Source organism: Helianthus annuus, chromosome 10 (genome assembly GCF_002127325.2).
Source record: "Helianthus annuus cultivar XRQ/B chromosome 10, HanXRQr2.0-SUNRISE, whole genome shotgun sequence".
Taxonomy (NCBI): domain Eukaryota; kingdom Viridiplantae; phylum Streptophyta; class Magnoliopsida; order Asterales; family Asteraceae; genus Helianthus; species Helianthus annuus.
Window position 1 is genome coordinate 82,443,620 of NC_035442.2, and position 72,089 is coordinate 82,515,708.

At 41.6% G+C, this 72,089-nt stretch overlaps 3 protein-coding genes across 3 annotated transcripts; 1 reads left to right on the forward strand and 2 right to left on the reverse strand.

The window, feature by feature from the left end:
• Positions 1-24,538: 24,538 nt before the first annotated feature.
• LOC110881983 lies at positions 24,539-36,420 on the reverse strand. The gene is made up of 3 exons (XM_022130097.1): positions 35,567-36,420; positions 25,576-25,654; positions 24,539-25,492 (listed from the first exon to the last, which is right to left on the reverse strand). The coding sequence occupies exons 1-3, from the start codon at positions 36,418-36,420 to the stop codon at positions 24,539-24,541; spliced, it is 1,887 nt and encodes a 628-aa protein (XP_021985789.1).
• Positions 36,421-36,424: 4 nt separating this feature from the next.
• On the reverse strand, positions 36,425-37,498 carry LOC110881981. Its single transcript, XM_022130096.1, has one exon. The coding sequence runs from the start codon at positions 37,496-37,498 to the stop codon at positions 36,425-36,427; it is 1,074 nt and encodes a 357-aa protein (XP_021985788.1).
• A 26,099-nt stretch (positions 37,499-63,597) lies between these two features.
• LOC110881979 lies at positions 63,598-64,788 on the forward strand. The gene has a single exon (XM_022130094.1). The coding sequence runs from the start codon at positions 63,598-63,600 to the stop codon at positions 64,786-64,788; it is 1,191 nt and encodes a 396-aa protein (XP_021985786.1).
• Positions 64,789-72,089: the final 7,301 nt, after the last annotated feature.

The following is a 72,089-nucleotide window of genomic DNA, read 5'->3' on the forward strand; positions in this document are numbered from 1 at the left end:
ATATCCCGAGAACAGTAACACGTACAAGTTTACGTAGGTTTTACGTAAGTAATCCTTCACAACCGAGGATAGGGGTACGCGGGGGTTTACGTAGATGGAATTTGATTATTGAATTATCACACGCAAACTGAATTTGATTTTAATGCAACCAGATGGAATTTATTACTTGACCAACAACATTACAATTTGAAATCCTCAATATCAATCACATGCAATTAATGACTTCACATTCAGATTATCAATGACCGACAATATCAGATTCAAAACTCAATCCTATTTGACCCAAACAATTATTGGACTGTTACAATGAATTCTTATTAGACCGATTATTTGCAATTCACATGCAACCTGACATCATGAATTAATTTGCTGAAAAAAATCGCATGCAATTCAGAATTCTCGAGACAATTTATGTGACAACTCGAAGTTTCAAGGTTAGTACCTTCAGTTTTGTGATTTTCCCCGCTCTTGTTTAATTTACATATCCGACCCGTAACCTTCCTAAGCGTGCTAGCATAGTTGGTTGTTGTGCATTGTGTATGTGTGTGTGAGAAACCTGTTGTTATCAAAATGGATTGAATCCGGCCCGAGTATCACTTGTGATGTCAATTATTAAACCTTCAGTCTTGGCCCAAATATTAATCCGTATGATTGTGTTGTCCCGGCCCAGATCACCGTTTTGTTTAGTAAACAAAACCGGCCCAGATTGTCCAGTTACCCGGGATTAGTGATGGTTATGACCGGCCCAAATAACTGCCTAGATTAGTGAATATGATCGGCCCAAATCACCATTTAATTAGAAAACATAACTAGCCCAGTTTCTGGTCCGTTTGGTTGCTTGTATACGTGAATAAATGTGACTGTCAATTAGAGCAAACCCTACCCCTCCCTATTGGTTGTGTGACGGCAGGTCCCCTTTTCCTTTATCGAAACCCTTTCCTCTTGATCATCATTCCTCGTGTTTTGTGCTAGACATCGACAGGTTAGTAACCAATGAATAAGTATTTGTTGTTATGATACTTGTTAGGATCATAAGTTCTATGGCTGCACAATAATATGTGAACATATTCATGCATGATGAATTGTAATGGGGATGGTGTAATGTAAAATATTGATTGTCATGATTAGAGTGAGAGACTTGCTAATCTTGTATAAAAAAATGGCGGCACATATCATTGACTGTAGCCTTGTACTGATCGAAGCCTTGTACTGATCGAACCATGTGCTTGTCTTATTAATAATATCACAATAGTCAAAGAGTATTGATAGTAGGTGGATAAAGTGATGGGATGATGTGTTGTTTTGTTGAAATGGGAATATGTGCATGTAGGTTATAGGGTTGTTGATTTTTATGTTTTCTTAAATAGTGGGTATGACAACTTGGATAAAGAATTATGATCATGACTTTAAAGGTGGTATGATAATAATAAGGGTTTGGGATCGATAACAGGGCCTAGTCTTGAACTAGGAGATCAATTGATAATCAATTATTATTAATGGTTGTCATATTTTGAAACAAAAGATAATGAGACTTGTAAACATGATTGACATGCAACTGCGGAAAATATATACTCACATAGAATCCGAAATATTAGTTTTGGGGCCCGAATCAAGCCCAGTAGATGATCGGCTGGATTGGTTTAGTGGGCCGGGTACCTTGGTTTGGGATTTATGAAATGGACCGAATGCTAAATGGTACATTATGTAGTGTTGTTAGGGGAAGTTGTAAAATATGAAATCTACATGGATGCAATTCGAGTGGGTGTCATGTAAATTTGTATTGTACTGTACCATGAATATAAAGCTGGTATGTCATATGTGATACTACATGTTGATCCTTGTTTGTGCAATACGTGTAATGGATGTGTATTGTGTGAATTCGTGAAACTGACTGATTTTGGTAACCAACGGTAGGATTTGAGTGACCAATTATTAAAGAAGCACCTAGCCTAACCGAGCAATCTAAGGTGAGTTCACTACTTTGAGCATGCGTGTCACACCCCCAAAATCCACCTGCGGAGTATCACCGCTTGGGAGCGTGACTGACCAAGATCAAGCCACCAATCATATTGAACATGTAATTAATATATAAAGTAAATGCCATTCAACCACAAATATGAAAGGTGTTCAAAACATAAGTATGTTATCAATGTTTAGCGGAAGCGTATAAATAAAACCCAACATAGATAAGTATGTAATGTCATAAAGTGTTTAACAAACAATCACGATCCAAGCCCACAACGACCAGCTCCTCCCTGTGCAAGCTCCATGTATCTAACGACCTGCAAGGCATGTAACAGAGGATCAACAACTAGTTGAGCGAGTTCACAGAAAGTAAATGCGTAATAGTAAGTTCGTTTGTAACATGTGGCTCTACTGGGCCGATAGTACGTTCTATTGGTGGGGGCTTCCCATGTTTTTTTTTTGGGTAAAGGGTTACCCCGGTAAATTTTATAAATAACCAAAAAGAACAAAGCATGTGCCTGACATAGCACATGGGGGCTTCCCATGTTGTATAACCACTAGACTATTCGTAACCATAAGTGTTCTACATATCCCGAGAACAGTAATACGTACAAGTTTACGTAGGTTTTACGTAAGTATCCTTCACAAACGAGGATAGGGGTACGTGGGGGTTTACGTAGGCTTTACGTAAGTGCCTGACACAACCGAGGCAGTAGTGAGTATAAGTTCACGTAGGTTTTATGTGAGTGCCCTTCGCAACCTGAGGACAGAGAGTAGCTTAAGTATAAGTAGGTTTTACGTATGTGTCCTGCACAACCGAGGACGATGGTATGGTAGTCTAGTAACAGTGTATGTACGAATCTATTCAATCACATTCCTTCAATCCCATTCCCAAGCCCTGGGAATCCCATGCCTTAGTAAGAATGTGAACTCACCTTGGTTTGCTCGGCTGATACACAAAAAGGTTCTTGAACTAAGGGTGGTCAACCACGTCCTAACAGGGTTACCATACAAGTCAGGTTTTGACTTAAGTAATGCACGTATGATTACACATAGTCTAACAGGTTATTAACACGCATCGATCATGGCAAACACGTATAACACATTAGCAGCCAACCCCATAACATACTAATCACTGGTATGATTTAATAGATTGGGCTCGCACAAGTCAATAAGCCTTGTGCGATTCACCCGGTGAAGCCCTACAATACCCGACCCAAAAACCAAAGAAAAACCCAAATACATCGGCGTACATATACACGGTCCAACATATAATTAAATAGTCCCTTATTGTGCGATCCATACCTCTTGTGCGACCAGTCCCGTTTGTCACACCCCCAAAATCCACCCGCGGAATACCACCGCTTGGGAGCGTGACTGACCAGGATCAAGCCATCAATCATATCAAACATAGCATTTAATAATAAAAGTAATCAATGTAAATCATCATGACATGATTGATGTTCCAAAACCAAACATCGTTTAAATAGCGGAAGCATAGTATGTAATCTCAAAATAGTTATAAGTTCAGATATAGTTCATGATCCATATCCCACAACGACCTGCTCCTCCCTGTGCAAGCTCCATAAAGTACCTAAGGTCCTACAAGGCATGCAGCAAATAATCAACAAACTAGTTGAGCGAGTTCACGGAAAGTAAGTTCATAACGTAGTGTATAAGTATAGCTAGTGGGGGCTTCCCATACTAGTGTGTACTAAGGGTGGGGGCTTCCCAAACCTTGTGTTCATAATACTGGTGGGGGCTTCCCATGTTTATCCTGGCTAATGAGGGCTTCTCATTAACGGTACTTACTAGACTAACTTCCGACCACGTGTTCTTCTTTACCGAGAACAGGAAAACATACAGGGTCACGTAGGCTTTACGTGACGTGCCCTTCCCCGAGGACAGTGGTACGCGTGGGGGCTACGTAGGCTTTACGCAGCGTGGCCTTCCGACCTGGAAGCCAGTGGATGGTATTGGGTTACGTAGGCTTTACGTAACGTGTCCTCCCGACCCGGGAGACAGATGGCAACATAATGGGTTACGTAGGCTTTACGTAACGTGTCCTGACTAACCTGAGGACGATGGTCTATAGTCTAGAGAATGCGTAAGTACGAATAACTCTTTTATCAATAACATATCCAACCCAATTCCCAACCCGGGAATCCCATGCCTTGGCTGTGTGAACTCACCTTGGTTTGCTCGGCAGATACACAAAGAGGAAAGGGTTCTTGAACTAACAGTGGTCAACCACGTCCTAACAGGGTTACCATACAAGTCAGGTTCGGTTCAAGTTATGCACGTATGTTATCACATAAGTAATCACGTATAGTCATGGCAACACGTACACGTATCAGCAATTCGGTCCAATCATTACCCGGCCCAATGACAATAAGCAGCCCAATATCATAACAGTCATAAGATTGGGCCTGTGACAGTGTAGGCCCAAAACAGTGTTTGTGAATGGCCGGTCTCGAGTCGCAACCGGTGATCTCGAGTCGCAACCGGAGATTTCGAGTCGCAACAGCTGGTTACGAGTCGCAATGGTGATCTCGGTTCGTCATGGTCCGGTTACGAGTCGCAACGGGACTCGCAACCGTGGTTACAGTTCATGCTGTTGTGGTCTCGAGTCGAGACGGTGAGGTTTCGACTCGCAATCTGAGTCGCAACCGTGTGTGTAACTGGTTTCCCTGAATTCATGCATAATAATAACATCTAACCGTGATTACAGCAAACACTTTAGGCAGTTTCACAATTCGGATCAATCAACAGTTTTTATCAATTTCATAACATCTTCAAGCATGTTCATATCATCAGTTCATATATTCAACCTCAGTTCACAATAATTACATAAACATAACCCGTAATCTAATTATATAACCGAATTCTAGATCAACCATACCTTGGCCTAAACATGTTTGCACATTAGAATCATCACAGCCGATTACAAGCACAAGTATACAAACCGATCCAGGGTTTCAACAAGAACAATTAGAAACATACCATTCGGTTATCATGCATTCATACAACATATAACCAAATACAAAATATCATCAATCGATCCAACTAGCATGTGATCCGGTTACTAACAAAATCATATAAACACGTCATCATGAACATCATACTAACCGAGATGGGAAGAGAGGGATTCAGATTCAAGAGCTTCGAAGGGTGTTCGGCAGTCTTCGGTTCCGAGCCGAGAGAGAGAGAGAGCTTGGTGTTTGTGTGTGTTCTTGGTTGCCAAGATTGTGAAAACAAAAACCCTAATGAGATACATGTACGTATGGAAAGGAAGTGGGCCGAAACCCCACTTGGGCTATCTCATGGTCTCGAGTCCAATTGTATGGACCGAGTGGGTTGATGTGATTGAAATACTATTCGGTTCGATAACTTCAACACTTAATCACATAATTCACGTAACACGTATCATTCAATCAATCAATATAATCACATAATCACACTAGTTCAATGGTTACACGTAATGTACGAGACGGTAAAGTACGAGTTGTCACATTATCCCCAACTAATTGGAAATTTCGTCCCGAAATTTGGTATGCACTCACTGAGGAAGCTAGGTAAACTGTACTGTTCACTGATTTTCCCGGGGTGCCACATCCTCCCCCCGTTGATCTGGAATTTCGTCCCGAAATTCCGAAGTAGTAGCTTCAGCCTCAGTAGCGGTAGCATTGGTTTCGAATAACTGGGGGTACTTTTCTGTCATCCTGTCTTCGCGTTCCCAGGTGTACTCTGGACCACGTTTGGAGTTCCAACGAACTCGGACAAGAGGGATTCTCTTGTGTTTGAGGACCTTCACATCCCGGTCCGTGATTTCCACTGGTTCCTCGACGAACTGCAACCGCTCGTCGATAGTGAGTTCCTTAAAAGGAATGATGAGGTTTTCATCTGATAGGCACTTCTTTAAGTTCGATACATGAAAAACATTGTGAACTGCCCCGAGTTCAGCTGGTAAATTCAACTTGTAGGCTACCTTGCCAATCTTTTCTATAATTTCGAATGGTCCGACGTATCGCGGATTCAGTTTGCCCCGTTTGCCAAAACGAACCACACCCTTCCAGGGTGAAACTTTCAATAAAACCCGGTCCCCGACCTCAAATTCCAATGGCTTTCTACGCTTGTCCGCGTAGGCTTTCTGACGGTCGCGTGCTGCCGCCATGCGTTGTCGTATCTGTGCAATCTTTTCTGTGGCGTCCACTACAATTTCTGGACCCGTAATCTGACTATCCCCCACCTCTGCCCAGCAGAGGGGTGACCGGCATTTACGCCCGTACAATGCCTCGAATGGAGCGGCTTGAATGCTGGTGTCATAACTATTATTATACGAGAACTCCACCAAAGGGAGATGCTTTTCCCAGCCGTTGCCGAAATCTATAACGCATGCCCTAAGCATGTCTTCAAGAGTTTGAATCGTTCGCTCAGACTGCCCATCCGTCTGAGGGTGATATGCTGTGCTCATGTCTAGTCGTGAGCCGAAAGACTTGTGCATCGCTTGCCATAGCTCTGACGTGAATCGTGCATCGCGATCCGAAATGATGGACGTGGGCACCCCGTGCCTCGAGACAACTTCTTTGAGGTATACGTCTGCGAGAGTGGAGAACTTATCCGTTTCCTTTATCGGCAGGAAGTGTGCAGACTTGGTGAGTCGATCAACTATGACCCATATTGTATCGTTCCCACGCTGTGATCTAGGTAGGCCTGTAACGAAATCCATGGAAATTTCTTCCCATTTCCATTGCGGTATCTTAGGCTGTTGAAGTAGCCCTGCTGGCTTCTGATATTCGACCTTGACTCTCGCACAGGTCAAGCATTTTCCAACGTACGTAGCAATGTGGGCCTTCATACTAGGCCACCAATATGTAGTGCTGATGTCGTGGTACACTTTATCCGACCCTGGATGTACCGAGTAGCGAGACTTGTGAGCTTCATCCATTACAAGTTCGCGTAAACCGCCATAAAGTGGGACCCAAATACGCCCCGTTACATAGTAGGCGCCGTCTGCCTTCTGTTCCATCTGTTGTCGTGAGCCGCGTAAGGCTTCGGCCTTGACGTTTTCGGGCTTCAGTGCTTCTGTCTGAGCAGCTCGTATCTGTGCAGGAAGGCTAGACTGAATCGTAAGCTGTAGCGCTCGCACGCGCTTCGGTAAGGTGTCCTTTCGACTTAGGGCGTCAGCCACAACATTGGCCTTGCCTGGGTGGTACTTGATAGCGCATTCATAATCGTTTAGTAACTCGACCCATCGTCGTTGACGCATATTCAAATCCTTTTGCTTAAGAATATGCTCGAGACTCCTGTGATCGGTGTAAATCGTGCACCTGGTACCGTACAGGTAGTGTCGCCATATCTTAAGCGCGAAAACAACAGCTCCCAGCTCTAAATCGTGCGTCGTGTAGTTGCGTTCATGAACCTTAAGCTGACGAGAGGCGTAAGCAATAACCTTGTCGCGCTGCATTAACACACATCCAAGTCCCCGAATGGATGCATCACAATAAACTACGAAATCATCTGTGCCCTCTGGCAATGAGAGGATAGGTGCACTGCAAAGTCTATCCTTTAGGTGCTGAAAAGCAGTCTCCTGGGGCTCTCCCCAGCGATAGGTAACACCCTTCTGTGTCAATAGCGTAAGCGGCTGAGCAATCTTCGAGAAATCCTTGATAAACCGTCTATAATAACCTGCCAAACCCAAGAATTGGCGTATTTTTGTCGGCGTACGCGGTGCAGGCCAGTTCCTGATCGAATCTACCTTGGATGGATCGACATGGATCCCATCCCTGTTCACCACATGGCCTAAGAAGTGGACTTCACGAAGCCAGAAGTCGCATTTAGAAAGCTTGGCGTACAACTGTTCCTTCCGAAGGAGTTCCAAGATAAGACGAAGATGCTGCTCGTGTTCCTCCTGACTCTTGGAGTAAATTAGAATGTCGTCGATGAAAACAATGACGAACTTGTCAAGATAGGGTTTGCACACCCTGTTCATAAGATCCATAAATACAGCAGGCGCGTTCGTTAACCCGAACGACATGACAAGAAACTCGTAGTGACCATAACGTGTTCTGAAGGCTGTCTTGGAGACGTCCTCATCCCGGACTCTCAGCTGATGGTACCCTGACCTTAAGTCTATCTTCGAATAGTAACACGACCCTTGCAACTGGTCGAATAGGTCGTCGATGCGCGGAAGAGGATAACGGTTCTTCACCGTCACCTTGTTGAGTTCACGGTAGTCGATGCACATCCTGAACGTACCGTCTTTCTTTTTCACGAATAGTACTGGAGCTCCCCAAGGCGAAGAGCTTGGACGAATGAAACCCTTCTCCAAGAGCTCTTGTAGCTGTTTTGACAGTTCCTCCAATTCTGATGGAGCTAGACGATATGGTGCGCGAGCTATGGGTGCTGCTCCTGGAGCGAGCTCGATTTGGAATTCGACCTGACGATGAGGCGGTAAGCCAGGTAAGTCTTCAGGAAACACCTGAGGGTAATCACGTACAATTGGAATATCCTCCAATCTCTTTTCCTTCGTCGATGCATCTGTAACGAGTGCCAGAATGGCTGTGTGACCCTTACGTAAGCATTTCTGAGCCTTCAAGAAAGAGATGATGCAACCACTGCACCACTCTTGTCGCCTTGAACTTCTAGAGGTTCCTGACCAGAACGAGGAATGCGAATAACCTTCTCGCTGCATAAGATTTATGCCTGGTGCTGGGACAACCAATCCATCCCAATCACGATGTCGAAACTACCCAAAACTATGGGAATGAGATCAATAGAGAAGGCTTGGCCAGCTAGGATAAGATTACAACCCTGAACTACGTGCGTGGCTTCTAGACTTTTACCGTTAGCTAACTCTACTACATGTTTGGTGGGTAAAAGTGTTGGTGCACGTTTTAGCAGTTGACACATTTTCACAGACATATAGCTTGTATCCGCACCCGAATCAAATAAAACAGTAACGTAAATATTGTCGAGGAGAAACTTACCCATAACAACGTTGGGATCGTTCACTGCGTCGCCTCGACCTAGTACGAATGCACGACCACGAGCTTCATTGCCGTTGTTGTTGTTTCCCCCGTTATTGTTCCCGTTGCCCTGGTTGTTGTTGTTGTTGCGGTTCTGATTCAACTGAGGGCAATCGCGTTTGAAATGACCTTCAGCCCCACACTGGAAACATCCCCGGTTTCCACGCTGTGGCTGCTGTTGCTGCTGCTGGTTCTGTGGAGCTGGTTGCTGAGGCTGCTGATTCTGATTCGCAGGCCGTGGACTCCTACAGTCTTTGGCCTCGTGACCCATCTTAAGACACCTTTGACAACGACCCTTGTTACATGGACCGTGGTGATGCCTGTTGCAGTTGTGGCACCTAGGTTGACTACCCTGATATCTCCTCTGTCTGTGACTACCAGAGGATTGCTGACTAGGACTCTGGTAATGGTCAGTCTTCTGTTGCTGAGCTTGAGACTGAACGGACGCTGAGCCTTTACTAGAATCTCCTTCCCACTTTCTTTTACTGTCACCAGATGTAGCAGGAGTAACTGAGGTGGTGACGTTAGCAGTAGCATTAACACGCTTGGGCAGTTTATTCTGATCCACTGCCTGGTCGGTGATGCGATGAGCAAGACGCTGGATTTCCTGTATGTTTTCGAGGTTAGCCGACGTCACGTGGCTCTGAATTTCTGGCGCCAATCCCTTGAGATACAACTCAATGCGCTTGTATGGAGGGTCCACCATAGTAGGACACAGGACGGCCAGCTCGTTCGACCGTTTAGTATACGCTTCGATTTCTGATCCAACCATTTTCAAGTTATACAGCTCGTCTTCCAGTTTGTGAATGTCTTCACGCGTACAGTACTCACGCTTGATGAGTTCCTTGAAATCGTTCCATGGGGTGGCGTTAGCAGCTGCCAACCCTAAGATCTGGACTTGTGCGTTCCACCAAGTCAGTGCTATCCCTTCCAAAGTACCGGTGGCAAACTTGACCTTGCGAGCCTCAGGGCACTCGCACATTTCGAACACTGATTCTAGCTTTTCAAACCAATGGAGGAGTCCCACTGCCCCCTCTGTGCCACTGAAAGAGTTTGGACGACAGTCCATGAAGTTCTTAAAAGTGCAAACTTGCTGCGCTGGTTGACCTATTGTGTACGAATAGGACGAAGTTAAATACGAGAGTTAATGTAGGATCTAAAGATCCTAGTGTGTGCCTATACTGCAGGATATACTACCTGCTTGAGCTGCTGCAACTGCCGCAGCAACTTGAGCTTGAACGAGAGCCTCTAGCTGGGCTTGTGTCATGTTGATTCGTCCAGACATGATCTTCATTGTAACAAGTAGCATACGTAAGAATGGTTCGCGAGTAGGGCGATGACAGAAAAGTGTAAGCACGTAGGAATTCTCATGCTATAGTATCATGTGTATCTAAGCGTAATGCGAGCAAAGTTCTAAGCAGTTCTAGCAAACAGGCAATAAACATAACCTTATTACCTAGGATGTCGAGTCTTGCACGTGGAGCGAAGCGTCGTTGTGGATCGTTGAGAGCACTGTTCTGGTTATAGTCCGGTTTTAATAAAAACGTTTTCCCATATTAAAACCAAGTTCTCTATAACCAATGGCTCTGATACCAATCTGTCACACCCCCAAAATCCACCCGCGGAATACCACCGCTTGGGAGCGTGACTGACCAGGATCAAGCCATCAATCATATCAAACATAGCATTTAATAATAAAAGTAATCAATGTAAATCATCATGACATGATTGATGTTCCAAAACCAAACATCGTTTAAATAGCGGAAGCATAGTATGTAATCTCAAAATAGTTATAAGTTCAGATATAGTTCATGATCCATATCCCACAACGACCTGCTCCTCCCTGTGCAAGCTCCATAAAGTACCTAAGGTCCTGCAAGGCATGCAGCAAATAATCAACAAACTAGTTGAGCGAGTTCACGGAAAGTAAGTTCATAACGTAGTGTATAAGTATAGCTAGTGGGGGCTTCCCATACTAGTGTGTACTAAGGGTGGGGGCTTCCCAAACCTTGTGTTCATAATACTGGTGGGGGCTTCCCATGTTTATCCTGGCTAATGAGGGCTTCTCATTAACGGTACTTACTAGACTATCTTCCGACCACGTGTTCTTCTTTACCGAGAACAGGAAAACGTACAGGGTCACGTAGGCTTTACGTGACGTGCCCTTCCCCGAGGACAGTGGTACGCGTGGGGGCTACGTAGGCTTTACGCAGCGTGGCCTTCCGACCTGGAAGCCAGTGGATGATATTGGGTTACGTAGGCTTTACGTAACGTGTCCTCCCGACCCGGGAGACAGATGGCAACATAATGGGTTACGTAGGCTTTACGTAACGTGTCCTGACTAACCTGAGGACGATGGTCTATAGTCTAGAGAATGCGTAAGTACGAATAACTCTTTTATCAATAACATATCCAACCCAATTCCCAACCCGGGAATCCCATGCCTTGGCTGTGTGAACTCACCTTGGTTTGCTCGGCAGATACACAAAGAGGAAAGGGTTCTTGAACTAACAGTGGTCAACCACGTCCTAACAGGGTTACCATACAAGTCAGGTTCGGTTCAAGTTATGCACGTATGTTATCACATAAGTAATCACGTATAGTCATGGCAACACGTACACGTATCAGCAATTCGGTCCAATCATTACCCGGCCCAATGACAATAAGCAGCCCAATATCATAACAGTCATAAGATTGGGCCTGTGACAGTGTAGGCCCAAAACAGTGTTTGTGAATGGCCGGTCTCGAGTCGCAACCGGTGATCTCGAGTCGCAACCGGAGATTTCGAGTCGCAACAGCTGGTTACGAGTCGCAATGGTGATCTCGGTTCGTCATGGTCCGGTTACGAGTCGCAACGGGACTCGCAACCGTGGTTACAGTTCATGCTGTTGTGGTCTCGAGTCGAGACGGTGAGGTTTCGACTCGCAATCTGAGTCGCAACCGTGTGTGTAACTGGTTTCCCTGAATTCATGCATAATAATAACATCTAATCCGTGATTACAGCAAACACTTTAGGCAGTTTCACAATTCGGATCAATCAACAGTTTTTATCAATTTCATAACATCTTCAAGCATGTTCATATCATCAGTTCATATATTCAACCTCAGTTCACAATAATTACATAAACATAACCCGTAATCTAATTATATAACCGAATTCTAGATCAACCATGCCTTGGCCTAAACATGTTTGCACATTAGAATCATCACAGCCGATTACAAGCACAAGTATACAAACCGATCCAGGGTTTCAACAAGAACAATTAGAAACATACCATTCGGTTATCATGCATTCATACAACATATAACCAAATACAAAATATCATCAATCGATCCAACTAGCATGTGATCCGGTTACTAACAAAATCATATAAACACGTCATCATGAACATCATACTAACCGAGATGGGAAGAGAGGGATTCAGATTCAAGAGCTTCGAAGGGTGTTCGGCAGTCTTCGGTTCCGAGCCGAGAGAGAGAGAGAGCTTGGTGTTTGTGTGTGTTCTTGGTTGCCAAGATTGTGAAAACAAAAACCCTAATGAGATACATGTACGTATGGAAAGGAAGTGGGCCGAAACCCCACTTGGGCTATCTCATGGTCTCGAGTCCAATTGTATGGACCGAGTGGGTTGATGTGATTGAAATACTATTCGGTTCGATAACTTCAACACTTAATCACATAATTCACGTAACACGTATCATTCAATCAATCAATGTAATCACATAATCACACTAGTTCAATGGTTACACGTAATGTACGAGACGGTAAAGTACGAGTTGTCACACCGTTACCCAGCCCATTATATAAACATACGGCCCAACTAATAACACAAAAATATCACATAAAGGCTAAATGCCCTAGCGGCCGACATCTAGCTACCGCCGCCAAACATCATTGGACCAACAATATCAAACTCATTCACTAAAAGTAAATCGGCATATGCCCAGTTGTCGGATCCATCATCATCAACACATTAAACAAGGATCAAGTTTGAAAACAATCACCCATCACATGCTTGACCGTCCATCACTACCAATCAAATAATTCATGGAACTTTCTTTTGACAAAAAAAATGAATTTCTTATTCTCACTACATGACCTCATATAAGCTAATAATTCTGTTCTTGTAACTTGTGCACCTCTAGCCATATATACTAGCCGCCACTTTTGATGGTTATAATTCCACCCACCATAAGTTTATAATAAACTGACACAAGTGCACAAGTCTTTAACCACTATTGGACCAAATAGTTTAGTGGGTTTGACAATTATACAACACATACATATGATGAAACTTGGCTATGCACATAAAGTGAAGACAAAGCTAGCCGCCCAAGATATAACTGGACCGATTAAATCATTCAACCGACTTTGACCCTTCCTTATTATTAATTCCTACGACCTCCACTTTTTGATGTGATGATTATGTAAGGTGCCATGACATATGTATTTTTTTTTATTGGACCACAATTGATCCGGCCACTAATTCAACTAATGAGCACACATTACATCAATAAAAAATTCGCTACTGACAATGCACATGAAATTACAACTACAATCATGATAGCAGTCAATACAGGATGCCAAGCAAACAATCAGTAATAATTTCGGTCAACCAATCATCTATCAACTAACAATACAATCATTCCACCAGATCGATTCATGCAACCTTATAAATTATCAAAACATTGTGAGATCAAGATCATTAATAAATCTGCAGGTTATTCAATGACAGGCACACATGATCAATCATAACATCGGATTATAAAGATTCCCAACCAGCAAATCAATTTCAATCATAAACAACATCACATGGTAGTCGATCTACTCACAAGATGGAAATACTATCCAGATGACACGAGGCTAGTCACGGTTTCGAGGAATCTGGATATTGCCGTCACACACAGAGAAAGAGATTAGGGTTTCCTGGTTTCTAAAGTTGTGAAACCTAAGCTGTTTCACGTAATGATATACGAGACAGCATACTGGGCCCGAATTGGGCTTCGGCGAGATACTGGGCCGGCGAAACGCCCGTTTCGTCGTGGTATGTTTGACGAAACAAGCTCTTGTTTCATCGAGACAACTTATGGCGAATCACACATGTTTCGACAGGTTGTTAAATTCTTATATAATTTACAAGTATTCATGCAACCAAACACCTAACCATGCGAACATAACACGTTTCATCATATAGCACATAACATATCCGACAATTATAATATGTTCCATTAAAACACAACGCGTACAGTTACAAGTCAACCAAGTCAAACAACTAATAGTCAAAGTCAACGTGCAATAATTGCGAAAGTGAAAGTCGGAAACTCGAGTTGTCACAATGCATCCCGGTGGTTGGGACAGTCAGTGGGTATCCCGAGGAGGGATAAGTCTTTTGGGTAAAAACGGGTATATATTGGATAATATTCTCATTCTATCATTTTTAAGTCCCATTCATTGTTACCGAGCAGGTAACGGGTATTAGTTGGTAGCGCTACATAGATTTGGCACCCTCACCCCATTCCTGAGAGAGGGCGGGTGTGAACTAATGACCCAGTCGGGCCCAGTGCTTTGATAGTAGCACTGGGGAAAGGGCAAAACATACATCAGGAGCCGTCTTGTTCAGTATCGAGATTATCAATATTACTTGCTTATGTCAATGAACTGTTTTAAACACTTGGTAACAAACGTTTTCATAAACTGTGAACTCGCCAGCTTTGTCTGATACACTTGTTGCATGCTCGCAGGTCGTTAGATTTCTTGGATGTGGAACTTGCTGTTTGGAGCGGTTTGAGTGGTCATGGGTCGTGCTGATTGGATACACTTATTGGAATATTGGTTTTTCATGCAATTGTTTTGAGAATATTTAACTCATGTTTTTGATAACGCTTCCTCTGAACATACTAGTTTACATTTAAATTTGTGATGGGATTTTATTATTAATTCGAGAGTTTTATTTTGAAGCTTGTGGGTTCAATGTAATTAGTGGCTCAGTGTCTATACGTCACACGCCTATGAGGGACATTCCCTAGGTGGTATTTTTGGGGTGTGACAGTTTGGTATCAGAGCCACTGGTTATAGTGAACGTGGTTTTAAAACGTTTTTATAAAACCAGACTATAACCGAACTTATCCGAAATCGACCATGACACTCAGCTCTAGACTGCAAGGTTTGTCTCCTGTTTACTATTGCACATTATCTCTAATATTTACTATTAGATAACACTACATGTGAATGCACACTTGACACTACAGAGTGAACATCTATGTTACCAACCCACGTTACGTGTTTTAAGAGTGTAACTTTTCTTGAACTTTCATGATCTATGTTGTGGCATCACCTGCTTTATTGTTTGAATTCGGGGAATCTTTCTAACACGAATTGAGTGGAGCTGAGATGAACATGCAAATTGGATTATTATTGTGGGTGCACACATAATAATAATGTGGGGTGCATGTGAGTACCAGTGAAACTTGACAAGTGTGAAAAAGGATTCCGCTATGTCAGTTGATGTTATGCTAGAACGTAGAAATCTGTGGAGATCATAGTAATGCTTGCCTCCTACTTGTACTTGCATGTTGAATCTTTCCTTTTCTTATATATAGAATCATGAGCGGACGTGGCGGACGTAATGGTGGACGTGGTGGAGGCCGCGGTGGTGGACGTGGCCATATTGCTATGACTCAGGCTGAGTTAACCGATCTCATTAACACTCGCGTGGCTGAAGCCTTAGCGGCTTATCAGGCTGGTACGATGTGTACCAAACACTCCTTATCCTTGTGATGCATGCTTGAGTCTTACGTGTTTGTTTTATGTTCTTTCGTTAATAGGTCAACAGGTGCAACATAATCCGCACCATCCGCCTATTTGCACGTTCAAAACCTTTATGGATTGTAAGCCGCAAACCTTCAGTGGGACTGAAGGGGCTGTGGGGCTCTTGCGTTGGTTCGAAAAGGCAGAGTCCGTATTCGCGATGTGTAACTGTCCGGTTGGGGACAGAGTGAAGTATGCTGCGGGCACGCTCGAGGATGGTGCCCTGACATGGTGGAATGCCCAGGTTCAGCTGTTGGGCATCGAGGCTGCGAACGCCACCACGTGGGACGACTTTAAGGAGCTGATGAGGGAGGAATACTGTCCACGTGATGAGATACAAAAATTAGAAAACAAGTATTATGACCTGAAAATGGTGGGATCTGAGATTGAAGCATACGTGAAGCGGTCGTATGAGTTGGCTGACTTGTGTCCGAATTTATCCCGACCTATGCCTCGAAGAATTGAGTTGTTCATTAAGGGACTACCTCCACGGGTGAAGGGTTTGGTTACTGCAGCAAACCTCAATAACTTAACTCAGATTGTCCGTTTGGCTCATAATATCGTTGATCAAGAGGTGGAGAGCAATTCGCTGCCACCACGTGTTTCTGCTACTACTACTACCGCTACTACAGTTACTACCCCCGCCACTGACAGCAAGCGTAAGTAAAGCGATGCGGACAAGGCGTTCAATTCAGTGCAGTCACAGAAAAGGGCAGATACTGGCAGCAATCGTAGTTTCAGCCAGTCTTCTTCAGTGAATCAGAATAAGGGTAACAGTTCAGGTCAGGGTTCTTTTGCGGGAAAACTACCGAAGTGCAGTAAGTGCAACTACCATCACCGGGGGCAGTGTGCTCGGGCATGTCACAGGTGCAACAAAGTGGGGCACATGGCCAGAGATTGTAGGGCTCTACTCCCGAACTCGCCGCAGCCGTCACAGCAGCAGGGTAGACAGCAGCCTCAGCAGAACCAGGGTATACGTAAGGGTTGTTTTCAATGTGGTGCTGAGGGTCACATCAAGCGAGACTGTCCTCAGCTGAATCAAAATGCAGGTGGTAATAACAACGGGAATAACAACAATGCTGGGAACAACAATGGGAACAACGGGGGAAACGGTGCGCGTGGGCGCATGTTTACTATTGGAGCTGGGGAGGCACGAAATGACGGTGACGGGTACGTTTTCAGTAAATGGTATATTTGCTTCTATTTTATTCGACTCTGGTGCCGATTGGAGTTATGTATCTTTGGGATTCAGTCGTCAGTTAGGGTTGAGTCTTACACCGCTTGTAACTAAACACATAGTTGAGATAGCCGATGGTAAAACTATTGAAGCTTCACACGTTCTTGTTGGGTGCAAACTCGACCTCATGGGTCAAGTGTTCGACATTGACCTACTCCCTATTATTCTTGGAAGTTTCGATGTGGTTATTGGTATGGATTGGTTGTCCAAGCATCAGGCGGAAATCCTCTGCAAAGAGAAAATCGTGCGTGTTCCTCTCCCTAGTGGGGAATCCTTATCGGTCCAGGGTCATCGTAGTGGTGCCATAGTTAGCATTATTTCGGCAATGAAGGCCCAGAAGTGTCTGCGTAAGGGTTATCCTGCTATGTTAGCCCTTGTTACTGATTCGCAGTCTGATGAGAGGAAGATCGGGGATTTTCCAGTAGTTCGTGAGTTTCCTGATGTGTTCCCTGAAGAACTCTCTGGTCTACCTCCACATCGTCAGGTGGAATTTCAGATCGACCTCATGCCAGGAGCAGCCCCGATTGCTCGTGCTCCTTATCGTCTTGCGCCAGGAGAATTACAGTAATTGTCAAATCAGCTCCAAGAGCTATTGGATAGGGGCTTTATCCGACCTAGCTCTTCGCCTTGGGGAGCCCCTGTGTTATTTGTGAAGAAGAAGGATGGGTCATTTCGGATGTGCATAGATTATCGCAGGCTCAACAAGGTGACAGTCAAGAACCGTTATCCTTTGCCACGCATCGACGATCTGTTTGACCAGCTGCAAGGGTCAAGTTTCTATTCTAAAATCGACTTAAGGTCGGGTTATCATCAGGTACGAGTTAGAGAGGAGGATGTTCCCAGAATAGCTTTTCGGACGCGGTATGGCCACTATGAGTTTTTAGTTATGCCGTTTGGGTTGACCAATGCACCAGCGGTCTTCATGGATCTCATGAATCGCGTGTGCTAACCGTGTCTTGACGACTTCATTATTGTCTTCATCGACGACATCTTGGTTTACTCCAAGTGCCAGGAGGACCATGAGCGGCATTTACGCCTTATCTTGGAGCTCCTGAGGAAGGAGCAGCTTTACGTGAAGTTTTCTAAGTGTGATTTCTGGATTCGGGAAGTACACTTTCTTGGGCATATTATCAACGAGATGGGTATACATGTGGATCCTGCGAAGATCGATGCTATTAGGAATTGGGGAACGAAACAGGAGGATGCTTTCCAACTTTTGAAACAGAAATTATGCAGCGCGCCAATTCTATCTTTACCAGAGGGTACCGAGGATTTTGTGGTTTATTGTGATGCTTCGATTCAGGGTCTTGGTTGCGTGTTGATGCAACGCGAGAAGGTGGTAGCTTATGCTTCTCGTCAGCTGAAGGTACACGAGAGGAACTATACGACTCATGACCTGGAGTTAGGGGCTGTGGTCTTCGCGTTGAAGATCTGGAGGCATTATCTGTACGGTACCAAATGCACTATTTACACCGATCACAGGAGTCTCCAGCATATCTTCGACCAGAAGGAGTTGAATATGCGGCAACGTCGTTGGGTAGAGCTTTTGAACGATTACGAGTGTGCCATTAAGTATCACCCCGGGAAAGCTAATGTTGTGGCTGATGCACTTAGCCGAAAGGAGACGAAGCCTAAACGTGTTCGCGCATTACAGCTCACTATTCATTCTAACCTTCCTGATAAGATTCGTATGGCTCAGACTGAGGCATTAAAGGAAGAAAACATCGAAGCTGAGGGTTTACGAGGTATGAAAAAGCAACTTGAGAAGAGATCTGATGGCATCTATTATATTATGGAAAGAGTATGGATTCCTCTGTATGGTGATCTTAGAGAACTTGTGATGGATGAAGCGCACAAGTCACGATACTCTATTCATCCGGGATCGGATAAGATGTATCACGATCTTAAAGTTTTGTATTGGTGGCCGAATATGAAAGCTCTCATCGCCACATACGTGAGTAAATGCTTGACCTATGCTAGAGTCAAAGCAGAGCATCAGAAGCCTTCGGGTCTACTTCAACAGCCCGAGATACCCACGTGGAAGTGGGAGCAGATCGCCATGGATTTCGTTACAGGGTTACCGAGAACTCAAGCTGGAAACGATACTATTTGGGTGATTGTTGACCGTCTCACGAAGTCAACACATTTTCTGGCAATCAAAGAAACAGACAAGTTCTCCCAGTTGGCAGCAGTATATCTTAAAGAGGTGGTTTCTAGACACGGGGTGCCAACTTCTATCATCTCAGATCGAGATCCGCGTTTCACTTCTGAGTTATGGCAGTCAATGCATAAATTGTTCGGTTCACAACTCGATATGAGTACTGCTTATCGCCCACAGACAGATGGTCAAAGTGAGCGCACTATTCAGACACTTGAAGACATGCTACGGGCGTGTGTGATTGATTTTGGGAAGGGATGGGAGAAACACTTGCCGTTGATCGAGTTCTCCTACAATAACAGCTATCACCTTAGTATTCAGGCAGCTCCGTTCGAAGCACTGTACGGGCGGAAATGTCGTTCTCCTCTTTGTTGGGCTGAAGTGGGTGACAGTCAACTCACAGGTCCTGAGCTCATCCTTGAAACTTCACAAAATATTGATCGAATCAGGAATCGTATTGCAGCAGCGCGTGATCGCCAGAAAAGTTACGCCGATAAGCGTAGAAAACCCTTGGAATTCGAAGTTAATGACCGTGTCATGTTGAAGGTCTCACCCTGGAAGGGTGTGGTGCGTTTTGGGAAACGTGGTAAGCTTAATCCGCGTTATGTTGGGCCGTTTAAAATCTTGGAGCGTGTCGGTAAAGTCGCTTAAAACTTGACTTACCTGCTGAGTTGGGTAATGTTCACGATGTCTTTCACGTTTCTCAGTTAAAGAAGTGTCTGGTTGATGAGACACTGGTTGTGCCATTTCAAGAGCTTACAGTTTGTTGAAGAACCTATTGAGATCATGGATCGAGAGGTCAAGGTGCGTAAACACAGTCGAATTCCGATTGTTAGGGTCCGTTGGAATTCTAGGCGTGGACCGGAGTTCACGTGGGAGCGGGAAGATCAAATGGAGCTCAAGTATCCACCCCTTTTTCCTAAAGCCAAGTCTAAATCTGGTAAAGGTGGCAAATTTCGGGACGAAATTCCTCTTCAAGTTGGGGATGATGTAACACCTGAGCAAAATCCGCAACAATCTTGATTTGCCACTTCACTCTTTCGTACCTACTTGTCAAATTTCGGGACGAAATTTCTTTCAAGTTGGGGATGATGTGACAACTCGAAGTTTCAAGGTTAGTACCTTCAGTTTTGTGATTTTCTCCGCTCTTGTTTAATTTACATATCCGACCCGTAACCTTCCTAAGCGTGCTAGCATAGTTTTTTTTTTTTTTTTTTTTTTGGGTAAAGGGCGTGCTAGCATACACAATGCACAACAACCAACTATGCTATACTATGCGTGCTAGCATAGTTGGTTGTTGTGCATTGTGTATGTGTGTGTGGGAAACCTGTTGTTATCAAAATGGATTGAATCCGGCCCGAGTATCACTTGTGATGTCAATTATTAAACCTTCAGTCTTGGCCCAAATATTAATCCGTATGATTGTGTTGTCCCGGCCCAGATCACCGTTTTGTTTAGTAAACAAAACCGACCCAGATTGTCCAGTTACCCAGGATTAGTGATGGTTATGACCGGCCCAAATAACTGCCTAGATTAGTGAATATGATCGGCCCAAATCACCATTTAATTAGAAAACATAACTAGCCCAGTTTCTGGTCCGTTTGGTTGCTTGTATACGTGAATAAATGTGACTGTCAATTAGAGCAAACCCTACCCCTCCCTATTGGTTGTGTGACGGTAGGTCCCCTTTTCCTTTATCGAAACCCTTTCCTCTTGATCATCATTCCTTGTGTTTTGTGCTAGACATCGACAGGTTAGTAACCAATGAATAAGTATTTGTTGTTATGATACTTGTTAGGATCATAAGTTCTATGACTGCACATTAATGTGAACATGTTCATGCATGATGAATTGTAATGGGGATGGTGTAATGTAAAATATTGATTGTCATGATTAGAGTGAGAGACTTGCTAATCTTGTATAAAAAAATGGCGGCACATATCATTGACTGTAGCCTTGTACTGATCGAAGCCTTGTACTGATCGAACCATGTGCTTGTCTTATTAATAATATCACAATAGTCAAAGAGTATTGATAGTAGGTGGATAAAGTGATGGGATGATGTGTTGTTTTGTTGAAATGGGAATCTGTGCATGTAGGTTATAGGGTTGTGAAGATATGGAGTATAGCACTTTTGGGATGTGGAGTGATATTCGTGAAGTTCAAGATCAGGTTGATTGGGATAGTATAGTGTGGTTTCCTCAGGCTATCCCTCGGCATTCGTTTCTTATGTGGCTCATAGTTTGCAAGAAACTCAAAACCCAGGACATCATGTGCAAATGGCGTGCGTCGGGTAATGCAAACTATAACTTATTGTGCTGCTCCTTATGTACATTGGGGCCGGACTCTCACGACCACCTCTTTTTTGAGTGCGATTTTGCATCTCAAGTCTGGTATGGGGTTCGTGAGAAGGCGGGTATGCAAATAATAGGGAAGAGATGGGACGAGATTATGGATTATCTAAGGCATCATGCGGATTCAAAACGTGCTTCTCACATCATTGGTAAATTAGTGGTGGCGGCGTCGGCGTACTTTATTTGGCAAGAACGTAATAACAGACTGTTCTCGTCTAATAAAAGGAACGTGGCTCAAGTTATCGACGTGGTTCTTATGACTGTTAGGATGAAATTACATACAATGAAGTTTCGAAGAACAAATAGCGTGAATCAAGTGTTAATCGAGTGGAGTCTTCCTCGAGATTTGCTGCTGGACCAAGATGAATGTGGCTGATTAATGAGCTCGTGTAATCGTAGCCGTGTGTGGCTACTTATTTGTCGGTTTTGACTTGTTTTTCTTGTTTGCTGTAGTTGCTTGTTTTTGTGTGAAACTCTAGCAATGGCATGTCATGCTAGAGAACTGAGGTGGTACACTATCCCTCACTTGTTTTATTTGGTTGTTGAATGAAAGTTTTAACCGGGGTAACCCTTTACCCAAAAAAAAAGTATGACCCTTTCATGCTTTGCCCGTTCAAGGAGCTTCGTGAGCGGATCCGCAATATTTTGATCAGTGTGAACTTTGTGAACACATATCTTTCCCTTTTTCAACTTCATCCCTTATGTAGTTGAAATTCCGCTCAATGTGCCTAGTCTTTCGACGTACACGAGGTTCCTTGATTTAAGCAATCACACCATCGTTATCACAAAGATCTTTAGGGGTCCTGAATGGTAGGGACTACCCCTAGATCGGCAATAAGATCCATATGAATTATCTTAATCAATGAAGCGGCGATGTATTCTGATTCTGTAGTTGACAATGCTACCCTGATTGCGTTCGAAGAACATCTCGATCAGTTTGGAAACTCATATCCATGTAACCCTTCACAATGAATTCCGAAACTCGCATCTCTGTAACCCTTTACAACGAGTTCTTCTTCACCAGATCCATATATTAAATATATCCTTAGTCCTTCTAAGGTATTTCAATATATATTTTTAACAGTCACCCAATGACCGTTACTTGCTGGTATCTTCTCGTCATGCTTAAAAGCGCATAACTTGTCCGGTCTAGTGCATATCATTACATACATAATGAATCCTATAGCAGACGCATATGGGATTCCTTTCATTCTTTCCTGCTCGTCCTTTGAGCTTGGACATTGAGATGCACTCAATATTGTCCTTTCTTGAATAGGTACCAAACCTTTCATAAATTTCTCCATCTTGAACCTTTTCAAGACTTTGTCAATGTATGCACTTTAGTTTAAACCTATCGTGCGCCTTGATCTATCCTTTTTTTTTGGGTAAAGGGTTACCCCGGTGAATTTATATATCAACAGAAAAAACAGGGTGTGACAAGAAACTGGCACACACTACTAGACTTGGTATACCAAGCCTAGGCAATCCAAAAAGCAAACACAACCAAAGACAAAAACAGCCCAGAACTACAAAGGACAACAAAACAAACACGGCCACAACTAAACTAGACACCCAAGACTCAGATTAACTCATTTAGCCTGGATCATTAACTTGATTCTCTGTGGAGATCTTCCATTTCTCTAAAACTCTTCTCTTCACCGGATTGTTGTCCTCTTTGAACCCTATCACTTTTAACCGGACCGTATGAACAATCACCTGCGCCACCTGTTCGGGTGTTCGGCAATTTTGAGAGAATAAGCGATTATTTCTCTCTTGCCAAACAAAGTACGAAGATGCTGCTATAAGAATCTTGCAAATAACATGAACCAACTTCTTTGAATCAGCATATTGAGCCATCCATATCATAATAGAACTCCAATTGTCAGTTACACTATCCAACTCCACCATTGTCTTCACAGTGTTCCAAATTTTAGATGCGAAAGAACATTGAAAGAAGAGATGATCACGCGAGTCCCGGCCGTACCTACAAAGAGGACAACACATTAACCTTAAGTTAGTTTCACTTCCTGCTTCCCAGGCAGCCAATCTGTCTTGCGTCTTTAGCTTATCTTTGCAAACAAGCCACATATGAAACGAATGTCTCGGGATACATTGAGTGAACCAAACCATGTTTGCCCACGAAACGATACCATCCCTGTTGCGTATTGAATCCCACACCACCCCGGATCCGAAGCTACAAGTGTTTCCTTCCAGGTCCTTCCAACTGAGTCTATCCTCCATATTTTGCTCTAGAATCGGAACAGGTAAGTTAATTAAAACCGGGTATAAATCATTCCAAGCTTGGGGCCATTTCCATTGAGAATGATCATCAATCAGATCCACAACACAAGACTGGAGGTTAAAACCTGCATTGGCAATGTGCCTCGGCATAATAAACGATCTGAGCGGGCTGCATTCACACCAATTATCGCTCCACGCATTTGTTTGAGACCCACTCCGAATAGAAAACCAGACATGAGGACGAACCAGCTCGCGAATGGAGAGAATTTTCCTCCATCCCCAGCTCATGCTTCCACGACTCGGAATATCCCAAAAAGACTTTCCTTTCAGCTTATATGAGGGAATCCAATTGACCCATAAAGATTTCCGTTTGGTAATAATACTCCATATATGATTGGTGATCAAAGCTTTATTGACATCAGCAATACTTCGAATGCCTAATCCACCTTCCTTTTTGGGTAAACAAACGTCTTTCCAAGCCACTTTCGCTCGAACTCTACCATCAGTTCCCGCATTCCATAAAAATCTTCGGATTCTTTTCTCAAGATCATGAATGATACGAACAGGAATTATAAAGACGGACGCCCAGTATATATGCATAGAGGAGAGGACCGAATTTATAAGTTGAAGCCGACCCGCAAACGACAAAGATTTATTCATCCAGCTCGTAATTTTATGCTCCAACCGATCAACAAGGATCTTACAATCCTTAAAATTTAGCTTAGTGGTAATAAGCGGAACCCCAAGCTACCGAATAGGGAGAACACCTTGTTGAAAGGGCATTACACTCAGAATCTGTTGACGAACCGATGGAGGGACGTTACACAAGAATACCGTGCTCTTTGAAGGGCTCGGAACTAAACCGGAAATACTAGTGAACAACTCAAGAGCATTTTTAACCTTCTTAACCAAGCTGATGTCACCATTAACAAAAATAAACAAATCATCCGCGAATGAGACGTTAATGATTTTCTGCTTAGCGCAGTGAGCATGATATTTAAACGAAGATTCAGCCGCCTTTTGAAGCAATAAAGAGAGCACCTCCATGATAAGCGTGAATAAGTAAGGCGACATGGGATCCCCTTGGCGCAGGCCACGTTTTCCTGGGAAATATCCATGGATATCACCATTAATACTGACCGAATAAGAAGCAGTGGTTACACAGGTCATGATCCACTTAACCATCTTATTATGAAAGCCAAAACGCTGAAGTACCACCTCCAAAAAACTCCAATTCACCGTGTCATATGCTTTCTGGATATCAATCTTAAAGGCACATCTCGGGGGACCTCTATTGAGATGGTAGTTGTGCATGAGCTCCTGAGTGAGAAGGATATTATCAGATATCTTCCTACCCGGCACAAAAGCGGATTGGTTAATCCCCACAAACGACTCCAGGCTACCCTTTATTCTCTCCGTGATAATCTTACTTATGCACTTGTACAGAACATTGCAACAAGAAATTGGACGATAGTCCAATACTGAATCCGCCGTATCTTTCTTTGGAATCAATGACAGAATCGCGTGATTTATTTGTTTCAACAGCTGACCATTATCAAAGAAATCCAACACCGCATTAGTGACCTCCTCACCCACTATATCCCACGCATGTTTAAAAAAGGCTGATGTGTACCCATCAGGACCTGGGGCTTTATTTTCACTAATACTGAACATGGCCTGCTTAATCTCCTCACGCGTAACCTGACGAACCACGTAAAGACATCCTCCAAGTTCACCGATTCAACCGGGTATTCTACCCCCAAGAAGTTTGAATAATGAGAAACCAATGCATCCACAACTCCATCTCCATCATGACGATTACCCGAAGCATCCACAATACTATGAATTTTACATCTTGCATTCCTGCTTTTCACCATATTATAAAAAAAACTTGTATTCGAATCACCGGCACATAAGCATTCCACCTTAGATTTTTGTTTTAAAAAACACTCCTCATCATAAGCCGCTGATTGGAAATCATGAAGACATTGAACCTCCATTTGCCGTAAACTAGCATCCAGAGGGTTTTTATCAATCATCTTCTGGATGTCTGTGACAACTCGAAATTCCAAGATTTCTATTTCGCAATTATTGCACGTTCTTGTATTATTTAGTCGATTGATTTCACAATTGGTTGTTAGGGAATTGTATATGTTTTGATACAATGAGGTGTGTTGTATGATTGTGCATGACTATGTGTTAATTGTGATAAACTTGTCAAATGTATAAACTTGGTGGTGAAACTGTGAAACTATTTGAGATGGTGTACTATTGTAAAATATATTAGTTAAGGGTGTAGAGGGCCATTAGTGAACTTAAACTATACTTAACCCTAAATCATTCACTAAACCTCTCACAAGAATCCAAGCACGTACTTTCATTCCTTTGGCTCTCTAGCAATCATCACCACCATCATTGTTTCTCTAGAATCATTCAAGGTAATTGTTTAATCGTTGTTTGTGATTAATTGTTTATTAATCATTGTAATACTTGTAAACCCTAATTGATTATTTGATTTGTTGTTGTTCTTGATTCTTGATTATGCGAAAACCCTAGCTTTTATATGATGTTCTGTGATTGTGGTTTTGGATTCTGATTATTGGGAATTGACGTTGATTGTTGAGTGATGATTGCCTGATGATTTAGATAAGTGATTTGGTCAAAATGATTGATGATCGATTGATTCTGCATTATGAGAACATGAATTAGGGTTATAGATCATATGAACTATAAGAACGTAACTGTTGAATGTGTGCGTAACTGTTGCAATCGTGATTGTGATTGTCTGAGTTTTGATTCATGAATAAAGTCCGAGTTTCTATAAGTTATTGAGTCTGAGTTTCTTATACAAACACACATGGTCCGAGTTTTTTTGATAGCATATTATGTCCGACCTTAAACTCATTGTGATGTCCGAGGTTTGAATGTGTGATGTTGTCCAAGTTTCTTATCATCAAGTCATGACCGAGTTTAATATGATGTTCATGTCCGAGTTTAATATAATACCACATGACCGAGTTTAATATGATATCACATGTCTGAGTTTAATATGATGTTCATGTCCGAGTTTAATATAATACCACATGACCGAGTTTAATATGATATCACATGTCTGAGTTTAATATGTTGTTACATGTCCGAGTTTAATATGATGTTCATGTCTGAGTTTAATATGTTGTTACATGTCCGAGTTTAATATGTTGTTTCATGTCCGAGTTTAATGGCTCACCTTTGTCCGACCTTTGACACATGAGGGGGTCCGAGTTTCATGAGGAAACCCCCCCCCCATGTCCGACTTTTTACCCTCCACCCATATGATCCGAGTTTCCAATCCCCACACCACCTTTGGTCCGAGTTTCACCCCCTCACTTGTCCGAATTTCGATAGATGGTAAGCATAGGGTCCGAGTTAGTTGGGCCGGTTGGGTTAAGCTTTATCTAATTGGGCCTTGTCTAGACAATGGGCTGCACATGTTTATTAACTAGACTTGAAGTGTGCGAGTACATTATGTGTGTCTGTATACTAACTATTTGAGCTAAACACATATTATACGGTTATTAGACGACACTAGATGAATAGATGAGCTATCATAGATGGGATTGCATGTGTGTGTTACATGTACAATAATGTGCGTTATATGAACAAAGAATACGTTAGACTAAACTATGAAATCAAAGACGTGACGCATGAATTATGTGAATATGATTAACTGTTTGTGTGATGTATGATTCTGTATATGTATAATTGTATGATACTGAATGCAACTGTATGATTCTACATGCGTGAACATTCTATGTGATATCATCATGTACACAATAAACACACAAGACACAACCGCTTGAATGCCAACGATTTGCAAACCCTAATTTGATGCAAACACTTACATCGTATCATGTGCAACACATCCTAGGTCGTGTGTTACGAACTTAGAGATTTATAAACCCTAGAAGCAATAACATACCGAGCAAACCAAGGTGAGTTCACACAGCCAAGGCATGGGGTTCCCAGGGTGGGAATGGGATTTGATTATTTACTGGTACTTATCTATACTGGAACGTAGTGATGTGATTTGATGAACTATTGTACATACTCCACTGTTAGAACTACTACTAGACTAGTAACACTTATTGAACTGATCTTCGCACACCTGCCAAGGGTTGGCCGCGATATTATGACTGACTTCGCACACCTGCCTTTGGAAGGCCGCGAACTGTAATTTACTAATCTTCGCACACCTGCCTGGTAGGCCGCGATACAGGTAAACCTAGTCTAGAATACACGGGATGAACATCCCCTAATATCTTCGCATACCTGCCTGGGAGGCCGCGATGGAAACAAATATGATACATGACATAACGAACGAACATACTACTACTCACACTGTACTATTACGGAACTGTTAACTGTGAACTCGCTCAACTAGTTGTTGATCCTCTGTTACATGCCTTGCAGGTCGTTAGATACATATGGAGCTTGCACAGGGAGGAGCAGGTCGTTGTGGAGCATGGACTATGTTTTGAAACTTTTTGAACTTATGTTACACAATTGGGTTTCCGTACTTATGCTTCCGCTATACTTATAAACTATGATTATGCTTTGAACACCTATCGTATTGAATGATTGGTTTACATTTATTATAATTGGTATAAATTACACGTTCGATATGATTGGTGGCTTGATCCTGGTCAGTCACGCTCCCAAGCGGTGATACTCCGCAGGTGGATTTTGGGGGTGTGACAGATTGGTATCAGAGCCATTGGTTATAGAGAACTTGGTTTTAATATGGGAAAACGTTTTTATTAAAACCAGACTATAACCAGAACAGTGCTCTCAACGATCCACAACGACGCTTCGCTCCACGTGCAAGACTCGACACACTAGGTAATAAGGTTTATATTTATTACCTGCTTGCTGGAACTGCATAGAACTTTGCTTGTAGTATGCATACATTACTTTGCTCACAACTTGTTATTGCTTAAGAACACTTACGTGCTTACACTCTTCTGTCATCGCGCTATTCGCGAACCTTTCTCACTTATGTTGCCTTTGATGTGAAGATCAATGGCCGGACGAATTAACATGACTCAAGCCCAGCTAGAGGCTCTCGTTCAAGCTCAAGTTGCTGCGGCACTTGCAGCTGCTCAAGCAGGTAGTATACCCTGCAGTATAGACACACACTAGGATCCTTAGATCCTACATTAACTCTCGTATTTAACCTTGTCCTATTCGTACACAATAGGTCAACACGCGCAGCAGCCTGTCTGCACTTTCAAGAACTTCATGGACTGTCGTCCAAGCTCATTCAGTGGCACCGAGGGGGCAGTGGGACTCCTCCATTGGTTCGAGAAGCTAGAATCTGTGTTCGAAATGTGTGAATGCCCTGAGGCTCGCAGGGTCAAGTACGCCACTGGCACTTTGGAAGGAATCGCGTTGACTTGGTGGAACGCGCAAGTACAGATCTTAGGGTTGGCAGCTGCTAACGCCACACCCTGGAACGATTTTAAGGAACTTATCAAAAGGGAATATTGCACGCGTCAAGATATTCACAAGTTGGAAGACGAGCTGTATAACTTGAAAATGGTTGGGTCAGAGATCGAAGCCTATACCAAACGGTCGAATGAGCTGGCCGTGCTGTGTCCAACTATGGTGGACCCTCCATACAAGCGCATCGAGATGTATCTCAAGGGGTTGGCACCAGAAATCCAGAGCCATGTTACCTCGGCTAATCTTGACAACATCCAGGAAATTCAGCGCCTTGCTCATCGTATTACAGATCAGGCAGTGGATCAGAACAGGCTGCCAAAACGTGTCAAGGCTACCACTGCTGCTGTCACCACTGCTGCTACTCCCAGTGACAACAAGAGGAAATGGGAGGGGGATTCCAGCAAGGGATCAGTTTCTGTTCAGTCTCAGCAGCGCAAGACAAATGATTACCAGAGTTCGAGTCAGCAATCACCTGGCAGTCAGGGGCAGGGTGGATATCGGGGAGTTCACCCACTGTGTAATAAGTGCAACAGACACCACAGCGGAAGATGTCGCAGGGAACGTTGTCAAAGATGCCTCAAGATGGGTCATGAGGCTAAGGATTGTAGAAGCTCACGGCCAGCAAATCAGAACCAGCAACTCCCACCGCCAGCTCCACAGAACCAGCAGCAGCAACCACAGCGTGGAAACCGGGGATGTTTCCAGTGTGGGGCAGAAGGTCATTACAAACGCGATTGTCCTCAGTTGAACCAGAATCAGAACCACAACAATAACCAGGGCAACGGGAACAACAACAACAACAGGGGAAACAACAACAACAATGGCAACGAGGCAAGAGGTCAAGCTTTCGTGTTAGGACGAGGAGACGCAATGAACGATATTTGAACTTATAACTTAGTTTGGGTTTTCATTATTATGTTTCCGCTACTCAAACAAAGTTTGGTTTGAACATCAATTGTATTGGGTTTTATGAATTATTTTAACTACTATACTTTATGTTTGATATGATGGATGGTTTGATATTATTAAGCGCACCTGCCGTATTTATGGACCTTATGAACAGGGTGTGCAAACCCTATCATGACAAGTTCGTCATTGTCTTCATCGACGACATTCCGATCTACTCCAAGAGTCAGGAGGAGCACGAGCAGCGCTTACGTCTTATCCTGGAACTTCTACGAAAGGAACAACTGTACGCTAAGTTTTCAAAATGCGACTTCTGGCTTCGTGAAGTCCACTTCTTAGGCCATGTGGTGAACAGGGATGGGATTCATGTCGATCCATCCAAGGTGGAATCGATCAAGAACTGGCCTGCACCGCGTACACCGACAGAAATACGCAAATTCTTGGGTTTGGCGGGATATTACAGACGATTCATTAAGGACTTTTCGAAGAACGCGCAGCCGCTTACTATGTTGACGCAGAAAGGTGTCACCTACCGTTGGGGAGATTCCCAGGAAACCGCTTTTCAGTACTTGAAGGATAGGCATTGCAGTGCACCTGTTCTCTCATTGCCGGAGGGCACAGATGACTTCGTGGTTTATTGTGACGCATCGATACAGAGTCTTGGTTGCGTATTGATGCAACGGGATAAGGTTATTGTTTACGCATCGCGACAACTCAAGATTCATGAACGGAATTACACGACACACGATTTAGAGCTGGGAGCCGTTGTTTTCGCGCTTAAGATATGGCGACACTACCTGCACGGTACCAGGTGCACGATTTACACCGATCACAGGAGTCTCGAGCATATCATTAAGCAGAAGGATCTGAACATGCGTCAACGGAGATGGGTTGAACTACTGAACGACTACGAATGCGCCATCAAGTATCATCCAGGCAAGGCCAATGTTGTGGCCGACGCCCTCAGTCGAAAGGACACCCTACCTAAGCGCGTGCGAGCGCTACGGCTTACTATTCAGTCCAGTCTTCCTGCACAGATACGAGCTGCTCAGATAGAAGCATTGAAACCCGAAAACGTCATGGCTGAAGCCTTACGCGGTTCAAGGCAACGAATGGAACAAAAGGAAGACGGCGCCTACTATGTAACGGGGCGTATTTGGGTCCCACTTTATGGCGGTTTACGAGAGCTTGTGATGGCGAAGCACACAAGTCTCGCTACTCGGTACATCCAGGGTCGGACAAAATGTACCACGACATCAGAACTACTTATTGGTGGCCAAGCATGAAGGCCCACATCGCCACCTATGTTGGCAAGTGCCTGACCTGTGCAAGAGTCAAAGTTGAATATCAGAAACCCGCAGGCCTACTTCAGCAACCCAGGATACCACAATGAAAATGGGAAGAAATTTCCATGGATTTCGTTACAGGCCTACCCAGATCCCAGCGTGGGAATGATACTATATGGGTGATCGTGGATCGACTCACCAAGTCTGCACACTTCCTGGCTATAAAGGAAACGGATAAGTTCTCCACTCCCGCAGACATTTATCTTAAAGAAGTTGTTTTGAGGCACGGAGTGCCCACCTCCATTATCTCGGATCGGGATGCACGATTCACGTCAGAGCTATGGCAAGCGATGCACAAATATTTCGGCTCACGATTAGACATGAGCACAGCATATCATCCTCAGACGGATGGGCAGTCTGAGCGAACGATCCAGACTCTTGAAGACATGCTTCAGGCATGTGTTAACGATTTCGGCAACGGCTGGGAAAAACATCTCCCTTTGGTGGAGTTTTCGTATTATAACAGTTATCACACCAGCACACAAGCCGCTCCATTCGAGGCATTGTACGGACGTAAATGCCGGTCACCTCTCTGTTGGGCAGAGGTAGGGGATAGTCAGATTACAGGACCAGAAATGGTAGTTGACGCTACTGAACGGATTGCACAAATACGACAACGCATGGCGGCAGCTCACGACCGTCAGAAAGCCTACGCGGGCAAGCGTAGAAAGCCATTGGAATTTCAGGTCGGGGACCGGGTTTTTACTTAAAGTCTCACCCTGGAAGGGTGTGGCAAACGGGGCAAACTAAATCCGCGGTATGGCGGACCGTTCGAGATCATTGAGAAAATAGGCAAAGTGACCTACAAGCTAAACCTACCAGCTGAACTCGGTGCAGTTCACAACGTGTTTCACGTGTCGAATTTGAAGAAGTGCCTGTCAGATGAGACCCTCATAGTTCCTTTTAAGGAACTCACTATCGACGAGCGGTTGCAGTTCGTCGAGGAATCAGTTGAAATCACGGACCGGGATGTTAAGGTCCTCAAACACAAGAGAATCCCTCTTGTTCGAGTTCGTTGGAACTCCCGACGTGGCCCAGAGTACACCTGGGTACGCGAAGACCAAATGAAAGAAAAGTATCCCCAGTTATTCGGAACTAATGCATCCACTACTGAGGCTGAAGCTACTAATACTGAATTTCGGGACGAAATTCCAAATCAACGGGGGGATGATGTGACACCCCGGGAAAACCAGTGAACAATACAGCTTATCTAGCTTCCTCAGTGAGTGCGTACCAAATTTCGGGACGAAATTTCTTTTAAGTTGGGGATAATGTGACAACTCGAAATTCCAAGATTTCTATTTCGCAATTATTGCACGTTCTTGTATTATTTAGTCGATTGATTTCACAATTGGTTGTTAGGGAATTGTATATGTTTTGATACAATGAGGTGTGTTGTATGATTGTGCATGACTATGTGTTAATTGTGATAAACTTGTCAAATGTATAAACTTGGTGGTGAAACTGTGAAACTATTTGAGATGGTGTACTATTGTAAAATATATTAGTTAAGGGTGTAGAGGGCCATTAGTGAACTTAAACTATACTTAACCCTAAATCATTCACTAAACCTCTCACAAGAATCCAAGCACGTACTTTCATTCCTTTGGCTCTCTAGCAATCATCACCACCATCATTGTTTCTCTAGAATCATTCAAGGTAATTGTTTAATCGTTGTTTGTGATTAATTGTTTATTAATCATTGTAATACTTGTAAACCCTAATTGATTATTTGATTTGTTGTTGTTCTTGATTCTTGATTATGCGAAAACCCTAGCTTTTATATGATGTTCTGTGATTGTGGTTTTGGATTCTGATTATTGGGAATTGGCGTTGATTGTTGAGTGATGATTGCCTGATGATTTAGATAAGTGATTTGGTCAAAATGATTGATGATCGATTGATTCTGCATTATGAGAACATGAATTAGGGTTATAGATCATATGAACTATAAGAACGTAACTGTTGAATGTGTGCGTAACTGTTGCAATCGTGATTGTGATTGTCTGAGTTTTGATTCATGAATAAAGTCCGAGTTTCTATAAGTTATTGAGTCTGAGTTTCTTATACAAACACACATGGTCCGAGTTTTTTTGATAGCATATTATGTCCGACCTTAAACTCATTGTGATGTCCGAGGTTTGAATGTGTGATGTTGTCCAAGTTTCTTATCATCAAGTCATGACCGAGTTTAATATGATGTTCATGTCCGAGTTTAATATAATACCACATGACCGAGTTTAATATGATATCACATGTCTGAGTTTAATATGATGTTCATGTCCGAGTTTAATATAATACCACATGACCGAGTTTAATATGATATCACATGTCTGAGTTTAATATGTTGTTACATGTCCGAGTTTAATATGATGTTCATGTCTGAGTTTAATATGTTGTTACATGTCCGAGTTTAATATGTTGTTTCATGTCTGAGTTTAATGGCTCACCTTTGTCCGACCTTTGACACATGAGGGGGTCCGAGTTTCATGAGGAAACCCCCCCCCCCATGTTCGACTTTTTACCCTCCACCCATATGATCCGAGTTTCCAATCCCCACACCACCTTTGGTCCGAGTTTCACCCCCTCACTTGTCCGAATTTCGATAGATGGTAAGCATAGGGTCCGAGTTAGTTGGGCCGGTTGGGTTAAGCTTTATCTAATTGGGCCTTGTCTAGACAATGGGCTGCACATGTTTATTAACTAGACTTGAAGTGTGCGAGTACATTATGTGTGTCTGTATACTGACTATTTGAGCTAAACACATATTATACGGTTATTAGACGACACTAGATGAATAGATGAGCTATCATAGATGGGATTGCATGTGTGTGTTACATGTACAATAATGTGCGTTATATGAACAAAGAATACGTTAGACTAAACTATGAAATCAAAGACGTGACGCATGAATTATGTGAATATGATTAACTGTTTGTGTGATGTATGATTCTGTATATGTATAATTGTATGATACTGAATGCAACTGTATGATTCTACATGCGTGAACATTCTATGTGATATCATCGTGTACACAATAAACACACAAGACACAACCGCTTGAATGCCAACGATTTGCAAACCCTAATTTGATGCAAACACTTACATTGTATCATGTGCAACACATCCTAGGTTGTGTGTTACGGACTTAGAGATTTATAAACCCTAGAAGCAATAACATACCGAGCAAACCAAGGTGAGTTCACACAGCCAAGGCATGGGGTTCCCAGGGTGGGAATGGGATTTGATTATTTACTGGTACTTATCTATACTGGAACGTAGTGATGTGATTTGATGAACTATTGTACATACTCCACTGTTAGAACTACTACTAGACTAGTAACACTTATTGAACTGATCTTCGCACACCTGCCAAGGGTTGGCCGCGATATTATGACTGACTTCGCACACCTGCCTTTGGAAGGCCGCGAACTGTAATTTACTAATCTTCGCACACCTGCCTGGTAGGCCGCGATACAGGTAAACCTAGTCTAGAATACACGGGATGAACATCCCCTAATATCTTCGCATACCTGCCTGGGAGGCCGCGATGGAAACAAATATGATACATGACATAACGAACGAACATACTACTACTCACACTGTACTATTACTGAACTGTTAACTGTGAACTCGCTCAACTAGTTGTTGATCCTCTGTTACATGCCTTGCAGGTCGTTAGATACATATGGAGCTTGCACAGGGAGGAGCAGGTCGTTGTGGAGCATGGACTATGTTTTGAAACTTATTGAACTTATGTTACACAATTGGGTTTCCGTACTTATGCTTCCGCTATACTTATAAACTATGATTATGCTTTGAACACCTATCGTATTGAATGATTGGTTTACATTTATTATAATTGGTATAAATTACACGTTCGATATGATTGGTGGCTTGATCCTGGTCAGTCACGCTCCCAAGCGGTGATACTCCGCAGGTGGATTTTGGGGGTGTGACAATGTCATCCAAGTTTTTCCTCAACTCAATCACCTTTGTATGGAGATTCCCCTGATCAAATAAAATTCTTCTCATATACGGCTTTAGGCTCCTTAGTTTCTTCATAACCGAGAACATGTGAACTCCATCAATGCTCTTCGACCATTCCTGGACAACATACTTTCTGAATTCAGGCTTGGCAGTAATAAAGTTAGGAAATTTGAACGGTTTAGCACGATTTGCCACACTTATGTTCGTCTTTAAAATGCACGGAGAGTGATCAGACACTCTATACGGCTGGTACATGGCATAAGCGTCTGGAAAAATCTCAAGGAACTTAAAGTTACCCATAACCCGATCAATCTTCTTCAAGAGCCCCACGCCATTTTTTGGTTTTTGAGTCCAAGTATAGTGAAGGCCGTGCCCTTTGATATCAAACAGCTCCAACTTCTGAATACATTCATTAAACTCCCTCATGCTTATTGTATGTTTCGAAGGCCCATAAAGCGAGTCCTCATGATAAAGAGTCGTGTTAAAATCCCCCATCACAAACCAGGGCTTATTATAACACAGACTATTATGCTTACATAGATCATCCCATAGGGCCCTCCGTTCCTGATACTTATTTTCGGCATACACAAACGAGCCAAAGAGAACTTTCTTATCGGCCTTGAAAATCAGTTGAACATGTATCACTTGATCCGATTGTGCCAAAACCATGAGATCTACCGAATCCGTATCCCAACCCAAAATAATTCTAGTGCCTCGACTACATTGACCACCATTTGAAGTCCAATTCCATTTTCTAAACACATTTTTGCAAACTTTAACCAGTTTCGTAACTTCCACATGAGACTCTAAGATAGCACAAACTTTTAAATTATTTTCAGCTACAAGAACACGAACCTCACTTTGTTTCAGGGGTCGGTTCAAACCCCTAATGTTCCAGGCCATAATACTATCCATTCAAACCGATGTGACCGGGAGTGCTTGCCCCCTCAGCTTGTGTATCATGATTCGCATTCCTCATAAAGTTTGACATCTCCGTTGGAATTACTTCTTCCACTTCGTCATCCAGCCGACTTGATTTTCCCTTATCTTCATTCGGATTAGCCTTAGGATTCTTGATTTCTCCCACCTTCTCTTCATCCGTTTTGGCCAGCACATCAAAGTTATTCTTAACATGCACATTACCTGATGTAGTATAAGATCCCGTGTCATTCTTCGTTCCCGACGTACTTGGCTGCTGACTTTTAATCTTTGGTTTGTAAATAACTTTTGGTTTTTGTTTCTTACCCATCTTAGCTAGTCTCCTTTTATCCGTAACAAAGCCCTCCTCATCCACCACTACCTGCTTAAGCTTTGCATTGGTATTCTTTGCACAATTATGGTCATTGTGACCAAAAATACAGCATAACGAACACCGTTGTTGCTTCCATTCGTACTCCTCATCAACTTGTTCCATAATGTAGCCCTCCTCGTCTAGTTTCGGGATAGCAATCAAAATATGTTCCTTGAGCTCATTATCGGCGTTAATCTCTACCATAGCTCTAGCAAAACTGCTACGGCCCCAATTGTCAGCACACATGTCAGCCGTGAAGCTATCCAGACGTTTTGGCACACCAATCTTAGATGCCAATAAGCTCAATCCATCATCCGTATACACCGCGATAGGAACATTATGGAGTTTCACCCACACAGGGACTGCTTTAATACCATCCTTTTTTAGAGTAGCCGATGGCGTCCAAACATTTAGAAACAATGGAATTTTTCTGATTAACCAGGGGCCACCTTCCAGCACCTTCTGCATACCATCCTGAGAATCAAACTTAAAGAAAAAGAAACCGTTGGAGTTCATCATAATCTTCTCAAATCCAAACTTCGACCATACATTTTTTGCATAGTACTCTACCACCGGAAAAGGTAGCCGATTACCTAAGAAGTAGCCGTACAAGACATTATCAAATCTCTCCTGGACCTTTTTAACAACTTCCCTAGGTATAACAACATCAGCACCTTCTCGGGTCTCCATAGATTCCATAAGTCTAAAATTAATCTCTCTCTTATTTCGAACAGTCGACTTAAGTTTATCAGCATAAGAGCTAGGTTTCTGATATACCTGATTCTGTCCATCGTCACTACCGTTAGTTTGGGTTTGAGAAGATTATCAGCATAAGAGCTAGGTTTCTGATGTCGTGTCATGATGTATAGTAGACTAGGTTATGGGGTATTATAGGTCTTTGGTTTTTTGTTTTTGTTTTACATATATGGGGCATGTCCTGTATATGAACTAGTGTGGAACACATCCTCACTACTTGTTTTTATTTGCGGTTGCATTTTAATAGAATCACCGGGGTAACCCTTTACCCAAAAAAAACTTCATTTACCATGGATTTGAAACAATTGATTCTGTTACAACACTCCCCGACATTTCCGCCATGTTTTGTATGTTCCACGTGGTCGGGGTGTGACAGAAAAGTTGGTATCAGAGCCAATGGTTATAGGGAATTAGGTTATCAGAGCCACGTTTTGTATGCTTTCTGATATGCCTTGATCTATCCTTATAGATTCTTTATTCCCAAAATATAGGCGACTTCACCAAGATCCTTAATGGAAGAACAACTTCCAAGCCAGGCTTTTATACCTTCCATGGTTGGAATGTTATTTCCAAATAGTAGAATGTCATCAATATATAATACTAAGAAAGTAATAATGCTCCCACTAGCCTTCTTATACACACAAGCTTCATCGCCTTTCTTGATGAATCCATATTCCCTAATTTCTTCATCAAAATGGTGATTCCAACTTCTAGATGCTTGTTTCAATCCATAGATTGATTTCTTTAACTTGCATACTTTGTTAGGATGTTTTGGATCGACAAAACCTTCAGGCTGAACCATATAGACATCTTCCTCAAGATATCTATTAAGGAAAGTCGTTTTGAGATCCATTTGCTAAATCTCATAATCATATTGTGCAATTATGGCAAATGATATCCTAGTTGACTTTAACATCGCCACAGGTGAGAAGGTCTCATCGTAATCAACCCTTTGAGTTTGAGTGAAACCTTTTGCTACAAGTCTCGCTTTACAAGTATCCAAGTTACCATGCATATCGGTTTCCTTCCTAAAAACCCACTTACTTCCAACTACTTTGGAGTTAAGAGGTGTTACAACCAGTTCCCATACTTGGTTGTTATACATGGACTGCATCTTTACGTTCATGGCTTCAAGCCATTTGTCACAATCAGATTCTGATATTGCATCATGGTATGTGGTAGTTTTTGTATTTGATCCTAATTCTAAAATTCGATATCAAGGGAATGGCTGAAATTTTGAGAGAGGAGTAAGCGGGAAGATCTGTACGATTTCCCTTGTTTTTTCTTGTGATGTTATGCATAACAGTCTGTGATTAGATCTTGATCTTTCAAGAATCTATAACGAACTCGTTAGCATTAGGGATCAATTAAGAACAAGGGTTTCACTTTTGTTTTTTTCTTCATAATCGCCGCCTTAGTAATATATTCTGAAACCCTAATTTATTAATCTGGTAGCCATTGATTGCGGTTAATTGAGATTAACTTAGCTAGATTGATGACACTAGTTTAATCGATCAAGGGTTGAGGTTTTGTTCTAGGGTTTAAAGGATTACGGGTTCTATTTTCTTGGGAGTTCGGGTTCTTGTTTAGTGAAAGATTTACTCTTGTCGGCCGGTTAGGGTTTATTGCTTGCATGGAGGGAAAAAGTGATGGGGTTAAACCTTTGGATCAAGGTACTCCTGGGAATGATGATAACACACCACCGGTTCGTGGGATTGGGCTGCGAGTAACAAATATTGAGGGTAATCCTATGATGCCGAGACGTGGTATGTACTCTACTAATAATACGTCGGTGATAGATGGGTTGTTTGAGTTTTCGAAACCTGTGGAATTGGATGCTACGTGGGGATATGGAGGTGGGTATACGGCTGCCAAGATGGATGCCCATGCAAACCTTAGTTCGAGTAACGTGGTGAATAATATAGCCAAATTTTCTTATGCGGACAAGGTTAAAACGCAGACATCGCTGAAAAGAGAGGTTAACTTCCGAAAGTTGGATGCTACAGAGACGGTTCAGGATGCTGATGTGCTTATTCCTCGAGAGGTAATTAAAAAGGTCCAGGATAAATTTGAGAACGTTTTGTATGGCTATTTTTTGGGTAATCGATTACCATTTCCTGTTGTGGAATATTATGCAAAAAATGTGTGGGCTAAGTATGGATTCTCTAAACTTATGATGAATAAGGATGGTTTCTTTTTCTTTAAGTTTGATACAAAAGAGGGCATGGCTAAAGTATTGGAAAGGGGACCATGGTTGATCAGGAAAGTGCCGTTGTTTTTAAATGTCTGGTCTCCGGCTGTCAGCTTAAGAAAAGAGGGTATTAAGTCGATTCCGGTATGGGTAATGATGTATAATGTTCCGATTGCTATTTATAGATGATGGCTTGAGTTTGTTGGCTTCTAAGATAGGTATTCCGAAAAGATTAGATGGGTATACGGCGAATATGTGTGCGGATAACTGGGGAAGGAGCAGTTTTGCAAGGGCTCTAATTGAAATAGATGCGGAGAATGAACTAAAAGACCATATCATTGTTGCTATTCCGAAACTAGAGGAAGAGGGATACATCACAGAAAAGGTGAAAGTGGAGTATGAATGGCAGCATCAGAGATGCTCTTTGTGTTGTATCTTTGGCCACAACGATCAGACATGTGCCAAGAATGTTCAAAATAAAGCTAAACAAGTGGTTGTTGATGAGGAGGGGTTTACTACTGATAAGAGGAAGGTGGCGAGAGTGGGTATGATGCAGAAAAGGCAAAAGCAAAAATTTATCTACAAACCTAAGATGAATAAATCAGGGCCGAGCACATCGGGTACTAAGGAGGGTAATGTAAACGATCTAGAAAATCAAAGGGTAAAGACTCAAAACTCGTTTGATGTTTTGTCAAAGGGGGATGGGGATACGGAAGTTGGTAATAAAAGTCCGGTTATTGAGGTTAGGGCTGGTGAAAAAAATGGTAATGGCACAAGTTCTCGTGTAGAGGAAGAGGTTGTGGAAACTGTTTCGACTGAAATGTCTGAGTTTATGCGGCATGATCAATGTAAGTATTCTGAGGGCGCAAGCACTCCCGGTCATATTGGTTTTAATGGATAGTATAGCCTCATGGAATATAAGGGGTTTGAATAATGGCACAAGTTCTCGTGTAGAGGAAGAGGTTGTGGAAACTGTTCCGACTGAAATGTCTGAGTTTATGCGGCATGATCAATGTAAGTATTCTGAGGGGGCAAGCACTCCCGGTCATATTGGTTTTAAAGGATAGTATAGCCTCATGGAATATAAGGGGTTTGAATCGACCCCTGAAACAAAGTGAGGTTCGTGCCCTGTGTCACACCCCGACCACGTAAAACAACAAAACGTGGCGGAAACGTCGGGGAGTGTTGTAACAGAATCATTGTTTCACAACCATGGAATAAATAGTTTCGTTTTATTGAATTATTGAACTAAATGTTTTGATACAAATTAGATAAATACAACTATTATCCTCCAAGTTTTAAAGTCGCTAAGGCCTTGTCCATTCCTATGTGAGAATACACCAATATCATCATCAAATGCCATCAACTAATGTACCTGAAACACATGTGAAAATAGGTACGTCAGCATAAAAATGCCGGCGAGTACATAGGTTTTGTATGAGTTTCAGATTCATGGCTCGTTTTACATATTGCAATACTTATTTAAAAACCTTGTTTTGAAAAGTATAGTATTGCGACATAAATAACCAACTCAAATCAAATTGGTTATATTTTATAAAAATCTCGTAGCCATGATTCTTAACCCCAAAACATTTGTTTAATTAAATCCAGATTTGTAAATCGTTTATGGAATAAAACTCGAATAGTATAATATATTGTTGGAAAACCTTGTATTACAACTTTGTTTTGTTTACGATTGCCCAAGTGATCTAGATAACGCAACGATATATAATGTATTAAAAGCACTTATATATAGGAAGTACCAGCGGCGTATCCACCATGCTTTTAACACATTATACCCGCCCCGTTACCTAATCACTTCCCTAACCCAACGGTTCAAACAGATTCAAACAGTTCGTGTCAATCAACGGTTACAAACGGTTCACATAGTCAAATAGTCACTAACGGTTCACATAGTCAAATGGTTACAAACGGTTCACATAATCCAACGGATCATCTAGTCAACGGTTATAAACGGTTCACATAATCAATGGTTACTAGCGGTTCACATAGTCAAATGGTTACCAACGGTTCATATGATCAAATGGTTACAACGCTTCAAATGATCATATGGTTACAACGGTTCAAAATGTAAAACAATGTGTCCATATGCTGGATGAGCATATGCGACAAAATGTAGTATATGGAAATCAATGTGCTAGCATGTTAAGTGAACATACATAGCAAAACATAATGAAATCGTGTACTAATAATGTACTATTGAACATAGTAAGTATATGATATAAAAACATGGGAAACATGAAAGTATCAAGTAGGCACATGTGTTCCACCCCAAAACAGTTTGAAAACAGTAAAAGAGGGGACTATGTACTCACCTGAGGGTGCTTAGAAGTCTTGAACAACAACCAAGCAAAGCTAGAGTGATTAGGGAATCAAACGGCACCCTATATAGGTAACTATGTAAATAACCGGACCTAAATCGGGAGATAGGATAGAATGAGGTTCTATAAATCAAATGAGTAATTGAACTCATATGGTATGATTTAATAGACCCTACATTCTGATTGAAAGGCCTACCTAAGTGCTTTTGACCCGTTTTGACACGTTATGGTAACATAAGCTACTATAAGGCGTCGTTAGCGTAAAACTATGTTCGGACGGTAATCTATGTGCTATGCCAAGTCTTACATGCCCAATTATCCCTAAACATGTTACTAAATCAGATTACTTGTCAAAAATATGTTCACATAGTCAAATTACGGATTCTAGCTTCAAAAGGGCATTTTGGTCATTTACTATGGGCATACAAGCTAACTAGCAAATGACTAACCGATCCTATGTGATCGATCATAAGGTATAACCTCAGTGGTTATTCCCTATGCAACTATGATCACTAACTAAGCTTGGTCGGATCCTAACGATCGACCAAACGGGTAGGGTTCGGAAGTATAAGCGGTTGTTTAGTCCGCGTATCTTACAACCCTAAACAAGCACAAACTAATAGTGTCGAGTTAGACATGTCAAAACATGTCTAACCTACTGATTTGGTATCAAAACAAAGTGTTTTGATACCCTAAAGTAGTTCCGAGGCAAAATGCGTGCTAAAACGCATTTTGACCGAAACTTTGACTCGACACTACAACTAGATAACGTGGTAATCAGCGGTTATAATCGCGAAGGATTATAACTATCGTGATTACAATCACGTGTCAAAGTTCAATTGAACTTTGACTTGACCAATTGATGGTCAAAACCGAAAGTCAAACTGTTGGCCAAACTGTTTGACTTTCTGCACTACATAAGGAAAAAGCAAGAAAAAGAATGAAAGAAGGCTCACAATAGTCCTTGCTATCTTTTCTACAAAGAAGACAAGTCCCAAATGCTTGAGAGAGAGCTCCAAAGCAGATGTGAAGAGAGGAATGAGAAGAATGAGCAAGGAATGAATGAAATGGATGGGCTATTTATACTTGTGGTGATGCTCTAGGATCATCACAAGTGGTTTGTTTAGCCATTAAGGAAAAAAATCTCATCCATACAAGTGTTAGGAGCAGGTGCAAAGCCTTGGAGAGGTGGTAACTTGGTTACCACACAAAGAAATTGCAAGTTTGGCCCCTGAAATTACAAACTGTTGCTGAAAACACACATTCTGCCCAGATGAGGCACTCGCGTAGCGCTAGGGCATAGGCCTTAGGGCTCGCGCTACGCTAGCATGTATCAGGTTCAGCAAAGTTTCAAAATTGACAGAAATGGTCCCTGCACGTGTTTAAAGCCTTTTTCGATGCGTTTAAACCTCGTTAACCTCATTTCAAGGCTCTAAAATGAAGTTAAAGCATAGGGGACTCAAAACATGCTCAAAAATATCTCGGATGTCGGTTCGTTTGGTCGTACGGTCACGTTGTTCGGTTATTTACGACGAAACTCGAACGGACGCGAAAACGATCCAAATTAAGCGACGAATGGAATTTTTTGCATGGCGATCACTAAAACAAAAATATTTTAGTGTGTACAAAAATTTTGGATGTCCAGATGTGTCCAGAACGTAAGATATGCGCGAAAATGCAAACTTACGCCGTTTATGACACTTTTAGTCCCTGTAAGATCATATAAGCATGTTTTCACACACCGAACCTATCAAAGCTTATTTCTAAGCCATATTTAGGTTATATATGGTATGTTTAACTTATGATCAAGTTCCGGACTGTTCGACACCATACGAATCGGTATAGTTTCGCAGTTTGACACAAATAGTCCCTGCGATCGAATAAACTTGATTTCGGCATACCAAACCATCCAAAACTTATTTCTAAGTTATGTAAAGGTTATTTAAGGTATGTTAAGCCTATGTCACTATTCCGGAGTGTTTGTTGCATTAAACTGGTTATATTTACGCATCAGATCGTGTATAACCTTCCAGAAAGCGACTTAAAGCCCGAAATCGAACAAGAATTGATATGTGCAAATGATACACATATTTTCACAATTCCCAAGTATGAAATACAAAATTTCATTGGTTTGGCATTTGTTTGACGGTCACAGTGACACAGGTGTCACAGTCTCCCCTACTTTAGGAAATTTCGTCCCGAAATTTATTCGTAGGAGTCTGTCTGTGACTTTGTGTCAAATAACCCCTAGAGATATGCAAAGCATAATCCTATCATTTCCTTAACGGACATTCTTCAGAAACGAAAATGAACAGACGGAGTCATTTTCAACAGATGTTTCCTCAGAAACGGAAATGAAAAGGATAATCAGACGGATATTCATTTCCTTCAACGGATATTCTTCAGAAGCGAAAATGAATGGATGATCCATTTTCAACAGATGCTTCCTCAGATTCAGAAATGAAAAGGATATTCAAACGATATTCATTTCCTTCAACGGATATTCTTCAGAAGCGAAAATGAATGGATGATCCATTTTCCTCAACGGATTCTTCATCAGAACAGAAATGAAAAGGATATTCAAACGGATATTCATTTCCTTCAACGGATATTCTTCAGAAGCGAAAATGAATGGATGATCCATTTTCCTCAACGGATTCTTCATCAGAACGGAAATGAAGGATTAAACAAACGGATATTCATTTCCATCAACGGATATTCTTCAGAAGCAAAAATGAATGGTTGATTCATTTTCTTCAACGGATTCTTCATCAGAACGGAAATGAAGGATTAAACAAACGGATATTCATTTCCATCAACGGATATTCTTCAGAAGCGAAAATGAATGGTTGATCCATTTTCTTCAACGGATTCTTCATCAGAACGGAAATGAAGGATTAAACAAACGGATATTCATTTCCATCAACGGATGGAATGTTAGGGGTTTGAACCATCCCCTTAAACAAAAGGAGGTTCAAAGTTTTGTGAGTAATAATAACTTGCAAGTTGTCGCTATTCTAGAGTCGCATGTTCAAGTTGCCAATTTGGATAGAGTTTGTAAAAACGTTTTCAGAAATTGGGATTGGTCATCAAATGGTAGTTTGTGTGATAAGGGTACTCGGGTGATTGTGGGCTGGAATGTGGATAATGTTGATGTTGTGGTGTTGCATGCAACTAATCAAGTTATTCATGTTCAAGTTCGGTTGAAGAAAGATAATGCCATGATAAATGTCTCCTTTGTTTATGCTAGTAACAATGATCAAGAAAGAAAGCAGCTATGGGAATCGTTGAAAATGCATAAAGGGGTGGTTAATTCGAGCCCTTGGCTAATAATGGGAGATTTTAATGAGGCGCTAAATGCTGAAGATAATTGCATGGGGTCATCGTGCATGACTACGGCCATGAAAGACTTCAATGAGTGTGTCAAGAACCTGGAAGTGTTGGATGTTAGAGGCCATGGAATTCATTATACATGGAGTCAAAGTCCGAAGAAAGGTGTTGGTATTCGGAAGAAATTGGACCGGATCATGGCTAATGTTAGTTTTGTGGATAAATTTGTTGATGCTTATGCGGTGTTTCTTCCTAGTGGCATTTCAGATCATTCCCCTGGTTTGCTTAAACTTCAAATGGCTCATAAAAGTAAACCCAAACCTTTTAAATTTACTAATCTTTTGACTCACAAAAAGGAGTTTTTTAGAGTTGGTTTCGAATGGGTGGGCTGCTGAGGTTCAAGGTGTGCCCATGTTCCGAGTTGTTAAGAAGTTACGGGGTCTTAAACAACCGATGAGAAGATTGCTTAGAAAACAAGGGAACATCCACAAAAAGGTGATTGAGTTAAAGGGGGAGTTGGATTCTTTACAACGTAAGGTAGATGCTGATCCTTTTAATTTGTTACTTAAAGAAGCCGAGTCTAGTTGTGTTAACAAATATTTGGAAGCTACTATGGATGAGGAGAGATTTTTGAAGCAAAAAGCTAAACAGAAGTGGCTGGATGTTGGGGATTCAAATTCAGCTTTTTTCCATAATGTTGTGAAATGTCGGAATCATGTTAATAAAATTAGTGTCATTAAAGATACTTCTGGGAATGTTTATGAAGGAGATGAAGTTTCTACTGCATTAGTTAATCATTTTCGAGAATTCCTGGGTTCGAATAGGAGCATGGTTAACCGAGTTAACCAAGATATCTTCTCGGCCACATTAAACCCGATAGTTGCAGATTCTATGTGCAGACAAGTGACCCCGGAAGAAGTTAAAGCTGCTATTTTTTCGATAAATGAAAACAAGGCTCCAGGGCCTGATGGTTACACGTCCGAATTCTTTAAGAAATCGTGGCCGATTGTTGGTGAAGAGGTAACAATTGCAATTATTGATTTTTTTGAGTCGGGGAGATTGCTTCAGGAGATAAATCACACGTTTCTAGCTTTAATTCCTAAAGTCTTGACCCCGGGAACTGTAACCGATTACAGACCAATATCGTGCTGTAATGTGGTGTATAAAGGTATTAGTAAGATTATCACCAGCAGGATTCTTGAAGGGTTAGACAGCATTATAAGTGAAAATCAATCAGCGTTCGTGCCGGGAAGAAGGATATCAGATAATATCATGTTGACTCAGGAGTTGATGCACAACTATCATCGACAAGTCGGGCCTCCCAGATGTGCCATGAAAGTGGACATTCAAAAAGCATATGATACGGTTGATTGGAGATTTTTACGTGATATTTTGCATGGGTTTGGGTTTCGTCAACGATTTATATTGTGGATTATGGAATGCATTACGAACACGTCGTTTTCCATAAGTGTTAATGGAAATATTTACGGATATTTCAAAGGAAAGCGTGGTTTGCGTCAAGGGGATCCAATGTCTCCGTATTTGTTCACTATGGTCATGGAAGTTCTTACGCTAATGCTCACCAAAGCTGCTACCTTTGATCCCTCTTTTAGGTTTCATAACAAATGTGAGAAGCAGATGATAATTAATGTGTGCTTTGCGGATGATCTATTCTTGTTTGCTAGAGGTGACTCGGGCTCGGTTAAAGTTATTATGAAATCGCTAAAGGATTTTGAGGAGGTGTCTGGGTTGGTTCCTAGCAATGCAAAAAGCTCTGTCTTTTTTTGCAATATTCCTTTATCTACAAGGACTAGGATCGCTGAATTGGTGCCTTTCGAAGAAGGGCAACTACCTATTAGATATTTGGGAGTGCCTTTGCTCGCTTCGCGATTGTCAGCTAGAGATTGCAAGGCTTTGGTGGAACGCATGTCGAAACGAATAAATGACTGACATCCGATTGTCAGTTTTAACAAGAGTTTATTACAAGTGAGGGGTGGAGTGAAAAATGGCTTTTCTCTGGTCCCTTAGGCGATTTTGGCGACTACTCAAGAAACCCTAGTTTGCTTCGTTCGTTCCTACTGATCTTCTTCTTGATTGATTTCGGTTAGCAAGTGGGGTGTTGTCGTTCCTTCTGAGTAAGGATACTAGACTTCACCGTGTTTTCTAATCGTTTGACGTCGGGTTTAAGGTTATTTTTTTCTTTCGTTTTTTCTGCTAGGGTTTGTCGCCGGATCGTTTGGTTCTTGTTATTTCTCTTTCTTTTTTGCACGTTGCATGGTTCTAGATCTTGTTTGTCATGGATTCTAAGCAGTTCAAGCAATCGGATATGGATGCTAGACTTGTTAAACCGCCGGATATATTGAGCGCCTCGTTAAACCCTAATAAGGGTTTTCAGGTGGCTAATGAAAACGCTGATGCAACTCCGGGTTCAACGCAAGGCACTGCTCCGATACGTGGAATTGGATTACGGGTCACAAACATTGAAGGTAATACATTGCTGCCAAGGAGGGGATTATATTCCACGAATAATCCATCGATCCTTGATGGGTTGGAGGCAATATCTTTACCTGTGGAGAATATGTTTGCTGCTGGAGGATCGTCGTCGAGGGCTGCTACGGGTCAACCTGATACTGTGCATGATGAGCCTTTTTGGGATACTTATAAGGCAGAAGAACCAGTCTCGTATGCTGAAAAAGTGCAGTCAAATCGGAGGAAAACAGAGGTAAATTTCAGACTTATGGAACCAGTTGAGACAAGGGAGGGTGCGGACATTGTTATTCCTAAAGAAGTTGTCAAGCAGGTTCAAGATAAGTTTGAGAACGTGTTATATGGTTACTTTCTTGGAAATAGATTACCGTTTCCAGTAGTTGAATATTATGCAAAGAATGTCTGGGCCAAGTATGGATTTGTTAAACTCATGATGAACTCAGATGGATTCTTTTTCTTTAAATTTGATTCTAAAGATGGTATGACGAAGGTGTTGGAAGGAGGGCCATGGCTTATTCGTAAAGTTCCTTTATTTTTGAATGTGTGGTCGCCTAAGGTTAGTCTAAAGAAAGATGGGATTAAAAATGTTCCAGTATGGGTTAAGTTGCACAACGTTCCAATTTCAGTGTACACGGGTGATGGTTTGAGTCTGCTAGCATCCAAACTAGGGGTTCCAAAAAGATTGGATTCTTACACTGCTGATATGTGTGTTGAGAATTGGGGTAGGAGTAGTTATGCGCGAGCCATGATTGAAGTCAGTGCGGATAAAGATCTTAAAGACCATATTATCCTAGCTATTCCAAAGATGGATGAGGAGGGGTATATAACTGAACGTGTAAAGGTTGAATATGAATGGAAACCCCTTCGGTGTGCGACATGTTGTTTATTTGGGCATGATGAGAATACGTGCAGTAAGGTGGATAGGGGTAAACTTAAACAGGTAGTCGTTGATGATGAAGGATTTGTTACGGATAGGAGGAGGGTAGCGAAGCGGTCATATCTGCAAAAGAAACAAAAACCCAAAGTGATTTATCGGCCCAAGCTGAATACGATTGGGGCAAGTACATCGGGCACAAAGGAGGATAAAATAGAAAATGCTGTGTCAACTTCTTCAGGCGCAAAAGGGTCGGGTACATTCAATGTAAAAATTTCGAATGCCTTTGATGTCCTTGATTCAGCAGAGGGGGATGGATATGAGAGTAGACCGGGTAATTCACATAACAAGGATAAAAAAGGTGGTGATACGGTGCATGAAATAGACGAGATTTTAGACGAGATTCCAACGGAGATGTCAAAATTTATGAGGAATGCGAATCAGGATACTCAAGCTGAGGGGGCAAGCACTCCCGGTCACATCGGTTTGAATGGATAGTATTATGTCCTGGAACATAAGGGGATTGAACCGTCCCCTGAAACAAAGTGAGGTTCGTGTTCTAGTAGCTGAAAATAATTTAAAAGTTTGTGCTATCTTAGAGTCTCATGTTGATGTTACGAAACTGGTTAAAGTTTGCAAAAATGTGTTTAGAAAATGGAATTGGACTTCAAATGGTGGTCAATGTAGTCGAGGCACTAGAATTATCTTGGGTTGGGATACGGATTCAGTAGATCTTATGGTCTTGGCTCAATCGGACCAAGTCATACATGTTCAATTGATTTTCAAGGCTAATGGGAAAGTTCTCTTTGGTTCGTTTGTGTATGCCGAAAATAAGTATCAGGAACGGAGGGCCCTATGGGATGATCTTTGTAAGCATAATAGTCTGTGTTATGATAAGCCCTGGTTCGTGATGGGGGATTTTAACACCACTCTTTATCATGAAGACTCGCTTTATGGGCCGTCGAAGCATACTATTAGTATGAGGGAGTTTAATGATTGTATCCAGAAGGTGGAGCTGCTTGATATCAAAGGCCACGGCCTTCACTATACTTGGACCCAAAAACCAAAAAATGGCATCGGACTCTTGAAAAAGATCGATCGAGTAATGGGTAATCTTAAGTTCCTCGAGAGTTTTCCAGACGCTTATGCCTTGTTCCAGCCGTATAGAGTGTCTGATCACTCTCCATGCATTTTAAAGACGAACAATAGTGTGGCTAAACGGGCTAAACCGTTCAAGTTTCCTAACTTTATTACCGCTAAACCTGAGTTTAGAAAGTATGTGGTTCAGGAATGGTCGAAGAGCATTGATGGTGTTCATATGTTTTCGGTTATGAAGAAACTAAGGAACCTTAAGCCGTATATGAGAAGAATTTTGTTTGATCAGGGGAATCTCCATACAAAGGTGACTGAGTTGAGGAAAAAATTGGACGACATCCAGATGATGATTGATAAAGACCCTCTTGATGCTAGTTTACGGCAAATGGAGGTTCAATGTCTTCATGAGTTTCAATCAGCGGCATATGATGAGGAGAGCTTTCTGAAACAAAAGTCTAAGGTGGAATGGTTATGTGCTGGTGATTCGAATACAAGTTTCTTTCATAATATGGTGAAAAGCAGGAATGCAAGATGTAAAATTCATAGTATTCTGGATGCTTCGGGTAATCGGTATGATGGAGATGGTGTTGTGAATGCGTTGGTTTCTCATTATTCTAATTTTTTGGGTGTGGAATACCCGGTTGAATCGGTAAGCTTGGAGGATGTCTTCACCAATGTTCTCTCGGCTAATGTTGCGGGTTATATGGTGCGTCAGGTTACCCGTGAGGAGGTTAAGCAGGCTATGTTTAGCATTAGTGAAAATAAAGCCCCAGGCCCTGATGGGTACACTTCAGCGTTTTTTAAGCATGCATGGGATATTGTGGGTGACGAGGTTACTAATGCGGTGTTGGATTTCTTTGATAATGGTCAACTGTTGAAACAAATAAATCATGCGATTCTGGCATTGATTCCTAAGAAAGATACGGCGGATTCAGTTTTGGACTATCGTCCAATCTCTTGTTGCAATGTTCTGTACAAGTGCATAAGTAAGATTATTACGGATAGAATAAAGGGTAGCCTGGAGTCGCTTGTGGGGATTAACCAATCCGCCTTTGTGCCGGGTAGGAAAATATCTGATAATATCCTTCTCACTCAAGAGCTCATGCACAACTACCATTTAAATAGAGGTCCTCCGAGATGTGCTTTTAAGATTGATATTCAGAAAGCTTATGACACGGTAAATTGGAGTTTTTTGGAGATAGTTCTTCAGCGGTTTGGTTTTCATAATAAGATGGTTAAGTGGATCATGACATGTGTAACCACGGCTTCGTATTCGGTCAGTATTAATGGTGATATCCACGGTTACTTCCCGGGGAAACGTGGCCTTCGTCAAGGGGATCCCATGTCGCCTTACTTATTCACGCTTATCATGGAGGTGCTCTCTTTATTACTTCAAAAGGCGGCGGAATCTTCGTTTAAATTTCATGCTCACTGTGCTAAGCAGAAAATCATTAACGTCTCATTTGCGGACGATTTGTTTATCTTTGTAAATGGTGACATCAGCTCGGTTAACAAGGTTAAAAATGCTCTTGAGTTGTTCACTAGTATATCCGGCTTAGTTCCGAGCCCTTCAAAGAGCACGGTTTTCATGTGCAACGTTCCTCCATCGGTTCGTCAGCAGATTCTGAGTGTTATGCCTTTTCAACAAGGTAATCTTCCTGTTCGGTATCTTGGGGTTCCGCTTATTACCACTAGGCTGAATTTTAAGGATTGCAAAATCCTTGTTGATCGGTTGGAACATAAAATCACGAGCTGGATGAATAAATCTCTGTCATTTGCGGGTCGGCTCCAACTTATAAATTCGGTCCTCTCCTCAATGCACATATACTGGGCCTCCGTTTTTATTATTCCTGTTCGTATCATTCATGATCTAGAGAAAAGAATCCGAAGATTTTTATGGAATGCGGGAACTGATAGTAGAGTTCGAGCGAAAGTGGCTTGGAAGGATGTTTGTTTACCCAAAAAGGAAGGTGGTTTAGGCATTCGTAGTATTGCCGATGTCAATAAAGCTTTAATTACCAATCATATATGGAGTATTATCACTAAACGGAAATCTTTATGGGTAAGTTGGATTCACTCTTATAAGCTGAAAGGCAAGTCTTTTTGGGATATTCCGAGTCGAGGAAACATGAGCTGGGGGTGGAGGAAAATCCTCTCCATTCGTGAGTTGGTTCGACCGCATGTTTGGTTTACTATTCGAAGTGGGACTCAAACAAATGCATGGAGTGATAATTGGAGTGAATACAGCCCGCTTAGATCCTTTATTACGCCGAGACACATTGCCAATGCAGGTTTTAACCTACAGTCTTCTGTTGCGGATCTGATTGATGATCACTCTCAATGGAAATGGCCTCAAGCTTGGAATGACTTGTACCCGGTTTTAATTAACTTACCGGTTCCGACTCTAGATCAAAATATGGAGGATAGAATCAGTTGGAAGGATCGGGAAGGAAACAAGTGTAGCTTCGGATCTGGGGTGGTGTGGGATTCTATACGCAACAGGGATGGAATCGTTTCGTGGGCAAACATGGTGTGGTTCGCTCAATGTATACCGAGACATTCGTTTCATATGTGGCTTGTGTGCAAAGATAAGCTAAAGACGCAAGACAGATTGGCGGCATGGGAAGCAGGAAGCGAAACTAACTTAAGGTTAATGTGTTGTCCTCTTTGCAGGTACGGCCGGGACTCGCGTGATCATCTTTTCTTTCAATGTTCCTATGCGTCTAAAATTTGGAACAATGTAAAGACAATGGTGGATTTGGATAGTGTGTCTGACCAATGGAGCTCTATTATGGTATGGATGGCTCAATATGCTGATTCGAAGACGTTGGTTCATGTTATTTGCAAGATTCTTATAGCAGCATCTTCGTATTTTATTTGGCAAGAGAGAAACAACCGATTATTTTCTCAAAATTGCCGAACTCCCGAACAGGTGGCGCAGGTGATACTTCATACGGTCCGGTTAAAAGTGATGGGGTTCAAAAAGGACAGCAATCCGGGGAACAGGAGAGTTTTCGAGAAATGGAAGATCTCTACAGAGAATCAGCTAAATGATCCAGGCTAAATGAATTAACTAGAGTCTTGAGTTGTCTAGTTTAGTTGTGGCCGTTTTTGGTTTTGTTGTTCTGGGTTGTTTCTGTAGTTGGTTGTGTTTGTTTTTGGACTGCCTAGACTTGGTATGCCAAGTCTAGTAGTGTGTGCCAATTCTTGTCACACCCTGTTTTGTTTTTTGATGATATATAAAATTCACCGGGGTAACCCTTTACCCAAAAAAAAAAAAAAAAAAAACGAATAAATGACTGGAAAAACAGATTTCTTTCATTCGCGGGTAGATTGCAACTGGTGCTATCGGTCCTGTCTGCGATTCATGTGTATTGGGCATCGGTATTTATTTTGCCGGTCAGTATTATAAAAGAGTTGGAAAATAACATGAAAAGATTTCTTTGGGGGCAGAGTATGGGGTCTAAAAGCAAAGCAAAAGTGGCTTGGAAAGAGGTTTGTATGCCGAAGTCGGAAGGTGGTTTAGGCGTCAGAAGGATCGTGGATGTAAACAAGTCTCTAATGGCGTATCACATCTATAGTATCGTTTCTGGCAGGAAATCATTATGGACGAAGTGGGTGACTTTGTATAGACTTCGGGGTCGAAGTTTGTGGGATATTCCGGTTCAACCTAGCTCCCCATGGGGCTGGAAAAAATTGTTGAACTGTAGGAATGGGATTCGGGATCACATATGGGTTAAGATTGGTAATGGTCAAAGCACTTCGTTGTGGTTTGACAAATGGTCAAGTGATTGCCCATTGCAGCATCTAGTTACGCCGCGTCAAATGGCCCGTCATGGTTTTACGATCAAATCTAAAGTGACAGAGGCTTTTATTGATGGCAGATGGGAATGGCCAGAAGAGTGGAGAAATGAGTATCCGGTTTTGTTTCAGCTTCGTCCTCTATCTATATCGGATATGCAGGACAGAAGATTATGGATGAACTCGGATGGCAAGCTGGTTCCTTTCACATCGAAAGAAGTGTGGAATGTTGTTCGGACTCGTGATCAACCAAAGTTATGGTCGAAAGTGGTATGGTCGTCGTTTAATATTCCAAAGCATTCGTTCATGTGCTGGCTTATTTTTAAGAAAAAGCTTTGGACTCAAGACCGGATTATGAGGTGGAATCAGTTAGTTACGGGATCTATGAATCTGATGTGCTGTTTGTTATGCCAATCAGATTTAGAAACGCATGAACATCTGTTTTTTGAATGCTCGTATTCGAAATCAGTGTGGCATAAAGTAAGGCATAAAGTTGAGATGAACTCGGTTAAAGAGTCTTGGGAGGAGATTTCAGCTTCGTTGATTACGAAAGCAAACTCGAAATCGGTTTTTGCTGTTGCGAGTAGATTGGTGGTGGCAGCCGCGGCGTATTGTATTTGGAGTGAACGTAACGCGCGATTTTTCAGTAACCGGTTGAGACCTCCGGAACACCTGGCTGATAGAATCGTTAGTACGGTTAGAACAAAGTTATTCTCATTCAGGTATAAGCAAACCTCAAATGTCAAGCGTTTTATGGAAGCGTGGAAGTTGGATAAAGCAGATTTTTTGGAAGAAGACTGAAGATCAGCGAGTTTTTATTTCGTTTGATGTTTTTGGTTGTGTTATGTGGTTGTTTTCTTGTTGCACTCTTTAGTGGTATGTCACTAAGAGAACTAGAGGGTATTTTCAGCCTTCTACTTGTTTGATTTGGATATGTTATAAAATCACCGGGGTAACCCTTTACCCAAAAAAAAAAAAAAAAAAAATATTCTTTCAGAAGTGAAAAATGAGTAGCTAGTTCATTTTTCTTCAACGGGTGCTTCATCAGAATTGGAAATGAACAAGGTTCACTCAAGGCACATGACAAAACTCGCTGTGGTTTCTGTGCACTAAATTCCATAATTATGTAGGCCTCCATAATTACGTAATTCCTTGCACAGTCTGCACAGTTCATTTCATAATGTGTAGGGGAAGAAAAATCAAACTTGTGATGAGTGTGGCTAGACTACCATAGGGTCCTTTTAATTAGATCAACAAAAGATCTCTTTAATTAGACCACTCAAGGAGTCTTTTCAGCTATATCATCACATGATATTCCTAACCAGAATTTTGGATCAATCTGTTTAACTAGACCACTCAAGGGGTCTAATTATGGAATAGTACTTCATAACCCAAGGGACTCAACTCCAACGTAGAAGTCCATTAAGGATTTAAGATAGTACCTTTGGATATCCTACTATGAATCCCTTATACGAAGATATGGAAGATTCTACGAGGATTTGGATAACAAAATTGGATCACAAAAACATAAAAGGGAGAACATAAGCATATAATCACATAATTGTTTAATTTGGCCTTTAAATTGTTATCTTTGAACGCGGATACTTAAAGCATACCAGGAATCCAATCCGTGGATTTCATTTGGCACTTTAATCATTTTCAAGAATCTATCTATGAAGATAGGAAAATCTTAATAGGAATTCGGCTTTGTCCTTATTGAATTGTAATGTACGTATTGAATCATACAAAGAATTCAATTAAGGGCTCCGATGAACGATACCCATCCACAAGGATCTAATTATGAGGATAGAAAGATCCTATTTTGGAATTTGGAATTTTGTGTAACGAGAGGTGTTCCGACACCTAGCACTAGGCGTGCTTTAAGTCGATACACAAGGTAGAAAGTTCATGAGGTTGAGGCGCTAGATATGCCAAGGCGACATATGAAGCAGGATTTGAAGATTTGAACAACAGCAGGGTTTATAACAGCTTTGCTTTGGATTGCAAAGCGGCACCTGTTAATCAAATGTCCCCATCGTCCACCGTGGGTACACTTGAAACAAGGTATTTGATTCGGATGATGACGGCTACATTGATTTCACCAAGGAGCAGTTCCCTTACACGGTTCCATCCCTGAGGCGAGTCATGGTGATAGCTAAAACAACGGTCCTCTGGAGTATGACGCCTATTTGCTGGGTAACTGCAGCACCTAGTTCGGACATTTGAGTGTTGTTGCGATGAAGAGGCATCTTGAAGACAATGGAAGGCATAGGAGGAAACAAACGAAAGATAGTCAAAAGAGAATGACAATGCATGAAGATTGCGGCCATTTGTTTGTTACCAAAGGCAAACAAATGAGACAGTGACTAATCAAAGTAAGCGGTTCAATATAATGTATCGCGAAGACATGCTTGCCTATAAGTGGACACTCACCCCAAGAGTTCCCAGGTAAGAGTGACTGGTCCGATACTGCGGATTTGTACGAACACTCTAGCCTTAGACAGAAGACCCAGGGTACAGGCATCCACTCTTCCAGTTTGCACGTGTTCACATTATTTAGACCCAAACTTTGACGAGTTTGAAAACTCAAAAGGCACTAAGCCAAATATGAGTCAAACTGGAAGGGTTCAAAACCTTATAATAAATCATCCTAGAACAGATGATTAGTTTTCAAGGCAGATCAAATTTATGTTCTTATTGTGGTTGTCACTTAAGGATAAGTGACGGTATTGTTTTATGACTAAACGCAAGTAAACTCGCGTTAGGGTCCTAGGAAGGTTATAGTCTAGGTCAAAGCATTACTAATAACCTAATTCCCTATAACCATTGGCTCTGATACCAACTTTTCTGTCACACCCTGACCACGTAAAACAACAAAACGTGGCGGAAACGTCGGGGAGTGTTATAACAGAATCATTGTTTCACAACCATGGAATAAATAGTTTCGTTTTATTGAATTATTGAACTAAATGTTTTGATACAAATTAGATAAATACAACTATTATCCTCCAAGAGACGATCCTGATCGTGGTTAGTATCTAAGGAATCCGATTCTCCTTAATCGTTTCTTTAGTTCTAATCATGTGAAGTCAGATTAGGGTTTGTGTTCTTGGGATCCGTTTTTGTTGAAGATTAGCGGCTGTTTTCTTTAAATTCTTGACTAGGGTTCCGTATCCAAGTGGGGCTGACAAAGACAGTGTGAGTTTTACGAGGCTGCATTAACTACTTTGTCTGATTGTTCCCTTGTTCGAGGTTGTCATTTACGGCGGCTAGGGTTTTTCTTTGTGACAAAGACAGTTTGTGCTTTTCATTAATTTTCTTTGTCTGTTTCTCTGTTCCATTGACCGAGGTTTTGGCTGCTAGGGTTTTTCTCTTTGTCAACCATATTTTGTTTTATCCCAGCCGCCATTCATATTACATATTATAGTTTAATCAGGTTGCTTTACATCTGATTCGTGGTTGATCTTGTACAATTTTCGGGTGACGGCTGCTAGGGTTCTTCAAAATCTGCTCGTATTCAGTTTAGGGTATCCATGGTTGAAGGTAAAACCGATAATATGTCTACTAAAGATGATCATGCTAACAGTTCTGCTGGAAACTATCAGGCTACTCATGGGAAGCCGTCTTTGTCATTTGATGAAATTGCTGCACGTTTCATTGAAGTAGATGGGAACACTTTCCGGCCTAAGCGTGGTGTAACGAGTTCAACACAAAGTGACCCCAAGGCTACCAACATAATCGATGAGCTTACCAAGGTAACAGTTCCGGTTCGGTTTGAAAGTCGGGATGGTGGAAAGGCTGAGAATTTTTGGGAGTACCCTAGCAGGCTTACGCCAAATCCAGACCTTGTTGGAGCATTTTCTGCGGCTGATAAACAAAAACAAACAGGTCCTGGCTCTCCGGTACAGCTTTCATTTGCGAATATTGTGAAGGATACTAAAGAGAAAGCTAAGGTGAACTTTAGGGTGCTGGAATCGAATGAGGCTGTTGATGGAGCTGATGTTGTCATTCCTCTCTATCTTCAGTTAAACAAGTCTCTGACAGGTATGCTAATACCTTGTATGGTTATTTTCTGGGTAAACGGCTAGCTTTTCCTGTTGTTGATTTCTATGCAAAGAACAATTGGGCAAAGTATGGATTGTCAAGAATTATGATGAATGCTCACGGGTTCTTCTTCTTTAAGTTCACAACGAAAGAAGGGATGGATCAAATGTTAGAGGATGGTCCGTGGATGATTAGAAACGTTCCAATCATTTTGAAAGAATGGTCAGCCTCTATCAAGTTGGTAAAAGAGGATTTAAAAGCGATCCCAGTTTGGGTCAAGATGCATGATGTGCCGTTAGCGGCTTTTACTGAGGATGGGCTCAGTTTACTTGCTTCTAAGATTGGGGTACCTTTAATGTTAGATTCGTATACGGCTACAATGTGTGCGGAATCTTGGGGAAGAAGCAGCTATGCTAGAGCTCTTATTGAAGTCCAGGCAGGAGTTGAGTTAAAGAAGAGTGTTACGGTAGCAATTCCTTCTTTGGATGGTCTTAGTCACTCGAAGGTGGAGGTTAAAATTGAGTATGATTGGGAGCCGTTAAGATGTTCTTCTTGTTGTGTCTTCGGTCATGAGGATCACTCGTGTCCTCAGAACCAGCAGGAAAATTCGACTGGGGATACTGAGAAGAAGGATAAGGATGATTTTCAGGTGGTAGGAGCCAAAAAGAAGAAACAATATAATCAAGGGCTTCATATGAAAAACCAGAAGCCAAAGGTAGTTTACAGGCCAGTTGTCAACCCTAAACCGAAATCGTCATCAAAGACTCCGGTTCAGAATCCGGTTTCAACGTCTAACCCGTTTGACATTCTAAAGGACGATAATGGTAATCAGGGAGGTACTAATGTGGGTCGAGTGGAGAAGAAACGGTCAAGTGACAGGGAGGAATCGGATGAGGAAGTGGTGGAGGAAATCTACAATGAAACGAGTAAATTTATGACATCGGGTATTCATCTTTCCTCTTCCTCTTTGAAAGCAGGGGCAAGCACCTCTTCTTCCAAGTTATTTAATGGATAGGCTGGCTGCTTTTCGTCTGAAGGGGCTGCTGTTCTGCGGCTACTTTATATTTGATGATGGTGGTTGAGGATTGTGTTTGTGTGTTTTGCATTATTTTGTCTACTAGATGTCGTGTCATGATGTATAGTAGACTAGGTAATGGGGTATCATGGGTTTTTTGTTTTTTTTATTGTTTTACATATATAGGGCATGTCCTGTATATGAATTAGTGTGGAACACATCCTCACTACTTGTACTTATTTGCGGTTGCATTTTAATAGATTCACCGGGGTAACCCTTTACCCAAAAAAACTATTATCCTCCAAGTTTTAAAGTCGCTAAGGCCTTGTCCATTCCTATGTGAGAATACACCAATATCATCATCAAATGCCATCAACTAATGTACCTGAAACACATGTGAAAATAGGTACGTCAGCATAAAAATGCCGGCGAGTACATAGGTTTTGTATGAGTTTCAGATTCATGGCTCGTTTTACATATTGCAATACTTATTTAAAAACCTTGTTTTGAAAAGTATAGTATTGCGACATAAATAACCAACTCAAATCAAATTGGTTATATTTTATAAAAATCTCGTAGCCATGATTCTTAACCCCAAAACATTTGTTTAATTAAATCCAGATTTGTAAATCGTTTATGGAATAAAACTCGAATAGTATAATATATTGTTGGAAAACCTTGTATTACAACTTTGTTTTGTTTACGATTGCCCAAGTGATCTAGATAACGCAACGATATATAATGTATTAAAAGCACTTATATATAGGAAGTACCAGCGGCGTATCCACCATGCTTTTAACACATTATACCCGCCCCGTTACCTAATCACTTCCCTAACCCAACGGTTCAAACAGATTCAAACAGTTCGTGTCAATCAACGGTTACAAACGGTTCACATAGTCAAATAGTCACTAACGGTTCACATAGTCAAATGGTTACAAACGGTTCACATAATCCAACGGATCATCTAGTCAACGGTTATAAACGGTTCACATAATCAATGGTTACTAACGGTTCACATAGTCAAATGGTTACCAACGGTTCATATGATCAAATGGTTACAACGGTTCAAATGATCATATGGTTACAACGGTTCAAAATGTAAAACAATGTGTCCATATGCTGGATGAGCATATGCGACAAAATGTAGTATATGGAAATCAATGTGCTAGCATGTTAAGTGAACATACATAGCAAAACATAATGAAATCGTGTACTAATAATGTACTATTGAACATAGTAAGTATATGATATAAAAACATGGGAAACATGAAAGTATCAAGTAGGCACATGTGTTCCACCCCAAAACAGTTTGAAAACAGTAAAAGAGGGGACTATGTACTCACCTGAGGGTGCTTAGAAGTCTTGAACAACAACCAAGCAAAGCTAGAGTGATTAGGGAATCAAACGGCACCCTATATAGGTAACTATGTAAATAACCGGACCTAAATCGGGAGATAGGATAGAATGAGGTTCTATAAATCAAATGAGTAATTGAACTCATATGGTATGATTTAATAGACCCTACATTCTGATTGAAAGGCCTACCTAAGTGCTTTTGACCCGTTTTGACACGTTATGGTAACATAAGCTACTATAAGGCGTCGTTAGCGTAAAACTATGTTCGGACGGTAATCTATGTGCTATGCCAAGTCTTACATGCCCAATTATCCCTAAACATGTTACTAAATCAGATTACTTGTCAAAAATATGTTCACATAGTCAAATTACGGATTCTAGCTTCAAAAGGGCATTTTGGTCATTTACTATGGGCATACAAGCTAACTAGCAAATGACTAACCGATCCTATGTGATCGATCATAAGGTATAACCTCAGTGGTTATTCCCTATGCAACTATGATCACTAACTAAGCTTGGTCGGATCCTAACGATCGACCAAACGGGTAGGGTTCGGAAGTATAAGCGGTTGTTTAGTCCGCGTATCTTACAACCCTAAACAAGCACAAACTAATAGTGTCGAGTTAGACATGTCAAAACATGTCTAACCTACTGATTTGGTATCAAAACAAAGTGTTTTGATACCCTAAAGTAGTTCCGAGGCAAAATGCGTGCTAAAACGCATTTTGACCGAAACTTTGACTCGACACTACAACTAGATAACGTGGTAATCAGCGGTTATAATCGCGAAGGATTATAACTATCGTGATTACAATCACGTGTCAAAGTTCAATTGAACTTTGACTTGACCAATTGATGGTCAAAACCGAAAGTCAAACTGTTGGCCAAACTGTTTGACTTTCTGCACTACATAAGGAAAAAGCAAGAAAAAGAATGAAAGAAGGCTCACAATAGTCCTTGCTATCTTTTCTACAAAGAAGACAAGTCCCAAATGCTTGAGAGAGAGCTCCAAAGCAGATGTGAAGAGAGGAATGAGAAGAATGAGCAAGGAATGAATGAAATGGATGGGCTATTTATACTTGTGGTGATGCTCTAGGATCATCACAAGTGGTTTGTTTAGCCATTAAGGAAAAAAATCTCATCCATACAAGTGTTAGGAGCAGGTGCAAAGCCTTGGAGAGGTGGTAACTTGGTTACCACACAAAGAAATTGCAAGTTTGGCCCCTGAAATTACAAACTGTTGCTGAAAACACACATTCTGCCCAGATGAGGCACTCGCGTAGCGCTAGGGCATAGGCCTTAGGGCTCGCGCTACGCTAGCATGTATCAGGTTCAGCAAAGTTTCAAAATTGACAGAAATGGTCCCTGCACGTGTTTAAAGCCTTTTTCGATGCGTTTAAACCTCGTTAACCTCATTTCAAGGCTCTAAAATGAAGTTAAAGCATAGGGGACTCAAAACATGCTCAAAAATATCTCGGATGTCGGTTCGTTTGGTCGTACGGTCACGTTGTTCGGTTATTTACGACGAAACTCGAACGGACGCGAAAACGATCCAAATTAAGCGACGAATGGAATTTTTTGCATGGCGATCACTAAAACAAAAATATTTTAGTGTGTACAAAAATTTTGGATGTCCAGATGTGTCCAGAACGTAAGATATGCGCGAAAATGCAAACTTACGCCGTTTATGACACTTTTAGTCCCTGTAAGATCATATAAGCATGTTTTCACACACCGAACCTATCAAAGCTTATTTCTAAGCCATATTTAGGTTATATATGGTATGTTTAACTTATGATCAAGTTCCGGACTGTTCGACACCATACGAATCGGTATAGTTTCGCAGTTTGACACAAATAGTCCCTGCGATCGAATAAACTTGATTTCGGCATACCAAACCATCCAAAACTTATTTCTAAGTTATGTAAAGGTTATTTAAGGTATGTTAAGCCTATGTCACTATTCCGGAGTGTTTGTTGCATTAAACTGGTTATATTTACGCATCAGATCGTGTATAACCTTCCAGAAAGCGACTTAAAGCCCGAAATCGAACAAGAATTGATATGTGCAAATGATACACATATTTTCACAATTCCCAAGTATGAAATACAAAATTTCATTGGTTTGGCATTTGTTTGACGGTCACAGTGACACAGGTGTCACACCCTGGTCGCTGAAAATAAATTAAATGTTTGTGCATTACTTGAGTCTCATGTGGATATCACGAAGCCTGACAAGGTGTGTAAGGGTGTTTTTAGGTCTTGGAGTTGGACGTCTAATGGAGCTTTATGTAATCGCGGTACAAGGATTATCTTAGGTTGGAACATGGATGTGGTCGATGTTATGATTCTGTCCCAAACGGACCAAGTCATTCATGCTCAGGTGTTTCCTAAAGCTGATAATAAATCGTTTTTTGTTTCTTTTGTTTACGCGGAGAACAAATACCAGGATAGACGATCTCTTTGGTATAATCTGTGTATGCACAAGGGTTTCTGTCATAATAAGCCGTGGGTTCTAATGGGGGATTTCAACACTGCTTTACACGTTGAGGATTCTTTGTATGGGTCGTCTACTCACTCGATTGGTATGAAGGAGTTCAATGAATGTGTTCAACACACGGAATTGGTTGATATTAATGGTCACGGGTTGCATTACACGTGGAATCAGAAACCAAAGAATGGTGTTGGTTTACTTAAAAAAATTGATCGTGTGATGGGGAATATGAAAATTTTGGAGATGTAGCTAATGGCGACATCTGCTCTTGGCCGAAACCCTTGATCTTCAGCGTGATTTGTCAAGATCAGATCAGCGATTAGAGGTTCTTACATCTAATACGTAATTACATCTAATTCGTAATCTGTTTTTGCGAATTGTTGGATTTTCGTCTAGGGTTTTTATCTTTCAGTAACCGCCGCCTTCAACTTCTGTTTTCGAGCATATTGGATTGTATTGTTGGTAAATCGGCTCTGATTTATTGGTATTTCTCTCTGATGTGTAAGATTCATGGGTTAGGGTTTCAGCTAGTTTAGGGTTTTGTTTCTGTCTTCGTTCGTTTGGGTGTCTGGCCGTCTTTGCTCGTGTGCTGCTTACTGTTGCTTTTTCGTTAGGGTTAAGGAGAGTTGCTACGTTTAGGTTTGGTGCGGCTGTTTTAGCATTACAAATCGGCTACATTCAGGGTTGGTGCGGCTGTTTAAGCTTCACAAATAGTTCAGGTTTGTTGCGGCTACATTAAGACATCACTCCCTTTCTGATTGTTCAGATTAGGGTTTAATGGATGAACAACCGAATATTGGTAAGCCGCCACTGTCGTTTAAAGAAATTGCTGATCGTCTTCTTGATGTTGATGGGAATACTATAAAGCCAAAACGTGGTATAAATATCACTGATGAACTCACAAAGGTTACATCTCCGGTGGTTAAATCGGCTGCCGAGCGACCAGAGCAATGTTGGGATTATCCCTCGAAGGGTAGTTCACCAGCATAAGGTGTCAATGGGATGAATTTCTCGGCTGCTCAAGGGACCATAAAATCTTCGGGTATGCATGTACCATTATCGTTTGCTAAAGTTGTAAACAATACTACGGAGAAGGTGAAGGTGAATTTTAGGGAGATGGAGTCTACAGAGAGTGTAGATGGAGCTGATGTTGTTATTCCGTTGTCTTCAGTCAAGCAAGTCACGGACAGGTATGCAAACACTCTGTATGGGTACTTTTTGGGCAAACGTCTAGCATTTCCTGTGGTGGACTTTTTTGCTAAAAGTAATTGGGTTAAGTATGGTTTGTCGAGGTTGATGATGAATGCAAACGGATTCTTTTTCTTTAAGTTTAAAACAAAGGAAGGGATGGACAACATGTTAGAGGACGGGCCATGGATGATAAGAAATGTTCCGATAATTTTGAAGGAATGGTCGGCCTCAGTTAAGCTAGAGAAAGAGGATATTAAAGCTATTCCGGTCTGGGTAAAGATGCATGATGTGCCGTTAGCGGCATATACAGAGGATGGTATTAGTTTGGTTGCCTCTAAAATAGGGGTGCCCAAGATGCTGGATTCGTATACTGCCACGATGTGTGCTGAGTCTTGGGGCAGGAGTAGTTATGCTAGAGCACTAGTTGAAGTTCAGGCGGGGGCTGATTTAAAAAGAAGTGTTATGGTTGCAATTCCTTCTTTAGATGGTAATAGTTACTCAAAGGTCGTTAAAATTGAATATGATTGGGAACCTTTAAGGTGTTTTTCTTGCTGTGTGTTTGGTCATGAAGATAACTCGTGCCCAAAAAGCCAGCAGGTTGGTTCAAATGGGGAAGCGGGTAAGAAGGGTGATGATTTTCAGGTTGTGGATTCTAAAAAGAAGAAAGCTAACAACCCAGGCCTCCACATGAAAAATCAGAAATCCAAGTTTATTTATAGACCAATTATCAATCCAAAACCAAAACAGCCCTTGAGGAGTTCGAACCAGGTTTCAACATCTAACCCTTTTGACGTCCTCAAGGATGATAATGGAGATCAGGGAGGTGCCACTGTGGGTCGTGTGGAGAAAAAGGTTACTCAGCCGAACGCCAAGCAGGATTCGGATGAGGAGGAGGTTGTTAAAGTCTATAATGAAACTAGTGAATTTATGACTTCGGGTACACGTCCTTCATCTTCAAGAGCTGGGGCAAGCACATCTTCCACAAAATTTAGCAATGGATAGACGGTTTTCGTGTCGTGTTAAAGGGAGGATGGTGTGTGATTATTTCGTTTTTGATGATGGAGGCTGAGGGTTTTTTAGTTTGGTGTTTTTTGTTTTGTCTACTTTATTTTTCATGATGTAAAGTAGGCTAGGTTTTGTGGTGTCATTGATATATTTGTGTTTTGGTTTACATATATGGGGCATGTCCTATATATGAACTAGTGGGGAACTCATCCTCACTACTTGTACTTATTTGCGGTTTGTTTTAATAGAATCACCGGGGTAACCCTTTACCCAAAAAAAAAAAATTTTGGAGATGTTTTCGGAAGCTTATGTTTTTTATCACCCATTCCGGATTTCGGATCATACTCCATGCATTCTCAAGATGGTTACTTCGGTAAAGACCAGGCCCAAACCTTTTACATTCGCTAACTTTATCACGGCGAAGCCGGAGTTCAGGAAAGTTGTAGAACGGGAATGGATCAAGCGGGTTGATGGGGTTACCATGTTTGCGGTCACTAAAAAGCTTAGAGATTTGAAGCCGTATATGCGCAAAATTCTGTTTGACCAAGGTAATTTGCATAAGAGAGTTGCTGACTTGAGGAAGAATCTGGATGATATTCAAACTCTGATTGATAGCAATCCGCTAGATGTTGATCTTCGGGACAGGGAGGCGAAGTGCCTGAAGGAGTTCCAAACTGCAGCATATGATGAAGAGTGTTTTCTTAAGCAAAAAGCAAAGGTGGAATGGTTATGTGCTGGCGATTCTAATACTAAATTTTTTCATAATATGGTGAAATGCAGGAATGCCAGAAGTAAAATCCACTCGATTCGGGATGTTAATAGAAACCGTTATGAGGGACAGGGTGCATTAGATGCTCTGGTTTCTCATTATGCAAATTTTTTGGGTACAGAGGATCAGGTGGAGAGTATAAATCTGGAGGATATATGTGTAAACACGATTAGTGCTGATGTTGCGGTCAATATGGTTCAGCAGGTTACCCGTGAGGAGATCAAAACTGCTATGTTTAATATTGGAGAGAACAAAGCTCCAGGCCCTGATGGATATACTTCAGCTTTCTTCAAGAAGTCATGGGATATTGTGGGTGATGAGGTCTCGTCTGCGGTGTTACAATTTTTTGAAAATGGTAAACTGTTAAAACAATTAAACCACACTATTTTGGCTCTTGTTCCTAAGGTTGAGACTCCGGACTCGGTTCTTGATTATCGTCCGATATCGTGCTGCAATGTGTTGTATAAATGCATAAGCAAGATCATAACGGATAGAATGAAGGGTAGCTTGGAGAAATTGGTTAGTATTAACCAATCTGCATTTGTTCCTGGTAGGAAAATATCGGATAATATCCTGTTAACGCAAGAACTGATGCATAACTACCATCTGAACAAAGGCCCTGCGAGATGTGCTTTCAAGATAGATATTCAGAAAGCGTATGATACTGTTAGCTGGTCGTTTTTGGAGAACGTGCTCAATTGTTTTGGTTTTCACCATAAAATGGTTATGTGGATTATGGCTTGTGTTACTACTACGTCGTTTTCGGTTAGTATTAACCATGGTTGCAAAAGTCGTTAGGCGCTCCCTAGTCGGTCGATAGGGGAGTTGAGAGTACTCGGCTTAGGCGGAGAGTACTCGGGGAGTACTCGGACATGTAAAATTGTAAAGAAATTAGTTTTTGGAAATTAAATATATGTCAAATAACATAAATTTACTAATATCTATAACAAAATACGTGAAAATGATATTCATTCTTTAATATGATAGACATAGAAATTATGTTTTATTAATTTTTAAGTCAAACTCGGTCCGAGTTGACCTACTAGATACAATTTTGGCTGAGGTTGACCGCGTTTGGCCAATTCCGAGTAGTTAGGTGGAGTCAAAGAAAGTCGCCTCGGCAGCCTACCTTGTAGCGACTACTCGGGGAGTACTCGGCCTTGTAAACCTTGTTTTACTATTAACGGCAATCTACATGGGTACTTTAGAGGGAAACGGGGGTTGAGGCAAGGCGATCCTATGTTGCCGTACCTCTTCACATTAGTTATGGAAGTGTTATCATTATTGCTTTAGCATGCGGCCAGGTCTAGTATTGGTTTCAAGTACCATGCTAAGTGTGCAAAACAACAGATAATTAACGTCTCGTTTGCTGATGATCTCTTTATTTTTGTCCATGGAGATGTAGGGTCGGTTGGAAAGGTCAAACTAGCCCTCGAGCGATTCACTAGTATTTTTGGTTTAGTCCCGAGCCCTGCTAAAAGTACGGTTTATTTTTGTAATGTGCCGCGAAATGTCAGACAGGATATTCTCAGGTTGATGCCGTTCCAGGAAGGTTCGCTTCCGGTTAGATACTTGGGGGTTCCGCTAATTACCACTAAGCTGATTTTTAAGGATTGTAAACCCCTTGTTGATCGTATGGAAAAAAAGATTGACAGTTGGTTGAATAAATCATTGTCTTTTGCGGGTAGGTTGCAACTTGTTAATTCCGTGTTAGCGTCCATGCACATATATTGGGCCTCGGTATTTATTATTCCTGCTCGGGTGATTCATGATTTAGAGAAGTTTATGAGGAGATTCTTGTGGAATGCGGGGACACAAGGCAGGGCTAAAGCTAAAGTGGCCTGGTCGAATATTTGCTTGCCTAAGGAGGAAGGGGGGCTAGGCATTCGGAGTATATCGGATGTCAATAAGGCTCTCATGACTAGCCATATTTGGAGTATTCTAACAAAAAGGAAGTCTCTTTGGGTAGATTAGATTTACTCGTAAAAGTTGAAAGACCGAAGCTTTTGGGATGTCCAGGCTCGAGGGAGTATCAGTTGGGGATGGAGGAAACTCCTATCTATTCGAAATGTGGTACGGCCGTACATTTGGAAGTCAGTTCGGAGTGGGAATCAAACCAATGTGTGGAGTGATAACTGGTGCCAGCTTAGTCCGCTTAGCTCTTTTATTACACCAAGACGTATTTCTAATGCGGGTTTTTCTATTTCATCGTCGCTGGCTGACCTGATTTATGATGGGCAATGGAAATGGCCGCAAGCATGGTATGACATATATCCAGTGTTAATTGGGTTAAATGTCCCACAGTTGATTCATAATGGGGAGGATCATACAATATGGAAAGACCTAGAGGGTAACAAGTTTCAGTTTCGGTCACTTGAGGTATGGAATGCTATTCGACATCGTGAGAGCCCGGTTTCGTGGGTTAAAGGGGTTTGGTTTTCTCAATGTGTACCAAGACACTCGTTCCACCTGTGGTTGGTTATCAAGAACAAGCTAAAGACGCAGGATCGGTTGGCTGTGTGGGAGGTGGGAAGTGCTACCAATCTTAACCTTATGTGTTGCCCCTTATGCAGGTACAATCGTGACTCAAGAGACCATCTTTTCTTCCAATATCCGTTTGCTTCGAATGTATGGAAGGAGGTCAAGCTGATGGGGTCGCTAGACAACGTGGATGATTCGTGGCAATCTATCATGGATTGGATGACTCAAAACGCAACATCTAAAAAGATAGAACACATTGTGTGCAAGCTTTTAATCGCTGCGGCTGCTTATTTCATTTGGCAAGAGAGAAATAACTGCCTATTTTCTAATGCTAATGCAAATGTTACGTCGAATTAAGAATACGGTCAGGTCACGGCTTATGGGATTTGAGTTTAGAGGGAACTTCAAAGTTGATGAGTTGCTGGAAAAGTGGAAGATCGCAAGGAGCGAAAATGAGGATGATCCGGGTTAGAGACTAGCATGAGGATTTCATAGTTCTTGTGTGTGTGGTTTGGCCGTGCCGTTTTATGTTTTTTGGGCTGTTTGTTCTTGTATGTTGTTTTTCATAACTGGGTTGTGACTTTATCTTGTTCCTAGGCTTCGGTTGTTAAGCCTAGTTGGTGTGTCACTCTGGCATGCCCTTGTTCTGATTTGGTATGTATAAAATTCACCTGGGGTAACCCTTTACCAAAAAAAAAGGTTCACCCGAATCTACCACGTGGCATCCATCCATGAAAAATCCGTATCTTTCAGGTGGACTACTAATTCTACCAAATCTGCGAACGTTTTGTGTGTGTTGATCAACCACTTGATTGTTTTTCAACAACCTTTTGTTGAGTGCTAGTTTTAACCAAACGTGTATCGGCTTGTGGTTCTTGATTCTTGTCAAGTTCCACTTGTTCTAATAATTCCTTCCACAAGGAACTTAGCTTCCAAGAACTCAGCCTTTCGAGCAACAAATACCTTTTGCTCTGTTGGATCGTAGAAATAATATCCTATATCATCTTTAGGATATCCTACAAAGATACACTTAGTGGATCGTACTTCTATTTGAGGTGTATTGCTTCACAGAAGCTTCACAATCCATACCTTTAAATAGGATAATGATGGAACCCTTCCATGCCATATTTCAAAAGGTGTCTTATCCACTTTCTTGGTTGGACCATACGGGCCACGGAGAGTAAAGCGTAACCCCAAAGTGATAGAGATAAGGCGCTCCTAGCTATCATAGATCGAACCATATCTAATAGAGTTCGACTCCTCTTCTATCGAAACGAAGAACTTTAAAAGAGTTGATTTTGTACTTCACTTTTTGAAGATTCTGAACGTTTCAAAACTTCTTCTTTGTGTCAAGTACACATAACCTTAACTACCATAGTTGTCGGTAAAAGTAATGAAGTATCTTTCACCATTCCTAGTCATTGGCTTAAAAGGATCACATATATTCGAATGTATGATACCTAATAAATCTTTTGCCCTTTCCCACTAAGGGATTACTTGGTAATTTTACCTTGTAAATAAGATTCACATGTATCAAAATTTCATTTGTTTCCAAAAGACAATTCTTTCGAAGTGTTTACATGCGACGTCTGTTTATATGACCAAGGCGATAATGCTAAGGATACTTACTCAAATCCATTTTGAGTTTCTTGGTGATTGCTTGGTACATTGAACTATCAAATGATGTATTATTATGAACCAATTCATAAATACCATTTGAAAGCATAGCTTTAAAGTAAAACATGTCATTCATCGATATAAATGTTATTGTTTACAAACTTTAAATTGAAACATATTGTTTCAAAAGGGAAACTTGAATAATGTTCCTAGTCAAACTAGGAGCAAACAAATAACATTTTAAAACAATTTCCAAACCATTTGTAAGTTTCAAAACATAGTCTCCTTTCTTGTAATGTTTATTTCTTTTGAACCTTTTGCAACGAATTGCAAACATGAGTCCCACATCCGGTATCTAATACCCATGTGTTAGAAGAAATAACATTAAGTTCAATATGTATCATTAAGATTGTAAGGTAAAAAGATTAGATTTTGGCGATTTGGGCACTCTCCTGAAACCCTAGCCGATTCCTTCAATTCTTGGTCTCGATTGATCTTGGTTTGCATCTAAGGATTCATTATTTGTTTCTTTAGGTTCCAATCAGTTGATATCAGATTAAGTTCGTGGTCTAGGGTTCTGTTTTGATCGATTTCGATTTTCTAATTCGGTTTTCTGATTATTCTTGGAGCGACGGCATAATCAATATTAGGGTTTGGCGGAATCGAGTCTTCATCCTGGTCATCCAATTAGGGTTTTGCGGCGGCTGATTCATTCATTCTGAATATCGGCAAGTCTCCTCTGATTAGGGTTTATTGCGGCTGATTATTCAGGTTATTGGTGAGTGACGGCTACTAGGGTTTATTCAGGCGACTTGTTTCTTGAACGAATTCTGGCTGCTAGGGATCAATTTTAATGGATGAACGCATGAAACTTGGTGGAAGGCCACCACTGTCTTTCAAGGAAATAGCGGATCGAATTCTTGATGTTGATGGGAACAATATTCAGCCAAGACGTGGTATCAACATCATTGATGAACTTACTAGGGTCTCGGCTCCGGTTCAGGTGGGTAAACTGTTCTCGCCAACAACAGGTGTTCATGGAGTGCATTTGTCAACTCCATTGGCTGGTAAATCGGATTCAAAAGCATCTGGGGCTGTAGAACCTTTATCATTTGCTAGTGTAGTGAACACCACAAAGGAGAATGTAAAGGTTAATTTTCAGATGATGGAATCTAGTGAGTCGGTTGATGGTGCTGATGTCGTCATTCCATTGTCTTCGGTTAAACAAGTCACTGACAGGTATGCTAACACGTTGTATGGATATTTTCTGGGTAAATGGCTGGCCTTTCCTGTAGTGGATTATTTTGCAAAGAACAACTGGGTTAAATATGGTCTTTCAAGACTAATGATGAATGCGAACGGGTTGTTTTTCTTTAAATTCAAAACAAAGGAAGGGATGGATAAATTGGTGGAGGATGGACCTTGGATGATTAGAAATGTGCCGATAATTTTGAAGGAGTTGTCAGCCTCTGTCAAGTTGGAAAAAGAAGATATAAAGGCTATCCCAGTTTGGGTTAAGATGCATGAAGTGCCGTTAGCAGCATATACGGAAGACGGGCTTAGTTTGCTCGCTTCTAAGATAGGGGTGCCAAAGATGCTAGATTCGTACACTGCTACAATGTGTGCTGAGTCATGGGGAAGAAGCAGTTATGCTAGAGCTCTCATTGAAGTTCAAGCCGGAGCTGAATTAAAGAGGAGTGTTACTGTTGCAATCCCATCCTTAGAGGGTAATGGTCACTCAATGGTGGAGGTTAAAATCGAATATGATTGGGAGCCTCTAAGATGCTCCTCTTGTTGCGCCATGATGATTCCTCGTGCCCAAAGAACCTTCAGGTTGTATCGAGTGGGGATTCTGGAAAGAAAATTGAGGATTTTCAGGTTGTGGGTGCAAAGAAGAAGAAAGCTACTAACCAAGGTCTTCATATAAAAAATCAGAAGCCTAAGGTAGTGTACAGACCAGTTGTAAACCCTAAACCTATTTCGTCCATGAAGAAGCCGATGAACAACCAGGTATCAATGTCAAACCCCTTTGATGTCCTTAAGGATGATGATGGTGGTCAGGGAGGTAGTACTGTGGGTCGTATAGAGAAGAAGGTCAACCAGGGTAATGACAAACAAGATCCAGATGAGGAGGGGGTTGAGGAAGTCTACAATGAAACTAATGAATTTATGACTTCGGGAACACATCCTTCATCATCTAGAGCTCGGGCAAGCAACTCATCCACAAAGGTTTCCAATGGCTAGACATATTGTGATTCGAATCAAGGGATTGCCGGTTTGTGGCAATTTCATATTTGATGATGGAGGTTGAGTCGGTTTGGTTTCGTGTTTGGTGTTTGGTTTTTGCCTACTTTATTTTCATGATGTAATGTAGGCTAGGTTATGGGTTGTCTTAGATATTTTGGTTTTTGTTTTGTTTACATATACGGGG

What these genes read in the sequence shown, in the direction of transcription:
- LOC110881983 (XM_022130097.1), bottom strand. Translation starts at nt 36,420, where the DNA reads ATGGCCTGGAACATTAGGGGTTTGAACCGACCCCTGAAACAAAGTGAG. An exon ending in AAACTAAGGAGCCTAAAGCC is followed by an intron (nt 25,655 to 35,566) that starts GTATATGAGAAG and finishes GGTGAAAAGCAG; the next exon opens with GAATGCAAGATGTAAAATTC. An exon ending in ATGGAGTTGTGGATGCATTG is followed by an intron (nt 25,493 to 25,575) that starts GTTTCTCATTAT and finishes GTGGTTCGTCAG; the next exon opens with GTTACGCGTGAGGAGATTAA.
- LOC110881981 (XM_022130096.1), bottom strand. Translation starts at nt 37,498, where the DNA reads ATGGAGACCCGAGAAGGTGCTGATGTTGTTATACCTAGGGAAGTTGTT.
- LOC110881979 (XM_022130094.1), top strand. Translation starts at nt 63,598, where the DNA reads ATGAATTTCTCGGCTGCTCAAGGGACCATAAAATCTTCGGGTATGCAT.